This window comes from Centruroides vittatus, unplaced genomic scaffold, assembly GCF_030686945.1.
Source record: "Centruroides vittatus isolate TY-2023 unplaced genomic scaffold, ASM3068694v2 scaffold_373, whole genome shotgun sequence".
NCBI classification, from domain to species: domain Eukaryota; kingdom Metazoa; phylum Arthropoda; class Arachnida; order Scorpiones; family Buthidae; genus Centruroides; species Centruroides vittatus.
The window spans coordinates 2,023,275-2,086,791 of record NW_027122704.1 but is presented as its reverse complement, the minus strand read 5'-3'; the positions used below and the strand labels follow the sequence as shown (position 1 = coordinate 2,086,791).

Below are 63,517 nucleotides of genomic sequence, written 5' to 3'. Positions count from 1 at the left end.
TGACTCCAGAATTTTGTCGTTGTCAATTGTCTCCAAAAATTGTGACATTTTCCTCGATTGTGTCTATACGATTTGTGACTTTGATCTTTTGTGTCCATTGAATGTCTGCTGATCACAGAAGTACAAAAAGCAAAAGAAGAATTATTATATAAAAAAAATAGAACGGAATATTTCTGAAAAATACTTTGAGTATCGAAATTTTCATGATAAAAATTGCGTTAAATAAAATATATTATGAAATGGTAAGTAGAAGTATTTTTAGGTATATACAAATTTAATAAACGTTGTTAAGCGTTGTTCATCGTGTTCGAACTGGCAAAAGATATTGTTTTATTATTATTTTTTTTAAACTAAAAACTACCGAGAGGGGGCGCTCTCTGTCTCTTCGCGCCTTTTACAAAATGGTTATAGCATTCGTCAGGTGAGTGTGCTTGGTGTTGTTGGTTCTGTGTTAATTCAAGGCTAAACCCTGAATCTATGTATCATTTTGTTGTACCTTGAGTGAATCCACAAATAAATTCACCATTTATTTGCTGGAGATGCTTATTGCGTTAATTTATGGTCCACTTCGTAAGTAAGTGCACAACATCTTTTGGTCCGTCAAGGCGAATATAGCCGCCATCTTGTCTTTTACGACTGTTCGAATTGCAACGTTGCTTACGAGGTAAGAAAGGCTATCGCATTCCAAATTTTCCTTTTCCTTTTCTTTCACTTGTTTGATATTTCGCTTCGAAAAGAGGATCGTTTAGTGTTGCTAAATTTTGTCGCTAGATGGCGTCTTTACACCCTTATTCAGAGCGTAGCTTACGAGATGAGAAAGGCTATCGCATTTCGATAATGCGCCGGGGACAAAACGGTTTCTCGCGGTGGCCGGCAGGGGCGCTGCTACACCCCTAATGCCTGAGCGTTGCAACGGGTAGCTTTTTAGTTCCTCGTATATATTAATGCTCCCATATGTTTATTCTGATTTATACGAGAGAAAATGTGCAACGGGATTACGTACTAAATGCATTTGCAATCCACTCGTTTATGGAGAATACAAATGAAAGGAAATATTACTCCCTTAAGAAAGTTACTTTATGAAACAATATCGTACCTGTCATCTGATGCTCCCGTTTTTTTATACTTAATCTTTGTAAAGTCTTGTCTACAAGGACTATATTAATTATGTAGTATATAGTCCTTAGTTGCTAGGAGCGTGTTCTGAATCACGTGACGTAACGCAATCGGTGTAAATATACCATGGTTGGAAAGTGAATAGGGGCGTGGTACTTTGTTGTCTGTTTTATTATTGCTGAATTAAAAAAAATATAAGTGAAACAAAAGGCATAGAGTTAATTTATTATAAACAAATGGATTTTTATTTTATATTTATATTTTTTTTTTATAAATTTATAAAAATTTTCAAGTGTCTTACATTTGATTTTAAATAGAAAAAAATCTTATTGCATGATGTAATAATTGATTTCAGTTACATGTCATATCACATAAAAGCTTTGTAGAAAAATAAGAGTAACTATGAATTTCTTCAGTAGTGAAATAATCTAAAAAAATTTCTCATTAATTAAAAATCAATAATTTAAGAAATCATATCTCAGGATTTAGAGTGCATGAAAAAAAAGAATAATTACTAATAAACAATAATTTTATAAATATTTCTGGAAGAGATTTTCACAAATAATTTTATCAGTAGACTTTTAGTAAATTCTCATAACATACCATGTAAGTGCATAAAAGATAAACATGTAGACTATATCATATATATATTCATTAGATGCAGTCTGAGTTAATAAATGTGTAAACTTTTTACTCACATTATAAAGTTTTAAAGCCAATAAAACAATTGGGTAGTTTCTACACTCGCATAACCTTTCTGCTCAGTGGCTTATTATGTAATGTCTTTACTGGCTGGAGTTTCTCGCTCATAGCTTTCCCAAAATTATCAAATAGAGGATTTACATATTTCTCTAAAATAACTCTAACAAAGTCTGATGAGTCACAATTCTTGCAGCAAAGTAAATTTTGAAAATGTGGAATTAATATTCTCACAATATCTTTTCTTATACCTTTCTGTTTTAAACATACATTCTTCAGTGCTTCAAAAACAAAATCAGAAATAATGTCTAAAACTCTCACTAGTTCAAAGCTAGGGTATTTTAAACCACCACGGTCTTGATGAAAAATTAGCCTCAAAACTGGAGAACAGCTTTTCGGTCTTGAAAGTTTTTGCAGACAGTCAAAGCAGCTTGTCGATTCCTCTGCCACTTTCACAATGTATCCTGCAATCATAGCCACTGCTGCATTTTTCATTGTGGGTTGAACACCTGAAGGAAAAAATAAAAATAAAATTCTATAAAATTGAAGACTTCTGTAGGAAACTGAAGTGTACAATACTTTTCACTTAGTTCTAAAGATGTGTCATTTACACAAGCAGATTTCATGTAATTAAAAGATAAAAAATAAACAGTAGCTTCCAAATGTTTATAGTTAAAACAAGGTAAAATAAGAAAAGGAATGGTACTAACCTTGTGGGTTATAAAACCTGGACAGAATTTTCATTACTTTGTCAGGCAATGCAATGTTGTTTTCTGAGCAAGAGCTATAAGCAATTTCTTTTGCTGGCAATGAAATTAGAGCTGTTGTGGTTGACAGTGGTGGTTCTCTTGCTTCCACATTAGCACTAATGGAAGCTTTAATCAAACCTGTTTTAAGTGTTGCTTCTATACCAAATATACTGGATCGTACATCCATCATGTCATTGTAGCCACCTAACTGGCGTACATGGCTGAATAGTGCCTCTATGTCATCACTTGAAAAGTTCCTGGAAAGGACATAATGGAAACCTTCCTGAAGAAGGTGGCGCACACAGAGGACAGTGGACACGGTTGTGAACCGCAGAGCGTGATATGTTTCATCACTAAATCTTTTTTGTTTCTCCAGTGAGGATTGAATTTGTTCAATATAGTGAAGAAAATCGTTTTGGAGCCACTGCAGTCTTTCATCATCTAAGGAATAGAAAGGACACTTGTTTTGATTTCTAGAATAGATGTACTGAGTTTGATTACAAATATCATGAAGTTCAAACCACTTCCTCATGATCTTCATGAAGTTAATCGTTTCCTGTAATCCTGCTTTATGAACCACGTTCTCAGGAGAAATATCAACCATCGTTTCCAGGGCGGCAATCAATTCAATTGAAAAAATTTGAACTGCTCGTAAAACGTTCATTTTTTCAAAGCTGGTTGGAAATAAATGTTTCCTAGTTAAGAATCGAACAGGTTTAATTAGTCCTGGTAATGTCTTCTGGTAGTCATACAAACGTTTGAGATGGTTTGCTGATATTTCATTGTCATTTACACTGAAGGTCTTGGTCAGAAATTGTGACCTCACATTCTTTATTACATGACACTGATCAAATGCCAGGAAGAGTTTACGGGTTTTGTCATTCGGATGGCTGATACATGGCCCGCATTCATCACCACTCAAAAGTTGGAACATCAAAGTGTTAACTGAATAGTTGTCAGTGACCACGCGCTGGACTATAAATCCTTCCTCTTCTACTGCTGTGATAACCTTAAGAGTTAAATTTTTAAGGTCAAATGCAGTTATGTTTGAAGTAAAGTAAAAGGCTACAGGTATCCGATAACGTGTTGTTAGGCCACGGAAAAGGAAGCACAGCAATTTATTTGCTAATTTGTCTTCAAGTCCTATCAGATTCATGTCTATATTTGGTTGGCCTAAAAATACATCCAATTTTCTATCATAAATTAATTTAGGTTTTATAGCCATCTCGTCAATGATAAGGGACCCCAACTTTTCAGAATCGGTCTTTAATCCTTTGAATTCTGCTGCAAGTCGACATTTAATCAGTGAAGTAACACCAATTTCTCCACTGGCATAACCAATGTATCTTTTCAAGGTTGCTGGATGAGGGATATGCAAAATACCAATTTGTCTCAAATACTTGTAGGCCTTGGAGGATTTCCTTTGCAGTAATGCACAAATCTTTACAGTGGTCTCTTCATAGTGCCCCTTTTTCTTACCATAACTGTTAACTTGTTCAATTAAAAAATTAGCTTTTAATGAATGCTTGAATGTAGCTTCAGATACAATTTCCTGAAATTTCTTTTCCAGAGGAGTTTTCCTTAATCTTTCTTTTAATAAACATTTTTGTGCTTCTACAGTTGATTTGAGCTTTGAAATTTGTTTTGTAAGCCTTGAACATTTCCTTTTTAAATTTCTCAGTGTAGTACTTGTTCTTTTACTTAGGAATGAGCAAACAGGAATGTGAACTTGAACACCAATGCTGGCTGTTCTGTTTTCATTTGCATCTTCATCCTTTTCATCACCATCCTCTTCCTGATCAATATTATTTTCCACACTAGTTAAATAACCAGTTGTAGACTGTGTACATCTCTTTTTAGGCAATTTTCTGGGTTCAGGCTTCTTTCTTTTTAATCTTTCTGGATACTCCTCAAAAACTGATGGCACAGAGCCAGGTAGAAGCCTTTTTCGTGTTGTGCTAACACTGTAATTTGTGGGGAGAAAATGTCGACTACAAACTCTAGATCTTTCGGAAGGAATCCAATAACTACCTTTTTTCTCACCCTCCCTTTTTATACTTAAGAGCCACTGTGTTTTCAACTGTGCTTCAGAGGGGAACTCATGGAAAGTAATACCTTTCATACGTCCACTGCTTTTACACAATGGCACGCAGCAATAAACCATGTTGTAAAAAGGATCGAAGTTTCTTTTACAATAAAAGAAATAATGCGGTATAAAAAATAACTATATGCTACGTTATTTCAAATTTTGATTTGACATATATACAGGTATGTCAGTCGAGAAAATAAATTACATTGTAAATTTAAAACATATCTATAAATTTGACAAATAATTAAAATTACAAATTTAGGTAATATACAAGTTTGACAAATCTACAGTTTCAACGAAAATTGACCAAGTTACAGAATGAGTGATCTAGTAAACAAGATCTGTAAAAATAGCAATATTTACAATTAAGATTATATAGTGATTGATATACAAAATAAGCAGATATACAGATGAGACATTTAAATTATTACAATATTAACACAATGATTTGTTTATATTTACAGGTAATCACTAAGAATACAGTAAATAATGGTTAATTTAATCGTGACAGATACACACTTTAGCCAGAGAATACTGCCTTAGCTAGTATACGTCTGTCTCGGAATAGGGGTGTTAAGACGCCACCTAGCGACAAAATTTAGCAACACTAAACGACCCTTTTTTCGAAGCGAAAAGTTGAGAATGCGATAGCCTTTCTCATCTCGTAAGCTACGTTCAGAGAGACGAACGCATATCCAGTTGTTTTATTGGCGTTAAAACTTTATGTAAACTTTTTAATCACATTATATTTATTAACGCAGACTGAATCTAATGAAATATATATATATTGTAAAGTACTATTTTTAGTATCTTAGGAAACCGACACTAACTGCGGCTGGTAAAACTTTCGTTAACCTAACGGGTACTTTACGCGGATTTGAGATTAGTTTGCCAGGCTTGGGCTTTTACGCGTGCACTGAAAGAATTAGTAAGAATAACGACAAATATCAAGTCAAAGTAAAAGTTTCAAATATATTTAATTAGTAAATAGAAATTTACTATGTACAATTGTCTATAATCCAAAACAAAATTTATTAACGAAAATCAACAAGTCAACTCGACAATAAACTCAGCTACTTAGCTTAACTTAATATTAATATCCTTGGAAAATTCGACAAATTAAATACTTAGGAACTATGAACAGAATCTCTTACGAACTAAACGCCTATCCGTCACCTCACTATACTAGGAACCTATTTCCTCAATCTTTTCGCTATCGTCAAATTGTCAATTGTATTCCTCTTTAACACCTTGGATCGCCTACTTCTCAATCTGGACTTTAACCAGGAATCACCTCGCTCTGGGATTCACCTCGTCATTCTTCGGTTAGCGTACTGGTTTTATGCTGTGAGGTGACGTCACAATTCAGCTGGGTTACTCCCCTTATTTACATACTTAGTTTTCTAACATTAAGTTTCTTTCTGGCAGCTTTAATTTTCCGACCAAAGCTTATAAATCGTTTGCAAAGTATTTAGCACAATTTTCTGGGATGTTATTACGGTTTAGTAAGTATTTCTTTACTGGTGAGTGTGGGGAGTCCCCCCCTCCATTTTTTTTTCTCTGCGGACTGTTTACTTCCGCTGGGCAGCGCAAGTGCGCAAGATTTTTTTCCTACGGCGCTCGTTCCTTCGTGAGTTAGTTTATCTTCTTTTTTTGTTACTAATAAGAGAGTGGTGGGAACCTTCGTCCTAAATAAACATAAGCCCCAAACAAAATATAATAAAACGAAAAAATAATAATAAAATAAAAATAACGCTCGGACTCAGTTCCTTACAATATGTATGTATGATATAGTCTATATGTTTATCTTTTATGCACTTACATGGGATGTTATGAGAATTTAGTAAAAGTCTATTAAAAAAAATAATTTGTGTGAAAATCTCTTTCCATAAATATTTATAAAATTATTGTTTATTAGTAGTTATTCTTTTTTCATGCATTCTAAATCCTGAGATATGATTTCTTAATTATTGATTTTTAATTGAGATAAATATTTTTAGATAATTTCACTACTGAAGAAATTTATAGTTACTCTTTATTTTTCTACAAATCATAATCTTTTATGTGATATGACATGTAACTGAAACCAAGTATTACATCATGTAATAAGATTTTTTTTCTATTTAAAATCAAATGTAAGACACTTGAAAATTTTTATAAATTTATAAAAAAAAATATAAAACAAAAATATGACAAATACAGTTAAAGAAATTTATAAATTTTGTTTTTAGAAAGATTAGATGATAGGATCATAGGCAATGCGTCTTTCAAATCAATACACAAAAACATGTTTAAAATACTCCTCTTTTCTATCTTTATGTCAGCAATATTAAAAAAAAAAAAAAAAAAAAAAATACAAAATATGATTTTATCAATCAATCATTTATAAGAAAGCATTTGTGATTTAAAACTAATTAGTGCTATGCCTTCTGCTTTTTCAATTTAATCATGTCACAATATTATGATAATATATCATATGATTCTTAGAATAATATTTTAAAAATTAAATAAATATTATACAGAACAAATAAACCAGGCAAAAGGAGGATATATCACGCTTATCCATATCCTTTTAAGTTATTCTGAGTATGAGAAATCGCTTCTTTAACAAAATGATTTAAATAAGCTGATTTATGTGGAAAGGAATGAAGGAATAATCTTTAAAATTTATATCCTGAACTTAGTAAAGAAGAAAGAATGTCAAGGATAAGTCAATATACGTGATATCATCCATTTGTTTGTAATAAATTAACTCTGTGTCTTCTGTTTCACTTATATTTTTGTAATTCAGCAATAATAAAACAAAAAGAAGACAAAGTACCACGCCCCTATTCACTTTCCAACCGTGGTATATTTACACCGATTGCGTTCCGTCATGTGATTCAGAACACGCTCCTATCAACCAAGGACTATATACTACATAATTAATATAGTCCTTGTAGACAAGACATTTCATTTAGAGATTAAGTATAAAAACGGGAGCACCAGATGACAGGTACAACATCGTTTCATAGAGTAACTTTCTCAAGGGAGTAATATTTCATTTCATTTGTGTTATCCATAAACGAGTGTGTTGCAAATGCATTTAGTACGTAATCACATTGCACATTTTCACTTGCATAAATCAGAATAAACATATGTGAGAGTTATTCGTAAGCAACAACATATACGAGGGACTAAGAAGCTTTTTCTACCCGTTGCAACGCTCAGGCTTTAGGAGTGTAACAGTGCCCCTGCCGGCCACCACGAGAAACTTTGTCCCCTGCGCATTCTCGAAATGTGATAACCTCTCTTATCTCATAAGCACTGATTGCAACTACGAGTTAAGGTAAGTCTTCCAACATTTGTTATTTCTCTTAATCTTCAAATACAGTAGTACAATTCTAGGGTTGCCTGAGGGGGAAAGGAACCTTCATATTGTGACCCCCTGTGTGATCAAATGTCTAATAAACCATATCCCTATGGGTGACACATTACGAGGGTTAATGTTATCCTAGGTATCGAGATGGCAGCTTGTCTCCGATCATAGCAATCAGAAGAAAGAAAACAGTGGGGATGCACGTTCTAACCTATTCTAATAATTATGGTAATTTATTAGAATAGGTTAGGTTAGGTTAGAACGTGCATCCTACTGTTTCATTGCTGGAATTAGAGACGAGCCACCATCTTGGCTACCTAAAATAACATTAACTGACAATGCATTTAATGGTGTTTTAATCGGCGTGATTAAAGGTTGGTGGTCGGTATATGCTACAAACGATCTTCCAAATAGCAGGTGATCAAATTTTTTACATCCATAATATAAGGCGAGCAGTTCCTTTTCGATTTGGGAATAGTTTTGTTGTTTATCATTCAAAGATGATGATGAAAAAGCTAAGGGTTTTCCTTCTTGTGAAATTGCTGCTCCTAGAGCATGTTGACTGGCATCTGTATGTAGGGTTATAATTTTGTTTGTATCAAATTGTGCTAATGTTTGAGGCTGTGTTAAAATTTTCTTTATATAATTAAAATCTCTTCTTGCCTCTTCTGTCCATGTCCATTCAATATTTTTCCTGAGAAGCTGCCTAAGATTGTGTGGTAAGATTTGATAAATTAGGTATAAACTTGCCTAAATAATTCACTAATTCCAAGAATCTTCGTAGTGCTTTTTGATTTTCTGGTTCTTTTAATTGTTGAATGGCAATAAGTTTTGATTCTTCTGGTTTTATACCATCTAGTCCTATAATCTATCCCTACATAGATGACTTGCCTTTGTGCTAGTTCAGTGGTTCTTAACCTTTTAGTGATGAGGGACCATTTATCAAAATTTTTCTCTTGCCATGGACCACGAGCTGTTTGGCAGTAATATAAGTTCTTATAAAGACGACCTATAAATTAAACATGTATAAAATTATTCGAAACCAAGAGTATTATATTATTTGCGAAAATGTTACATTGATTATATTATTTTAGTGCAATTTTTGTAACTGCATAGTGTTTACCAACTGCTGGATTCTTTGTTCAGTGCTACTCAAAGCCAAACGCATGTCGGCACTGGCATCCAACCGATTTCGATGTTTATTTTTAATTAATTATCAAAAGCACTGAGAATCCTTGCTCGCATAAATATGTGGTTGAAAATAAAGTTACGTATCGTAAAGCAATTTTTCGAATTTTAGAGAAAGCAATAGCTTTATGGCTCCAAAAATCTTCAAGATTAATTCCTGTCTTGAAAGTATTCTTGCAGTTACTATTGTGTTACATTTCAATTAACTCTTTTTGTATTTTATCTGGCACCTCAGAAATGTTGACTATGAAAGGATTGTGGATCAGTTTCTGAATAACACCTTCCAGGAGGTCTTTTAAAGGAAACTGGCTCCTATTCAGGTGTTACAAACGTGGAGAAAACCCAGAGAACTCTACGTGGCCAGCCCGTCCGAACGCAGTGAAAACCCGCGACCAAACTGTCAGTGTTTAGCGACAGAACCGCTCAGCCACTGGTGGGCATCTCAGCACACTGTCAATAATTGGGTTCAATGTATCAAATGCAGAAAAATTCTCTTTCAACTTTGCTGATCAATAGGTCAATTTTAGCGATAAACATACTGATTTTATCTTCAAATGCAAATATATTGCTAGTGCCTTCCAATTTCATATTTCCTGACTGTTGCAGATGAAGGTTCAATTTATTTAGTTTGTGCAAAAAAATCCACTAAATAAGCAAAATGTATTTGAAATTTGAACTGACAAAACTCTCGTCATTTATTTAATAATTTTAGGATGACTTCATGGACCACTTCGGGTGCTTTCAGGGACCACCAGTGGTCCATGGACCACTGGTTAAGAACCACTGTGCTAGTTGGATCTTGTTTTTTTTCAAATTTAAGGCCGTGAGTTTCTGCTCTTTGTAAGACTTTTATCAGTTTTTGATTATGCTCTGTTAATGTGTTGCCACAGATTAGAACATCATCCATATATGTGTAAATGCCTTCAATATCTGAAAGTATTGTGTCGATGGCTCTTTGAATATGCTCTGATGCTGTTGTGATTCCAAACGGCAATCTTGTAAATTTATATTTTTCGAAAGGCGTATTCATTATTAACAGTTTTTGTGATTGTTCTTCCACTGGCATCTGAAAGAAGGCCGATTTAGCATCCATCTCTGTATAGTATCTGGCTTTTGGAATGCTTGATAATAATTCTGTTGGTGATGGTATCTGATAATTATCTCTAATAATGTATTTATTTAATTTGTGTGGATCCATACACAGGCGTAATTTCCCTTGTTTCTTTTTAACAATGACCATTGGGTGGAGCCAACTAGAAGTTTCTTCTGTCTTTTTTAAGATTCCTTTTCTAACCAGATCCTCTAATTTTTTTTTAACTTCTGTTTTCTATCAAATACACTGGAATAAGATTTTAAAATATCTTCTGGGTTAAGTTCAGGTATAAAGAATTTATCCTTTTAATAAGGTTTAGTTTTTTGCATGCATTTCCATGGGAGGTAGTCCACGCGTCCTGATGACAAGTTTTCTCGTAGTTTCATGGCTTCCAGACTTAAGTCGGAGATGACATTCACCGATGATAGGTATTCTTTCGCATGTGAAGGTATAGGCTTTGACCTTAGTCTGTTTTATCTTTGGAGAATTGGTCCACTGCTTCAAATATGTCCAAGAGATAACATTAGTGTCCGCTCCAGTATCTAATTTGATTTTAGTGGGATTCCCATTTATTTGAATGACTTCTTCCCAGTGTTCGTGCGTAACTTCAATCAGCACAACAATTCTATCCAATAGATAATCTTCCTCATCTGAGGTGACGGTGGAATTAGGATTATCAATTTCATTTATTTTGTTTGTCTTACATGCTGACGAAAAATGGTTATTCTTTTTGCATTTAAAACAAAATTTTCTAAAAGCTGCACAGTTTCCATACTCTTGTATAGTTAGGCATTTGTGGCATTTTTTATTTTTGGCACTATTTTTATTTGTCATATACATATTCAATTTTTTCGGTTTATCTTTTTGTTTTGGAAACTGACTTTTCACCTTGCTCACTGTTATTTCTGTTGTCCTGATTTTAGATAATTGGTGCTTAGATAATTCAGATGCTCTTGCCATGTCTATTGCTTTGGCCAACGTTAATGTCGGATCTTGCAGCATTTATGCTATCATCTTGTGTGCCTAAGACAATTCTATTTCTTATGAGAGATTCTGTTAGGGTGCCAAAATCACATCCTTGAGACTTTGTACTACATAGCTCTGTTACAAATTTGTTTAAAGTTTGTCCTGGCTTCTGTACAAGCGAGAAAAATACATATCTACTATAGATAGTATTCTTATAAGGCTGGAAATGGTCTGTGAATTTAGCTAAGATTTCATCCATTGTCGGATTTGTGGCATTTTCCTCTAAATGGAAATTATTGTATATTTCTAATCCTTTTTCTCCGATAATATGGAGCAGGATAGCTCTCTGCTGCGGAATACTTTTTGCAGATAAATCTATAGCCGTTGCGTAAATATTGAATCACTGCTTCCATAAACTCTAATTTTCTGGATTTGACGTATCCATTGAAAAAGGTTTTGGAGGAATTAAATTATTCATCTCGCTTTTTAAATAAATTATAGATATAGTTCTTCCAGTTTAAAATAATCATTATATTAATATACTAAGGAGACGTTTTGTCTGCTGCAGCATCAACCTTTGAGCGAAGTGTCTAATTATGTCTTTAAGCTATCTTGTGTTCGTTAAGCCTCGTTTCCTTCACTGGCTTAATTATCTGCTGCCACCATGTTTTAAATGGTTGTTTATGTTTGTAAACTATTTATGAAGTACTTAAAACCTTGCGAGACACAGAAGCATAGGCACACTTACTTTAAGTATTTTATTTCGGATTTTCTTGGCCTGAACGATCTCCACTCTTACACATGAGTTATGGACGTCTCTTCTTGCATGCCCTTTGGCAGTGCCAGCTCTGTAACACGTGACACCTACATAATATACTAAAAATTTGATTTTTCGCTTGTACATGGGGTCTACAATTTGTGGGAGGTTTTTGTCCCTCTTTACCAATTAATCTTCAAAACGAAAGCGATGTAAATGAGTGAGAGCGACCATGTTGGCACCTTTAACTGACCTGTCACTTAGGTGTAATCGATTTGATCCGAGTAAAATAAGCAAGTGCGGGGCAATTAAGCGATCGGAACGACTTAAACCAAATGTCACTCCCATAAAATTTTCTATCAAAATAAGTCTACGTAAACGATTTAAAATATCTCAAATTCATAGAAAAACAAAATGTAAAATCACACTGAGTCGCTCGTGTCAGCGTTTGTTCACATGCAAAGTTAATATATTACATTATTTGTAAGTTTTCAATCATTAATATTAATTATATGATATACCTAAGGTGACCAGATTATAACATTGGTAAAGCGGGACAAAATTGAGGGAGAGGGGTATGGGTTGTCTCGTTAAAAAAATTGTTCTAAAGCAGGCATGTCAAACTCATATGATACTGCGGGCCACATGATCTATTTTATATAAGTCGGGGACCGCATGTTTTCAATGTTCAAAAAATTAATAAAATACGGTTTTTAGAATGATTATATTATGTATTTATTAGACTCAATGTATTGTATATTATACGTACATATACATTTTATATTATTTTTTAAACTTAAACTATAAATATTTTATATTTTTTATAAAAAACAAAAATAAAAGTTATAATAAAAAATAAACAAAATCACAGTTTAATATTACTTTTTAGAAGATATTTGACAACGTTTTTCACAAAGCAAGTCATCAAAATTTGGTTGAATATATTGAGCCGATGCAATCTTTAAAATTGATGATAAATGTTGATCGGTTAACCTCGACCTTTCTGAATTTATGTTATTTTTCATTAAAGAAAATAGTTGCTCGCATAAATAAGTGCTTTCGAACATAGCCGGTATACGGGTAACAAACGATAACATTTTAGGAAACCAATCTACAGATAAATATGTATAAAAATCTGGAATTCCAACATCCATGTATTTTTGCTTCAGCAAATTATGACATTGGATTTCAATTAATTCCATTTGTAAGTTTTCATCAACAATTTCAATATCGATAGATAGGGGCGAAGTAAAAAGACGAAATTGTAATTCACAGCTTTTAAAATCGGAAAATCTTCGATCGAATTTTGTTTCTAACAATTTAATTTGGTGAGCATATTCTGTAAATTTTAATTTAGGTGATTTAAGCAATAGATATTGACAGCTTTCAAAGTGAGAAGTTTTCTTTTTCTATTTGTTTTCGCCAAAGTGATAATTTTTGTTTGAAAGCGTTAATATTATCAAATAGCGTTGTAACAACATGATTTTTGCCTCAAAGCTTAAGATTAAGTTGAAAAAACTAACCATTCCGGTTATCTGGCTTTACGTAAGTGTATTTTTTGATTGAATCACTGGTGTGTAAGGAAGATTGAAGATTAAGTTGATTAAGATGACTCGTAACATCAACTGAGAAAGCCAGGTCCTTTATCCATTGTTAATATTTTAATTCAGCACATTCATAATTCTTTGTTTCCAAGAAAATTATGATTTCGTCCAGCAATGTGAAGAATCGTTTTAACACTTTATGACTCGAAAGCCAACGAACTTTCGTATAATATGGTAGATCGGTGTATTCACATTCAATATCTTTCAGAAATGCAGCAAATTGACAATTATTAAGTCCACGTGCTCGAATATAATTTACAATTTTGGTGACTATTTTTAAAACATGTCCGATATTTAAAACTTTGGAGCACAGTACTTGCTGGTGAATAATACAATGAAAATGTTCAAAATTATTATTACCATGCTGTTTGCACGTTTCTTTTAATCTTGCAACAACTCCTTTAGTAATACCGGTCATGGTAGGTGCACCATCAGTTGTGAGACAAACCAACTTTTCCAAAGGTAACTTATACTTCTTTAAAACTTCCATAAGTGCGTCAAAAATATCAGCTCCAGTGGTTGTATTATGCATAGGAATGATTTCCAAAACTTCTTCACTTATTTTTAAATTAACATCGCATCCGCGAATAAAAACGGCCAGCTGAGCGATATTTTGAATATCTGTACTTTCATCAATTGCAATAGAGTAGGCTTGAAATGTTGATATTGTTGAATTGTGCTGATTTCTCAAATTATCGGCTATTTCATCAACTCTGCTAGCTACAGTATTTCGACTTAAACTTACACTTTTAAATTTTTTTATTTGTGCTGGACATAATACTTCCGCCGCTTTAATTAAGCATTCACTAATAAATTCCCCTTCGGTAAATGGTTTCGATCTGCTCGCGATTAAATGTGATAATATATAACTAACTTTTACAGCAGCTGTATTGTCTTCAACAGATTTAGTGAATACACTTTGTTGATTTTGAAGGAGTGATTTCAATTCCGACAATTTGTCTTCACGAAGTTTTGCAACGTATTGGTCGTAGTTTCTTTTATGATTTCTGTCATAGTGCCTTTTAAGATTATATTCCTTAGGAACTGAAATAGAGTTTTTACATATCAAGCATAATATTTTATTCTTGTTTTGGACACAAAAATATTGCAATTCCCATTTTTCTTGAAAATTACGATGTTCCTCTTCAATTGACCTTTTCTTACTCATTGTTCTTGAAGTTAGTCAAATTTGAAATACCTTTTTTCAAATTAAACAAAATGTTTATGACAACTATTTGACGTTACATGAACTTACAAGGTTTAGGAGATTTACAAATCACAAAAATTACGACGTTTACAAAGTAGATTCACACAAACAGTCAAAGTTCCAAAAGTCACTATTCCTGAACAGATCCGTCAAAAAGACACCTTGCATCGTATACTTCGTATACGGTTACTCGGAACACTCCTCCTGTCACTCGTCACGGAAATAGTAGACGAAACACCTTACGTTAGAGCAGTGATTCCCAACCGGTGGTTCGCGAACCCCTGGGAGTTCGCAGTGTTTGCAGAGGGGGTTCGCGAAAATAATATTGTAATGGCGGGTTTTTATAAAACACCATTAAAATCAAAAGCAAAAAAAAAAACAAAACAAAAACACAAAAATTAAAGAACACACCCACCGTAAAACAGATTGTTTGCTGCCTGTTTGTTAAGAAATCTATAATAAATTTCAATATTTTCATTTCTTTTTTCTTATTTGTTTTTCAAAATTACTTCATCAATATCAAATTATATCAACAATTTTATACATTATAATTTATTCCTCTTATTCAAGTAATCAAATACTATTCTCTTTTTATTACAAACATTTATTTATATTTAAAACATTTTATCAATGTGATTAGTATCATGTTCTGCTTTATATTTAAAATCATTGCAGCAGTTTTCCTTTCTATGTAATATTTTTTTTTACAATACAATTGGAAATAAATATCAAATTAAGGCAGTTTACTACAGATTTTAGAATTAGATACTTGTTCACAACCGGAAACTGGGAGAGTAGTGTTGTATTAACTGATGTTCATACATAGACTTAGCACTTGTAAAGCTTGAGTGATAGTGATACTGTGAATGTCAAGTTCTCGTGTAAATGATTTAATAATTATTAATTTAATTATTATTATAGCTTATTTTTATTATGGATCAATGGTTAAAAACGGGTTGTTTAGAAACGAGACACGATAATCGAGATGATAGTACTGAAAGCTGTAGTGAGGTACTCTTTCACCAGACGAAAAACAAAGGAAATGATGATAGAAAAGGGAAAAAGCGAAAATATGACAGCGACTATCTACAATTGGGTTTTCATTTTACTGGGGATGAGTCGGAACCTAAACCGCTTTGTGTTATATGTAACGAAGTTCTTGTCAACAGCAGTTTAAAACCATCACTTCTTTGTAGACATATTGAAACAAAACATCCGACACACAAAGGTAAACCTCTTGAATATTTCAAAAGAAAATTAGCAGATATCAAAAAGTGTAGCCTTTCTTCTTTCTTGACTTCAAACGAAGATAGTAAAATGGCTCTTGAAGCATCATTTCGAGTAAGTTATAGAATTGCAAGATCTGGACAAGCGCATACAATAGCAGAAAATTTAATTGGACCATGTGCGAAAGATATCACCAAATGTATGCTTGGAGAAAAGGCAGCAAAGAAAATTGAGCTAGTTCCCTTATCAAACAATACGGTGTTGCGTAGAATTAATGACTTGGCTAATTATGTGGAGAACTAACTTCTAAAAAGAATAAAATTGAATTATTTTGCAATTCAACTTGACGAATCGACGGATGTAACAAATGTTGCAGTCTTGCTTGTCTACGTTAGATATCTTTTTACGAATATTGTTCAAGAAGATGTACTATTTGCAAAACCTTTGAAAACCTACACAACTGGAGAAGCAATTTTCGATATGATCAATGGGTATTTTGAAAAAAATGGAATAAGCTGGTCTTATTGTGTGGGTGTGTGTACAGATGGTGCAAAATCAATGACAGGAAAATTTTCTGGTTTTGTGGCACGGGTGAAGAAGATCAACGAGAAAATTCAATGGACTCATTGTTGTATTCATAGACAAGCTTTAGTATTAATAGGTGGTTGTCTCTTTAATCCGAAAACATTCGGTAGACTAACTTACAGCTAAACAGGCTTAAAACTTTTTTAAAACGAATATGAAAACAGATACCAGTGAGAAATGTATAGTTAATAAGGAGGATACGAAGAACTAAAAAGCACTGATGAGGGACCAGGACTCATAAAACTGGTTTGAAATGCATTTGATGAAGAACCAATAAAAAAGTTTTAAGCCTGTTTAGCTGTAAGTTAGTCTACCGAATGTTTTCGGATTAAAGAGACAACCACCTATTAAACATATATACAGCTACTAAACAAATTTAATTAAGCTTTAGTATGTAACTGTAAGCGTATTCCTGCAGAGTTATCTACTACTTTAAGTGATGCTGTGAAAATTGTGAACTTTATAAAATCGCGTGCTACAAATTGCCATCTATTCCGTACGCTTTGTGAGGATTTTGGAAGTTTCCACGTTTCTTTACTACTTCACACAGAAGTTAGATGGCTTTCCCGTGGTAAAGTTTTGACGCGTTTGTTTGAATTGAAGTCTGAAGTTCAAGCATTTTTTATTGATCATCCGTTTCATTTGTCTTCTTGTATATCCGATGTTCTTTGGCTGCAAAAGCTTGCGTATTTAGCTGACATTTTTTGTAAACTGAATGAATTAAATATGTCTTTACAAAGCGAGGGTGTCACCATTTTCAGTGTACATGATAGAATTGAGGCTGTGTTGAAAAAGATCAATTTTTGGATTCAATGCCTGCAGATGAATGAGTATGGATGTTTCGATTCTGTCAGCACTTTTTTATCAGAAAATTCAATTAAACTTGACGAAAACATTAAAAGGAGTATATGTGAACATCTGAACTATCTTCGATTAACTTTCGATGACTATTTTTCCAACAGATGCAATATATCCATCTCAAACAACTGGAAACGTAATCCATTTCAAGGAAATGTAAGTTCAGAAACCTCTCTAAATATACTGGAAAAAGAAAAACTCATAGAGTTATCTTGTGACAGTTCTCTAGAAGCAATTTTTAAAGATCAATTTTTAATTGACTTCTGGCTCAGTATACAAAATGAATATCCTGTTCTGTCAAAAAAAGCCATTGAAGTTCTATTACCATTTTGCACAACATATCTATGCAAGAAAGGATTTTCAACATATACTTATCTGAAAGATAAATACAGAAACAGGTTAATTGCAGAACCTGATCTAAGACTGAAATTGTCAGATATTGAGCCTAACTTTGAATTGCTTTGTTCTATCAAACAGCCACAAATATCCCATTAAGAGTTTTTCTAAATGTAAAACATAAGAACGAGTTTGTTAAATTTATCTTGTTTTCAACTTTTATAGCCATCATTTTAGTCTTATTAATGTTTTATTTAAATGTTTTACGATTAATATAATCAATTATTCTGCAATATGTAAAATATATATTCTATCAAATTTTATTGCTTTTTTTTACCTGTCATTAACGACTACATAGGGGGTTTGTCAAATTTTTTCGGACCTTTCTTTTGGTTCGCGAGGAAAAAAAGGTTGGGAAACACTGCGTTAGAGCACACAAACATCTGCCTTGAAGTTCCAGCAAAAACTTAACTTCTGTGCCAAAACCTTTCCTTTTATACGAATTGTAGCAATCGCTGATGGACCAATCGGCGCATAGCAGTCTTCCACGACGTCCGCTTTTGTATGATGTTCGCCGGCCAATCATTCTTCGTAGATTCAAAGCCGCGGTCGTTATCCAATCGTCTTTCGTAGCGTCGACCAATTTGAATTGGTTGGACGAAATACGGAACGAACAAACACAAAAAGGGCGGGAATCGTACAGTTCAAAAAAGTTCAAACTTTCCAACTTCAAGCGTCAAAACTTGATATTTAAAAATTTTTAAAGTCTCGGCGGGCCGCAATCCATGTGTTGGCAGTCCGCATGCGGCCTGCGGGTCGCGTGTTTGACATGCCTGTTCTAAAGTAACAAAATTTTTTCATTAAAAAAAATGCAAAAGTTGTATTGTATTTTTTAAAATTTCAACATATGTAAAATTTACAAATATAATAAATATATATAATATATATATTATTATAAATTTTTAAAAACTCTCTATTCTTTTACATATTTTTCATTTGAGTGAAATTTTTTAAATAAATTGTTGTTGTTTAAAATGTCATAAAATTTTTCACAAGAATTTGTTAAATTATAAATAATAATATTAATAACTTTATTGTATTAAGGGAACCTTGTTACAGGGGGGTTATATAAGACAATAAATAAATAATTAGCATATAATTACATTAATAAACAATTCAATCTTATATAAATATATTAATATACAAATTTCAGAAAACGACGTCGAAAATAATTAATTAAACAATAATATCACTAATACAACAATTGGTTAATTCTTTAGTAATATGAATGAAAAAATTATTTATTTTATACATATATATATATATATATATATAGATGATAAAGTATTAAATTTAGATCTAAAATTTGATTCTTGGTTTCCATTAAACAGTTTGTTAATTTGATATTTTTGATGATGCTTCTGTAAAGCTGGACAATCGTTGAGGATATGAAATAGTGAGAAATTATTAAAATTACACCAGTAACAGTCCTTTGTAAAGCCAATATAGTTGTTATTGATGATAGAATATTAAGACGAATTTGTAGTAGTAGATGTTTAATGTTTATATTAATATTTGCAGTGATGAAATTCAACTTTGAAGGAATATTTAAGATAGTCTGATACCAAGGATGGTAGGTCGAATTTAAAATATTGTTTTGATCTGCATGAATGGAGTGCAATATGACTGATTCTATCAAAAGGGAGTATCCAAATTTCCAGTTTTCATCCAAGTTATCAAATAATAAAATCGAGATTCCAAATGTTTGAAGAATTTTATCAAAACTAGAAGCCCATGTATTTTTATTATTAGTTGAATCGTTTATTTGAGATTTCATAATGTTGTATAGAAATTTTATATTGTCATCGTCAGTACTTAATAAGCGATAGAAAAATTTGATCAGTTGTTTTAGGAAAAATGGAAATAATTGAAGTCTGTTTTGGATCTAATGGCGTATCCTGGTACTGTACGTTCCAACTTAAATAGTTTATGTAGGAAAATGATATGAAATTTTTCTAAATTGTGAAATAAATCAAGTGCCCATATCGGACTTGCATAAAAGATTACAGGTAGTATAATCGTGTGGAATATTTTCATATGCAGTTTTAGATCAGAAATTTTCAAGTTAGAGCATAAATAAATAGCATTATTAATAAGCTGGTTGATCTTTATGTTTAAATAGTCAAAATGTAAGTTAAAGCTGCCATTCCAGTTAAAAATGATTCCTAGATATTTTATATTATTGACTACTTCCAGGGGTGAACCATTTAAATAAAAGGATTTCTCAAGTTTAGATATTTTAATATTGTTTCTAAAAATGATTATTTTGGATTTAGTTGCGTTGATCGATAGATAAGTAAACAATTACCTAAATTCAATTTAAGAAATCTTACGTTGCAGTGTTATATGTGTGGGAGCCATTAATACCAAGTCGTCAGCCTAGAGAATGTAATGGAAAGTTCAGCCATGGATATTAATGCCTTCAGAATTAATTAAAAAAAGGTTATTGATTTAGTTGATATAAAAATTGAAGAGATATGGTGAGAGCGGTTCTCCTTGTAGAATTCCATGATTTAAATTTAATTCCGGATAAGTTTGATTATTATAACTGATATTGATTTGATACAATGAAAATAAATGCTTAATAGAGTCAGAAAATTTAGTTCCAGCACTGTATTGTTTTAATTTATTTACTAAAGTAGGAACGTATACTGAATCAAATGCTTTAGAAATATTGATAAAAGCAGTAAATAGATTTGAATTATTGATGGCAGTAAGAAAATTGTCGATTCTGTACCTCTAGCCTTAATAAAGGCAAATTGGAATTGTGCGTTTAGTTTCTGATTAGTTGTCCAAGTTTGAAATCATGAGGCTAAAATGAGGTAAAGCATTTTCTAATAGTTGATAATAGCGCAATTGGTCGGTAGTTTTTGGGATTATTTCTATTACCTTTTTTGTAAAACATGAGTATTTTGGCTGCGTTCGAGGATGTTGGGTATATTGAGGCATTGATTTAATTTCTCATATTTTTTTTTTAAAATAATAAACAAAGTCCGCCGAATGGGTGTCCAGGGCCTAACGGTTTTTGAGTTAAAGTAGATATGATATAATAATTATCATTATTTTTAATTAGTTTGTCAGGTATTGAAGTCATCCAGGTTTCTGTAATTCCAAAAATGTCAGTATTGTTTAAGAGATAAATAGTCATTGGCAATAATTTTCTTAGTTAGTCCTCGACAATTCCAGTTAATTATTTTTAGTTGGGTTTTATCATGGTTTTCAAATCTACTATTTAGTTGGTTCATTTCATCTGAAGTTGCTGATTGATCTAGATATTTTAAGGAGAAAATTCTAAAAAATCATCAGCATTAACCAATTGTTTTTGAATAAAACAATAAGTAATTTTTTGTTTATTTATAAGCAGATAGTCATCATGTAATTTAACCTGTATCCCACGTTTTTTTAAGTCAATATAATAGGGAAGTAGTAATTTTTGTCTAATACAGGAGTTTTTAACCAAATCTGTTGATATATTTAATTTTTTCTAGTCTCCAGTTGGATTACTTTGTTTTAATTTATTAAAAGAAGTGATAATATTGTTTCTCAGTTGATTGGGTTACAGGATAACACATTTAATGTTTATTTTATTATTAGGAATATTATATATAGATTTAATACCTTTATCCATAGTGCAACATATATTTAGAGAGTGATTCAATAAATTCAGGACTTCTTTGTGATTGCATCTGTAAACGATTTTGAATAATTGTAAATTATTAGTTTGTTATTATTAAGTATATTATTAAGAGAATCAATCTTATATTGCATTAACTCTTTGTCAATCCGGATTTTAATTATTTCTTGATCAGTCTTTTCGTTTCTTTCATTAATTAGATGTAGTTGTTTTTTAAATTCGGTAAATTCATTATGAATGCCATTAATTTCTTTTTGAATATATCCAAATTGATGATCTAATTTTTTTGTTACTTTCAGTAATTAAATCAACAACTTTTGATCATAAAGCTGTAGTTGCGGTGTCTGGAGATTTAATATTTAGATTTTCTAGCGAAATGTTTGAAAGAAATTTCTCATCTTGCAAAGATGAAGAATTGATGTTTCTCGGTTCCACATAGGTAGTAATCAAATTTTTTTTTCTTTTCGAAGATTTAGGATTGATGACTGGCTGATTGGAATGATGGATAGGCTGTCTTCCTCGTTACATAGGAGTTTTTTTGTAATGGACCAGGATTCGGTTCTATTCCGGCTATTATTAGCAGCAGCAGTATTGTCTTAAGATTATTCATGTTAGTATAAATAATTAACTATATACCTAAATTGAGATTATATTCGATTTGAGAAGAGTGAGCTGAAAAGTCACCAGTCACATTAATGCTTGAAGTGCCCCCAATTTGTTAAATTATATTATACACATAATATTGCTTTTATAGTCTCAACACTTAATTGTGATTTGTCGGATGTGCACACTTAATTGTGATTTGTCGGATGTGCACACTTTATTCATGGTAGAAAAAACGCATCAGTCGGGGCATTTGTTCCTAGTAAGGACAGTATGTATTCCACAATTTTTATGCGTTATTGTATGGAACATGGTTTGTTTCAAAATGATGAAATATTTCTAGCCATTTGTTCTCTGTTGAGATTTTTGCTGATGCCTAAGATTTAACCTTTTCCTTGTTGATATATTTTTTAATAATGATACTTTGTTAAAAAGATCATTTTCGGAAATATTGCTATCTGGAAAATGTTGACTAATGTGATCGAATGATTTTTGCACATCTTCCGAATTAAGTTCTTGTTTTAACATGACCCAATGAAAATGTTCAATATCATTGTAATGTACCGTCCACTTTTCTAAATAATCTAAGCAGTTACTATAGAAATTTTTGACGTGATTCATGAAATCTGCACAATTTATTGCACCTTGTTCTTCTAACTGACTTATATTATTACGGATGATTAATGGAAGGAAATTATTTTCTAACTGCTCTTGACACTGAAATTTAAAATTTTTAAGTTTGTTTGCTACTTTGATTACTGAAATTTTGTCATCTTCAATAAATTTTACAGCATTTTGAAAAACAGCTGCTTGATTGTGTACAAACTCGAGCCAAATTTTTGAAGATTCTTTTTCAAAAAACTTTTCTAAAATTCTAGGCCATTTATACTGTGATAGAAAGTAGGATTTCAAAGGATCATATACAGTCAGTCGACTCTTCGTAAGTCAACACCCCAAGGGGAAGTGGAACTGTGTTGAGTTATCTGACGTGACGAATAAAGTGATGTTGGAAAAAAACCACAAAACTACAATTAGGAAAATACAGTAGTGTGTTATACAGTAGTATAGGCTTACAATACATTGTGTCCTCCATTTACAATTACTATGTAGATGAAAAACTGAAAAATTCATTTAGTGTTGTTTGTTTTGAGCACTTAACTGCCTCGACTTTCTTTTTCAACGATCGTGAACGCCATGAAAACATCATCTTCACAATTGTCAATTGTTGGCAAGTAATGTCTAAGGATTCTTAATGCCTCTAGCGTGAGAAAATGCAAAATTGGATTTTTGTGTGACGTTGATGTAGATTGTATATTTTCTTTTTGTTTATCTGTTATTATTTTATACATAAAAATACATAAAATGTTAAGGCATTTTTATTAATATATTATATATTATATAGTAATATATTAGAATTAGATATAGAAATATGATATTATATATTTTATTATATTATATATTAATACTAGCTGACCCGGCCACGCGTTGTTGTGGCTCAAAATGTATCTATTATAAATGTATAACACTTCCCCCGTGGGGGAATTTCAAAAAATCCCTTCTTAGTGTACATTCTCTTGACGTACCCTATTAAAACGCAATCAAAAACGCATCTAAAATAGTATAATAAAAGCCGAGTTCTTCACGGTAAGCCTTAATCCCGTCCATCTCCCCCCACTGGGGGGAATTTCGACATGTATATTATATAAAAACACGTGCGTATTCGAATGCAACGTTGTGTCAAAATTTCAAAGGAATCGGTAGGAACAAACGAACGTTATATTTTATTTATATAGATAGATAGAAAATGATCTGCTTCAGTTCATGCTCACAGAAAAGCATAATGCTTCACAGAAAAGCAAACTTAGATCGTCGGAAGTTAGCGCCATCTGTTGGACATAAAAGCCTTAATCCATATATAAATATATTTTTGAAAGGGGGGAAATGGTGTAGGGATATGAAAAATAGATAGTAGCTGATTCTCAGACCTATTGAATATGCATATAAAATTTGGTAAAAATCGGTAAAGCCGTTTCGGAGGAGTAAGGTAACTAGCATTGTGACACGAGAATTTTATATATAAGATATTAAATATATTAATAAATAAATTGACTCCCACTCCTGAAAAAAAATGAGTTCACACCACACATGCGGAGTGAATTCATTTTTTCAGGAGGGGGGACGACTTATCAGAGTGTGGGACAGCAAAAGTATGTCAACTTATCTAGTAGTGACATGTTAAACGGTGTTGAGTAAACCGGAGTCTTTTTAACATTAATGCCTATGTAAGTTGGCCAGGACCACAGAAAACTGACTACTTAACCGATCATGTCGAGTTATCCAGGTGACGACTTATGTGACTGTATTTTCAAAATTCGTTCCATAGGTGGCAAAAGAGCTAACCAGCACATTTTACTATATTCAAGTATTTTCTGATGTTTGACTTCCGCAGTTTCACAAAATTCTTTAAGGCTTTCAACACGATATAGAAATATGAATATATTTTAATAATAATATTTTCCACATCTATGGGCAAGAAGTCGGTAGTTGTTTGAATAGCGTTATATATTATGTGCGCTGCACAACCAACACCAATAATGTTTTGATTAAGGTTTTCGTTTAATTTATAAAAAATATTATTCGTATCTCTTGCTTTTCCTCCAAAATTTGCATTTGTATTGTCTGTGCAATATGCAACCATTTTATGTTTTAAATTGTTTTTTTCCAAAATATTAATAATGGAATTGACAATAGAGTCCGAGCGCAAGTTACTCGCGCGCCGCCCTGGTGGAAAATATTTACATAACACATAGGAGTTCGCTAAAGAGTGCATATGCGTTATATCAGACATTTCGAAAACCGTACCTAGTTCAGTAAATCGCTTATTGTTTTTTTAATTTAGCTTTTAGTTTTAGTTTAGCTTACTCGAAATTAAACGCCCTTACACGTGTAAAGATTTTTTAAAAAATTGTTGATTTCGGGACAAATGAGATATTTGTAAAATATTTAGAGTTTAAAAGTTCTAAACTTTATTTAAAAGAAAATAGCATATATTATACACAAATGCAATTAGCTTTATATGTAACAAATATTCAATTTTCTTATTTATTTATCTATAATGATGTACTGTACAAAATGTAATACTTAAAGTGGAAAAAAATGAGACGTTCATTTATTCACCATTAGAGAAGATGCAAATGTTCTACTTTAATTATTATTTACCTGCAATTGTAAATAGTATTAAGTTTCAGTGTTTTCACAATAAAAAAATTTCACTCATTTATAATTGGTGGCTGCAGATTTACTAATACTGCACAAACAAACATTATTTTATCTGCATATGGAAGAAGTGAAATGGGTAATCTACAGTTCAATATTTCAAAAATTTTAATTCTACCAATGGTTCTCTCAACGTGAATTCTTACACGAGCAATTTTGTATGTTTCGTCCATTTCATTAGCACTAAACTGATTTTGATTTGGTTTTGAAAAAGGAGGCATAATTAAAATAAAATTTTTATTTTCGACACCCGATTTAATTTGAGGAAACCCTCTATCAGCTATAACAATATCTCCCTCCTCCAGTTTTTGTAGAATATCACAATCATTTGTTATAAACGAATCTGTACTTCTTCCTTCATACCCACTAGAAAGAAAAGTTATGTCCTGATGGGGCAATTCCAATTAAATATTTTACAGTACAAGCAGATTTATAGTAGAAATAAAACTGAATTTGATGTCGAACTGATGATGGCTTCTCAGTTTTAATTTCTGTACAATCGATGATTACTCTTGTTTCGGGATAATTTTCTTTAAATGATTGAGGTAATGTAGCCTTAACAGATAATTTTGTTGGCCAAATAATCCAATCTTCTGTTGCAACAAAAATAATTTCTAAAATTTGTAAAAACTATGTTTTAATGGTGGTTCTATGAATTCCAAACAATGCACCTAATGCTGAATAGCACAAACCCAACTTTAACTTCATTAGAAAAATTAGTAACTTATTTTCCCAAGACAATTCATAAATTCTAACAGGACTGTTTGGAAGCGTGTCTAAAAGTAAATTGAAAACATCGAATCCTACTGATATTAGATCTTTTAAAGATTGATCATCATGAAAATTTGCTACACCACTAAAATGACACGACCTATGATTTTCTCCACATTCTTTTGAAATCATTTTAATATGGGAAACTCGAGTTTCAGAAACATTGTTACTAGTCATGCAAATAAAAAATTTTTAAGTCTCCAAACCGTTCGTTTGTAACCTCTGTTTGAGTTCCAAAATCACGTTTTTGTTTTTGTTTAGGGTCTAAAAAATTGTTTTCAATTGCTACATCAAAGGTGTCTTCCTGCTTCTTCAAATAAAATATTTCTTCTGTTCATTAGGCGTTTATATCTCTTCATTGACTGTTCGTGTCGACAATTTTCTTCGTTTCTTCTTTTTTCGGGATAGATTGTTGGATTATAATTTGGACATCTTGGATCTTCACTTTTTCCCCATCTATAAAATGCATACTGCATATCCGTGCTGATTTAGCGGGTAGCCCTGTGATCCGTTTTTACTAAATTTACAAGGATATTTTTATAAAATTATTCGTGTCAATTTTTTAAAAATTAACAATAAATTTTGTATTTTTTTCCTTTTGTCTTTTAGCAAAATTTATCTAAATTTGGCATTTCTGTTTAAGGTGTAGACCTGCCAGAAAACAATAAAATGAAACTTTCGGCGTTACATGTTGCGTGTTTGCTAGTGTATTAGAACGTCCAAACACAACAATTTACATTTGATTTACCCATTTTTAATATTATAACTCAAATACAAATTAAAAAACAATAAGCGATTTACTGAACTAGGTAAGGTTTTCGAAATGTCTCAGATATAACGCATATACATTATTTAGCGAACTCCTATATGTTATGTAAATATTTGCCACCAGGGCGGCGCTCGAGTAACTTGCGCTCGGACTCTATTATTTCTGAAGTTTTGCCGGGTAATGATACATAATCTAAAATTCTAATTTTTATTCCTGTTTTCGAATCAAAAAATCTAATAACGGTTGGAAATATTTTTCTATCCTTATGATTAGATGTGTCATAATATATGAAAATAAAATTTGTTTATTCTAGATTTTTTAAAAATTCTGACAATGCATATGGGGAAAGCACATTACACACAATTGCCTCAGATTTTGTTCTAGCATGGGGAAAGCACATTACACACGCCTCAGATTTTGTTCTAGCACAGGCAAATTTTTTGTTGAACAATATTTTGATGACTTGTGATGAACAGTCCATTGACCTGAAGCTATGATTGTGATTAATAGCATGAAAAGACAAGTCTTTCTGCCAATGCTAATTGCGTTTCTTTGTCTTTGTTTTTTGAAAAAGTCCTGTATTTTTGAGGAAGATGCAGCAAGATTTAAATACCTTTTATGTTGCTGTGTCTCCAAATGCTTTGTAATATCATTCTTTCCGCTGTGCGAAATAGAAAATTCACCATTACATTTCTCACATTTTATGATGTGATCGCTTTTGGTCTTCTTAATAAACGGAAATTCACTTCTTAGATCATCGTTGAACTTGCATTCTCTTTTCTTGCTTATTATGTTAAAAAACTAAAAAATAATATAATTTAAAATTATATTATATTGTAATTTTTCATCCGTCCTATCTTGTTGGAGTCTCAGCAAAGAATGCCCATTGTTCACACACACACCCCTCAGGGTCACATTCCTCTCTTTCGTTCTAAAGGGATTAGTCACCACCACCCAAATAGGAAGGGTTAGGAAGGAAATTTCTACAAGGGACAAACAATAGACAAAACAAAGAAAGGAAAATATACAAAAATTAAAACAAAATATATATCTAATATGGCGTACAGCCACAATACGAAACGATCTTTACCGAATCTTAAACGTAAGATCCAAGTTTATGACACATAATTGACAAAAATTTAATCATTCCAAAAAGTCAGGACTTTTTTAAAATGCGGCAGGATGCAGGACAAATTGTTAAAAATCGGGAATGTCCCTCCAGAAGAGGGACGTCTAGTCACCTTAGGTATACCTAATTATATATAATAAAAAAAAATAAAATATAGACACGACATTTAGTTTCTGTTATAAAGATTACTAAAAGCAATAATTTGTAGGTTTCGAATATCAACCGTTTTTATGGCTATATTAATATTTCAATAATGTTGATAATTATTAATAAATAACTTTAACGAAAATAATACGCATTTTTATTTTCTGTCAGAAAGGCTAAGTAATTTTGTAAAGTACTATTTTTAGTATCTTAGGAAACCGACACTAACTGCGGTCGGTAAAACTTCCGTCAACCTAACGGGTACTTTACGCGGATTCGAGATTAGTTTGCCAGGCCTGGACTTTTACGCGTGCACTGAAAAAATTAGTAAGAATAACGACAAATATCAAGTCAAAGAAAAAGTTTCAAATATATTTAATTAGTAAATCGAATTTAACTATGTACAAATGTCTATAATCCAAAACAAAATTTATTAACGAAAATCAACAAGTCAACCCGACAATAAAACTCAGCTACTTAGCTTAACTTAATCTTAATTCCCCTTTGAAAATTCGACAAATCAAATACTTAAGAACTATGAACAAAATCTCTTACGAACTAAACGCCTATCCGTCACCTCACTATATTAGGAACCTGTTTGCTCAATCCTTTCGCTATCGTCAAATCGAATTCCTCTTTAAACTCCTTGGATCGCCTAACTTTCAATCTGGACTTCGCGTTGAATTTTTCACTCAATGGTACACCTCGATCAGGAATCACCTCGCTCTGGAAATCACCTTGTTCGTCTTCAGTTAGCGAGCTGGTTTTATACTGTGAGGTGACATCACAATTCAGCTAGGTTACTCCCCTTATTTACATACTTAATTTTCTAACATCAAATTTCTTTCTGGCAGCTTCAATTCTCCAACAAAATCTTATAAACCGTTTGCAAAGTATTTAGCACAATTTTCTGGGATGTTTTATGACAGTTTAGTAAGTATTTCTTTTTTAGTGAGTGTGGGGATTCCCCCTCTATTTTTTTTCTGCGGACTGTTCATTTCCACTGGGCAGCACAAGTGCACGTGATTTTTCCTATGGCGCTCGTTCTTTTGTGAGTTGGTTTATTATCTTCTTTTTTGGTTACTAAGAGAGCGGTGGGGAACCTTCGTCCTAACTAAATATAAGCCCCAAACAAAATATAATAAAATAAAAATAACGCTCGGACTCAGTTCCTTACAAGTTAACATTTAACAGGTAAGATTTACCCACAAAATCGGGTTACGCAAGGTTGCAGCGCACATCGCTCTGCTAACCTTTGTATTCACCAATGCGAGTTAAACAGAGTTGACGAACTCGAGTTTAGATGTAACTCAAAGTCAGATTACAAGTTACTCTTCTTTTGTATTCAGATAAAAGTTTAACTTTAGAGTTTCACTACTCTAGAGTTAATATTTTAAAACAATTCTGCATTCGAGATTAAACAAGTTTTATTTTGTAAGCAGCGTCTTGTTGGTTGAAAGCAAACGTGTAGAAAATGGCAGAAAGTCAAGAGGATAGCAGGTTCACCATAATTTCACAAATTTTGAGAAAGAAATACTGCTCAAATTAGTTGAGAAATGTAAACAAACAATAGAAAACAAAAAAACAAACACGGTTTTTTCAAAACAGAAGAGAGATATTTGGGAGATATTAACCGAAGGATATAATGGAATCTCGGGCATCACACTAAGAAAAAGTAAGCAGCTATGGGACTGTTATAAAAACTTAAAAAAAATGCTGTAAAAGAACAGTCCCAGAAAAAAACTGAATTATTTAAGATAGGAGGAGGAAACCCATCTAGTTTATGTCTTCAGTTAAATTTAACACTTTTTACGTTGTAAAAAGTGTTAAACTGTTTTTATTTTTTAATATAAAATTTTTGATGAAGTATTTATGTCCTATATAGTTTCTTTTTAAAATAATAACACAGTAATAACAATAAAACGTTTCAGAAAATAAAATTTTATTTAAAACTATATGAAATTTTTATTTTAACATTAAAGAAAAAATTCTGAATTATTGCATTCTTTTTAAGCAAAATCTTGAACATTTAAGGTATTTAAATATTTGTACAGGAACATCACATCTGAAGTTAAAAAATGAACATCATCATCATGAAATAATGCTATACTTCCATCTTGTAGTGCAATATCGTGAGAAACTATAATATGCACTGCATTCTGCAAATTATAGAGTAGTCCAACAGAAAGGCATGGAAAATGTCTCATAAACCATATTGCATTACAACAGGATTTCGTCTATGTTTCATTTGCTTGGTGAAATAAAACTGCCTAATTTTGTGCATTTTTCATCTCAAAAATTATGTTCATTTACAATATCTTCTGCCACTTAACATGTTTGTAAGGCTTGGACTGACTGTCCAAAAACAAGGATTTACAATTACTCCGTTCATCCCTACAACTTTTATTTATTACTTAACTTTTATGGAGAATTACTTGTTTCAAAAAGTAACTTGTTCTCATTATTATTTGTTTAAATAAAATAAAATTTTCTTCAAATTGCAGCATCTTTATGCATATTTATATTTAATATATCTATTATCACTAATTAACAATAATTTATTTTCTTCTTCAACATAAGAGTTTCTTGAGTAACAAAAGTATCTTTTATTTCAAAAAAGAAATTTATTTGGATAATTAAAATTTGATGTATAACAATATTGAAAGTTTTGATAGTTTTTACTTATATTGATTTGGCTAACTCTTAAGCAAAATTTTTGGCCTGAAAAGGGCCTTTTAATTTAATAATAATGTCTGAAATATTTGCATAATCTTAAAAGATTATGCAAACATTTCAGAAGTTAAATACTAAAGAAATCTACTATTAATGCGTTTCTCTTTGCAAATCCAGCTGCATTCTGACTTCTGACAACAAGCACCAGAACATCTTCATTCATACAAATATCATCAAATTCTGTTGGAACTGTCATATTGCTATGTGAAATTGCAATGTTATGAAACACTGTACTGGCAACTATGACAGCTATAGCATTTTGAGGGTTGCAATGTGAACCTACTGATAAACAGGGAAAACGTCGTTTCCATAAACTATATTGCCGTTCCACTGTGTTCCGTGCTTTTATGTGGCATCTGTTATATCTTTCAAAGAAAAAATAATTGATATTAATTTTGAAATATATATGACCATTTAAAACTATATTATCCATTAAATATATTTTAATAATATATATATATAACTAATAATTATCATTTTTCTTGATCACTTTGTGGATTTAATATTGGTGTTAATAGATATCTCTTGCATCCATATCCACTGTCACCAAGATGATATTTTGATGGAATGTCTCCTGCTAGAAACATAGCACACAGATGATTATTGGCAAATATAGTGCCATCATGAGAACTACCTGGCCATTTGGCTACTATATTTCTGATTTTAAGTTGGCTATCTGAAACTGTCTGAACATTATAGAAAAATATCTTTTTTTATTTAGAAATAATTCAGCAGTTTCTCCTCCCAGTGACTGAATTGGAATGTGGGTGCAGTCAATGGCTCCATACACACATGGAAAACCACTCAAATGAAGAAAGTCTTGACTTATCTGAAAATATAAATATATACGTGATCTATTATTTTTATATTTTATTACTGTTCATAAACCATGGTGGAGTCAAAATTGCGAGGCAGCATTTAAAAAACAAAAGAAAGCATGGGGGATTTTCAGAAGAGATACCCCACTGCTAACAATTTGATTGCTTTTAAGAAAGCAAAGGCAAATGCCAGGAAAATAAGGAGGCAAAGCCAAAGGGATTCTTGGAGGAAGTATGTATCTAGCATAACATCTTCCACCAGCTCAAAAGCAGTCTGGGATAAAATCCATAAAATTAATGGGAAATATGCTTCTCATTCTCTGTCCATGTTGGAAAATAATGGCACAATAATCAGCGATATACGGGGTATTGCTGATCTGTTGGGTGAGACGTTTTCGGCTTCATCCAGCAATATTGTGTATACAAGGGATTTTCAGGTTTATAAAGCTCAAAGTGAAAAACAGTACTTAAACTTTTACTCCTCATCTAATGAGGAATATAATGTGCCATTCACCAGAATAGAATTACATAGAGCGATGTCTCGCTCGGGGAATACTGCTGTAGGCCCGGATAAAATCCACTACAGCATGATTAAAAATTTGTCAGACAATTCCCTTTGTAATCTTTTTAATCTGTTCAACAGAATATGGACAGAACATACCTTTCCTGACTCTTGGAGGCTATCTATCATCATTCCCATACCCAAGCCAGGTAAAGACTGCAAGAATCCCTCTAATTACAGACCAATCTCTCTTACGAGTTGTCTCTGTAAACTTTTTGAGAGAATGGTAAATGGACGTTTGATGTTCCTCTTAGAGGAAAAGGATTACTTTTCACCACATCAGAGTGGATTTCGTAGGAACAGAAGTACCACGGAGAATTTAGTAAACCTTGAAGCATCCATACGCGAAGCGTTCGTTAGACGACAGCACTTAGTGTCTGTGTTTTTCGATATAGAGAAGGCCTATGATCGCTGCTGGCGATACGGAATACTTCGTGATCTGCACCAATTCGGATTGCGGGGTAATTTGCCAACTTTTATAAAAAACTTTTTACGGAATTGAAGATTTTAAGTCAGGATGGGCACAACTTTATCTAGGCCTTACACACAAGAAGAAGGTGTTCCTCAAGGTTCTATTTTGAGTGTGACTTTGTTTCTAATTAAAATTAACCGCATAGCTAAATGTCTTCCTCCCAGTGTGAAACACTCTCTGTATGTGGATGACTTTCAGATCTCCTGCCAGTCTAGTAATATGAGTTTTATTGAGAGACAACTGCAAACCTCCCTAAATCGCATAGACAATTGGTCCAAGACCAATGGTTTCAGCTTTAACGTAGAGAAGACGTCGTGCATTCACTTTTGCCGAAGGCGTGGTTTGCACCTGGAGCCTGAAATTTACCTAAATGGGGTTAAAATCCCAATGGTCAACGAAGCAAAATTTTTGGGTGTCGTGTTTGACCATAAATTGACGTTCTTACCACACTTGCGCAATTTGAAGAGTAGATGTTTAAAATCTCTGAACCTTTTAAAGGTATTATGCTGCTCATTCTGGGGAGCAGACAAATGTTCGATGCTCAGAATATATAGAGCTCTTGTTCGCTCTAAGCTTGATTATGGATGTATCGTGTATGGCTCTGCGCGAGAATCTACTCTTCGGATGCTGGATCCAATCCACCATCAAGCATTGCGTTTGTGCACTGGTGCGTTTCGAACTTCTCCAGTCCAAAGTTTATACGTAGATGCTTATGAGCCCCCACTATCTCTCAGGCGAGAGCAGTTGTCTCTGTTCTATTACATTAAACAGAAATTTCTGGCTAAACCTTCAGTTTATTGTAGAGTATCAGATACTCAGCTGAAAAGATTATTTACAGCTCGCCCAAGTTGTGTCCCTACATTTGACATTAGAATGGAGAATGTAAGCAGCACGATTGACCTGGACACAAGCAACATTTCACAGGCCGAGATCGATAATATATCATTTTGGTCAACTCCTGTGATTAATGTTGACATTAGCTTAAAGCAGTTTCCTAAGGAATTCACCCCGGACTACATCTATAGGCAGCACTTTGCAGAAATTGAACACCATGACAGGAATTTCATTCCTATTTATACAGATGGATCGAAATCGGTTGATTACGTTGGCTCAGTTTTTGTCTGCCAGGATGAGATCGTGGCAGAACAAATTGCATCGAATTCTTCCATCTTTACTGCAGAGGTGCAGGCTATTTACCTAGCCTTAAAATATGTAATTAGGAAAGGTCATCGTTGCTGTGTTATTTACACTGACTCAGTTAGTGCACTTCAGGCTTTGATCTCACATGAACCTAGTTCTCACTCTATAGTGATTAAAATTCGCAAACTTTTTTGCCATCTTATTGCAAGTAATATTTTTGTAAAATTTTGTTGGGTCCCAGGCCATGTAGGTATAAAAGGGAATGAAGCAGCTGATGCAGCTGCAAAGTCAGCAAGTCCTTCTCAGCATACAATGTTCATTGAAGGAGGTGACTTGAAGCTGGTTGTTAAAAAACGACTAGCAGAGAGATGGCAAAATGTGTGGAACGAACAAGTCCACAATAAACTTTACGAGATCAAACCTATAATAGAAAATTGGACACACAAGAAACAGTATGATAGGAGATCTGAAGTCGTTCTTACTCGTCTGAGAATTGGACATACTCGGCTTACTCATCAATACCTTTTGAAGGGTGATGACCAGCTAGTATGCCAGTATTGCATTTGTACTTTAAGTGTTAAACATATACTTTGCAACTGTGTTGCTTTTGACCACAGTCACAGACAGCATTTTGGAAATGCAACTTTGAGAGAGATTTTGGGCCAGAGGCCAAATCTTGATAAGATACTGAACTTTTTGAAAGTTATAAATATTAAGAGAGAGATTTAAGTTAACTAATTTATTTATTTATTTATTATATATTTATATTTGTGTTGTTCTGTTTGTTTGAGTTTTTGTGTTGTATTGACGCTATGTGATATATATATTTAGCTTTGTTTAATTTTACCATTTGTCATGGCGCAGCATAGCCTGTTTGGCTCTTGTGCCAAAAAAACTAGAACTAACTAACTAACTACTTTGAAAAGTAATGTCCCCTCGATGTGGGTTCCTGTCCGTGGTGAGGGGACCTCCCAGAGATGGTTTAGTATCTCTTCTTTACCATCCCTGGGATCTGAACGCCCACCCACGTGTTTGCCGTGCGTGGTGTCCCGTATGCCGGAAAGGGGGATCCTGGTAGTTGAGGGGCAACATAACGTCCCCAACACACTGCTTTGGCCCCTGCTTCGGATAAACGGGAGGCTCAAATCAGGCTCCGTTTGAGTCAATCGGCTGGTCGTTGAGTCATTGTTGACCTCGGCTTGGAGTCAACTGATCGATGCAGATTGGGCGGACATGTCAGACAAGATGTGCTCTACTTGACTGCATTGTGAGGGTATAGCTCCTGGGAAACCCTGGTGTGACGGTCTATGGGATCCTCTCATGTGACGGCATCCCCTTGTTGGGCCCCATGGTGGGTGGGGTCACTAGGAGCTGAATATATATTTTTAAATATGGATCATAAAATCACAAAACAAGTGACCAAAGACCAGACCTCCAGCCACCCTGCTTACTTAATAGTGCATGCGACTGGAGAAAAACCTCTATCTAAAGCATCTCCATTCTTGATTCAAAAATTGTTTGAATCAACTATTGGACAATTGAAAAAAATACAAAAATTAAGATCGGGAGATTTACTGGTGGAAACAGCTTCCCCACAACAATCGGCAAAACTTTTGCAAACAAAGACTCTGGGAGAAATGGAAGTCACTGTCACACCACACGGAAGCCTAAACTCATCACGTGGTGTGATATCTGAAATTGATCTGATGTCTGAAGATGAATCAGACATTCAGATCGGTCTTTCAGATCAAGGTGTCGTTGCTGTTCGGCGCATTTCCATTCGTAGAGATGGCAAGTTGATACCAACCAAACACTTGATACTTACTTTCAACAAGCCAACATTGCCATCCTTCATTACAGCAGGATACCTACGTTGCTCAGTTCGTCCATATATCCCAAACCCGCTGCGTTGTTTCAAATGCCAGCGGTTTGGACACTCACAAACATCCTGTCGCGGGAAAAGCGTATGTGCACAGTGTGGGACTGAAGGTCACGAGAGTACCGAATGTAAAACTACCCCATGCTGTGTAAACTGCAAGGATGCGCATCCTGCCTACTCCCGAAAATGCCCTGCATGGCAGAGAGAGAAAGAGATCCAGCGAGTGAAAACAGTTAACAACCTACCATACCCAGAGGCTCGCCGCATGGTCACTTCTAGTGCACCACTGAAGCAGAAGACCTATGCTGCTGTCTTGAAATCCACAAACACTTGTGCGGTTCAAACAGATATCTCTGTCTCTCCAAGTGAATCCTTTACCCGCCATGCGAAATGTTTAATACTGCCATCTACCCAAACACCAGAAAAGGAGAGCAAGAAGACCAAGACACCCCTACCTAAAACAGGGGTAATAACAAGAAATGTGGGTTCAAAAAAGGCCAATAAAAACCCACTTAACAAGCAAAAAGTAAAAGTTGCCCTCTCTAAATCAGCTAAAAAGTCGGAGACTCAGTCTATGAGTGAGTTCTCTGACTTTTCTGATGAAGAGACTAATTCGGAGGTTACAAAACCAAAGTCACCTCCAAAAGAGAGACCCCCTGTTAAATTAAAGAGGGATACCCTCGCAAAGAATGCTACCTCAAACACATAATGGATTATAAAATAATCCAATGGAACTGTCGTGGTTTCCGCAACAACTTCTCTGACGTTAAACACCTGACATACTCTACCTCATCTCTCTGCGTGGCACTCCAGGAAACACATCTAAAACCTGGAGAAAGAATTTCTTTAAAAGGATTCGATCTTTACCGTAAAGATGACGACAGCCACACCCGCGCCAGTGGAGGTGTGGCTGTACTGGTTTCAAATTGCATCCCTTCCTTACCGGTACAAATAACAACAGAGCTGCAAGCTGTGGCAGTCAGAATTTCAATTGGAGTAACTGTCACAGTTTGTTCCATATACTTGCCACCAGATGTCAGAGTCAATGAGGATGAATTGGATGACTTGGTTGAACAACTGCTAACTCCGTTTATTCTACTTGGTGATCTCAATGGCCACAATCCAATGTGGGGCAGTCACGACATCAATTGTCTAGGCAGAGCCATTGAAAGATTCATAGGTAATCACCAACTGTATTTATTTAATACTGGAGAAGTGACATACTTCCACGCCCCAACAAGAACATTTACTGCCATTGATTTGACATTAGCTAGTCCAAATCTGTTTTCAGCGTTTACATGGGAGGTTGGATCTAATCCACTTTCCAGTGACCACTTTCCAATATTTTTAAAATATAGAGGCAGAGGAAGCTGTGAAACAGCCCGTCCACCACGCTGGAAATTTGAAACGGCAGATTGGCCTGCATTTTTCTCTTTGGCTAACATCACTGAGGAAATGGTCAATACTGCTGATATCAATGATGCAGTAGAAGTTGTCACTTCCAGTATTATTCAGGCAGCCGAAAAAACAATGGGGAAAACGTCAACCAGATATCCAAAACATCCGAAACCATGGTGGGATCAGAATTGCGAGGCAGCATTTAAAAAACAAAAGAAAGCATGGGGGATTTTCAGAAGATACCCCACTGCTGAGAATTTGATAGCTTTTAAAAAAGCAAAGGCAAATGCCAGAAAAATAAGGAGGCAAAGCCAAAGGGATTCCTGGAGGAAGTATGTTTCTAGCATAACATCTTCCACCAGCTCAAAAGCAGTCTGGGATAAAATCCATAAAATTAATGGGAAATATGCTTCTCACTCTCTGTCCATGCTGGAAAATAATGGCACAATAATCAGTGACATAAAAGGTATTGCTGATTTGTTGGGTGAAACATTTTCGTCCTCATCCAGCAATATTATGTATACAAAGGATTTTCAGGCTTACAAAGTGCAAACTGAAAAACAATATCTAAACTTCCACTCTCTATCTAATGAGGAATATAATGTGCCATACAGCAGAATAGAACTATGTACAGCAATCTCTCGCTCGGGGAATACTGCTGTAGGGCCGGATAAAATCCATTACAGCATGATTAAAAATCTGTCAGACAATTCCCTTAGTAACCTTCTGAATCTGTTCAACAGAATATGGACAGAACATACTTTTCCTGACTCTTGGAGGCTATCTATCATAATTCCCATTCCCAAGCCAGGTAAAGACTGCAAGAATCCCTCTAATTATAGACCAATTTCTCTGACTAGTTGTCTCTGCAAACTTTTCGAGAGAATGGTAAACAGACGCCTGATGTTCCTCCTAGAGGAAAAGAACTACTTTTCACCACATCAGAGTGGATTTCGTAGGAACAGAAGTACCACAGACAATCTAGTAAACCTTGAAACATCTATACGCGAAGCGTTTGTAAGACGACAGCACTTAGTGTCTGTGTTTTTCGATATAGAGAAGGCTTATGATCGCTGCTGGCGATATGGAATACTCCGTGATCTGCATGAATTTGGACTGCGGGGTAATCTGCCAATTTTTATAAAAAACTTCTTGCAGAATCGAAGATTCCAAGTTAGGATGGGCAACACTTTGTCTAGGCCTTTCACACAAGAAGAGGGTGTTCCTCAAGGTTCTATTCTGAGTGTGACTCTGTTCCTAATCAAAATTAATAGCATAGCTAAGTGTCTTCCTTCCAGTGTGAAACACTCTTTGTATGTGGATGACTTTCAGATCTCCTGTCAGTCTACTAACATGAGTTTTATTGAAAGACAACTGCAAACCTCCCTAAATCGCATAGACAATTGGTCCAAGATCAATGGTTTTACTTTTAATGCAGAGAAGACCTCGTGCATCCACTTTTGCCGAAGGCGTGGTTTGCACCTGGACCCTGAAATTCACCTAAATGGGGTTAAAATCCCAATGGTCAATGAAGCAAAATTTTTGGGTGTTGTGTTTGACCATAAATTGACGTTCTTACCACACTTGCGCAATTTGAAGAGTAGATGTTTAAAATCTCTGAACCTTTTAAAGGTATTATGCTGCTCATCCTGGGGAGCAGACAAATGTTCGATGCTCAGGATATATAGAGCCCTCGTTCGCTCTAAGCTGGATTATGGATGTGTTGTTTATGGCTCTGCGCGAGAATCTACTCTTCGGATGCTGGATCCAATCCACCATCAAGCATTGCGTTTGTGCACTGGTGCATTTCGAACTTCTCCTGTTCAAAGTTTGTACGTGGATGCTTATGAGCCTCCACTATCTCTCAGGAGAGAGCAGTTGTCTTTGTTCTATTACATTAAACAGAAATCTCTGGCTAAACCTTCAGTTTATTGTAGAGTATCAGATACTCAGCTGAAAAGATTATTTACAGCTCGCCCAAGTTGTGTCCCTACATTTGACATTAGAATGGAGAATGTAAGCAGCACGATTGACCTGGACACAAGCAACATTTCACAGGCGAGGTCGATAATATATCACCTTGGTCAACTCCTGTGATTAATGTTGACTTTAGCTTAAAGCAGTTTCCTAAGGAATCCACCCCGGACTACATCTATAGGCAGCACTTTGCAGAAATTCAACACCACGACAGGAATTTAATTCCTATTTATACTGATGGATCGAAATCGGTTGATTACGTTGGCTCAGCCTTTGTCTGCCAGGATGAGATCGTGGCAGAACAAATTGCATCGAATTCTTCCATCTTTACTGCAGAGTTGCAGGCTATTTATCTAGCCTTAAAATATATAATTAGTAAAGGTCATCGTCGCTGTGTTATTTACACTGACTCAGTTAGTGCACTTCAGGCTTTGATCTCACATGAACCTAGTTCTCACTCTATAGTGATTAAAATTCACAAACTGTTTTGCCATCTTATTGCAAGTAATATTTTTGTAAAATTTCGTTGGGTCCCAGGCCATGTAGGTATAAAAGGGAATGAAGCAGCTGATGCAGCTGCAAAGTCAGCAAGTCCTTCTCAGCATACAATGTTCATTGAAGGAGGTGACTTGAAGCTGGTTGTTAAAAAACGACTAGCAGAGAGATGGCAAAATGTGTGGAACGAACAAGTCCACAATAAACTTTACGAGATCAAACCTATAATAGAAAATTGGACACACAAGAAACAGTATGATAGGAGATCTGAAGTCATTCTTACTCGCCTGAGAATTGGACATACTCGGCTTACTCATCAATACCTTTTGAAGGGTGATGACCAGCCAGTATGCCAGTATTGCATTTGTACTTTAAGTGTTAAACATATACTTTGCAACTGTGTTGCTTTTGACCAGAGTCGCAGACAGCATTTTGGAAATGCAACTTTGAGAGAGATTTTGGGCCAGAGGCCAAATCTTGATAAGATACTGAACTTTTTGAAAGTTATAAAAATTAATAGAGATATTTAAGTGAACTAATTTATTTATTTATTTATTTATTATATATTTATATTTGTGTTGTTCTGTTTTTTTGTGTTTTTGTGTTGTATTGACGCCTTGTGATATATATATTTAGCTTTGTTTAATTTTACCATTTGTCATGGCGCAGCATAGCCTGTATGGCTCTTGTGCCAAAAAAATAGAACCAACCAACCAACCAACCGTGATCTGCACCAATTCGGATTGCGGGGTAATTTGCCAATTTTTATAAAAAACTTCCTACAGAATCGAAGATTCCAAGTCAGGATGGGCAACACTTTGTCTAGGCCTTTCACACAAGAAGAGGGTGTCCCTCAAGGATCTATTTTGAGTGTAACTCTGTTCCTAATAAAAATTAACAGTATAACTAATTGTCTTTCTCCCAGTGTAAAACACTCTCTGTATGTGGATGACTTTCAGATTTTTTGTCTGTCTAGTAACATTGGTTTTATTGAGAGACAACTGCAAACCTCCTTAAATTGAATAGACAATTGGTCCAAGACCAATGGTTTCAGTTTTAACGTAGAGTGCATCCACTTTTGCCGAAGGCGTGGTTTGCACCTGGATCCTGAAATTCACCTAAATGGGGTTAAAATCCCAATGGTCAACGAAGCAAAATTTTTGGGTGTCGTGTTTGACCATAAATTGACGTTCTTACCACACTTGCGCAATTTGAAGAGTAGATGTTTAAAAGCTTTAAACCTGTTAAAGGTATTGTGCTGCTCATCCTGGGGAGCAGACAAATGTTCTATGCTCAGGATTTATAGGGCCCTTGTTCGCTCTAAGCTGGACTATGGATGCGTTGTGTATGGCTCTACACGTGAATCTACTCTTCGGATGCTGGATCCAATCCACCATCAAGCATTGCGTTTGTGCACTGGTGCATTTCGAACTTCTCCTGTACAAAGTTTGTATGTGGATGCTCATGAGCCTCCACTATCTCTTAGGAGAGAACAGTTGTCTCTTTTTTATTACATTAAACAGAGATCTCAAAATAAACTTTTAGCTGATTGTTCAGATAGTCAGCTGAGGAGATTATTTGCAGCTCGCTCAAGTAGTGTCCCTACATTTGACATAAGAATGGAGAATGTAAGCAGCACGATTGACCTGGACACAAGCAACATTTCGCAGGTCGAGGTCGATAATATATCACCTTGGTCAATTCCTGTGATAAACGTTGATTTAAGCTTAAAGCAGTTTTTAAAAGAAACCACCCCAGACTACGTTTATAGACAGCACTTCGCAGAAATTCAACATCGTGACAGGAATTTAATTCTATATACACCGATGGATCTAAATCGGATGACTATGTTGGCTTAGCCTTTGTTTGCCAGGATGAAATCGTGGCAGAACAAATAGCACCGAATTCTTCCATTTTTACTGCGGAGTTGCAGGCTATTTATTTAGCCCTAAAGTATATAAATAGGAAAGGTCATCGTTGCTGCGTGATTTACACTGACTCAGTTAGTGCACTTCAGGCTTTGATCTCGTATGAACCTAGTTTTCACTCCATAGTGATTAAAATTCGTAAGCTGATTTGCCATCTTTTTGCGAGGAATTTCTCTATAAAATTTTGTTGGGTCCCAGGCCATGTAGGTATAAGAGGGAATGAAGAAGCTGACGCAGCTGCAAAGTCAGCAAGTCCTTCTCAGCATACAATGCATATTGAAGGAGGTGACTTGAAGCTAGTTGTTAAAAAACGACTAGAGGAGAGATGGCAAAATGTGTGGAACGCACAAGTCCACAATAAACTACACGAGATCAAACCTGTGATAGAAAATTGGACACAGAAGAAACCTTATGACAGGAGATCTGAGGTCATTCTTACTCGTTTGAGAATTGGACATACTCGACTGACTCATCAATACCTTTTGAAGGGTGATGACCAGCCTGTATGTCAGTATTGCAACTGTAATGTAAGTGTTAAGCACATACTGAGCAATTGCATCGCCTCTGAACGGATTCGTAGGCAGCATTTTGGAAATGCAAGTTTTAAAGAGATTTTGGGCCAGAGGCCAAATGTTGATAAATTATTGAACTTTTTAAAAGTTACAAATATTTATAAAGAAATTTAATTATTTATTTTTTTATATCCATATACATGGTGTTCTTATACACAGTTTAACTGTTGTATATTTTTGTTATCTGTTTTTTGTTTTGTTCATTTTTATTGTTATTTATGTACATATATATATTATAAGAGTTGGCGCAGCTTGGCCTATGTGGCCCTTGTGCCAATAAACTTTAACCAACCAACTTCGATGAAATCTAATTAAGAATTATCTCAAAATTTTTTAAATATTTAATTAAAAAAGTTTAATTTCGAAATAATTTTTTAAACGAAATTTTTATTTTATATAAGTTTTGATTATATAAAAATATAAAACTATTTTAAAACAGATTTTTAAAGTTACTTCTGTGATTTCAGACTGTGAATTCATTTTATAGATGACTGTAAATATATTTTGTTCAAAGTTTACAGTAATAAATTTAATCTCTCTTTCTTATAAAACTAAATTCGAGAGAAGTCATTCTAATCACTTATCAATCTCGTTCGATTTGTGTTTATTGCAATGGATGACAAGAATACATCAATTTATAAGAGTCTTGGAATAACATTAACCATAAGACTAATAAATTGTGTCTTGTTTTAATGTTTGTTATACCTATATTTACTTGTTTACTCCAATGTATTATCTATTACAGCACATCTTGGCATTATAAATTGAAAAGTGAATTTCTTAAGATTAAATTACTTGCATAATCAGAACAAGTCGGATAATTATATATTTGAAATTTTTTATCGTGTAAATAAAAGAAGAAACTCTTTGTCATAACATGTTATAAATTATATTACAGTAAGAAATTTAAATACCTGAGTTTTTGCATTTCGATGGGTTTTCATATGAGCTTTTAGATTTGTGTTGCGTTTAAATGCCTTCCTACAAATTTCACATTTAAAAGATCGTTTTGTTTTGTTTGATAACATATGTCTTTTTAATGTTGATGGAAATTGAAAGATTTTCTGGCATTTATGACATTTATGGCATTTTTCATGTCTTGATGATCGCTAATTATGGAATTATTTAAACATTTATTAAATATTCAATTAAAACTTTTAATTTTAAAATAATAACGTTTTAAACGAAATTTTCATTTTATATAAATTTTGATTATATTCTTTATTTGCAAAAATAGACTTTTAAAAGTCTTTGCGGCATATGCCACATTGATGATCATTGATTTTTTCAGTCAGGTCTTCCGATGAAATCTAATTAAGAATTATCTCAAAATTTTTTAAATATTTAATTAAAAAAGTTTAATTTTGAAATAATTTTTTAAACGAAATTTTTATTTTATATAAGTTTTGATTATATAAAAATATAAAACTATTTTAAAACAGATTTTTAAAGTTACTTCTGTGATTTCAGACTGTGAATTCATTTTATAGATGACTGTAAATATATTTTGTTCAAAGTTTACAGTAATAAATTTAATCTCTCTTTCTTATAAAACTAAATTCGAGAGAAGTCATTCTAATCACTTATCAATCTCGTTCGATTTGTGTTTATTGCAATGGATGACAAGAATACATCAATTTATAAGAGTCTTGGAATAACATTAACCATAAGACTAATAAATTGTGTCTTGTTTTAATGTTTGTTATACCTATATTTACTTGTTTACTCCAATGTATTATCTATTACAGCACATCTTGGCATTATAAATTGAAAAGTGAATTTCTTAAGATTAAATTACTTGCATAATCAGAACAAGTCGGATAATTATATATTTGAAATTTTTTATCGTGTAAATAAAAGAAGAAACTCTTTGTCATAACATGTTATAAATTATATTACAGTAAGAAATTTAAATACCTGAGTTTTTGCATTTCGATGGGTTTTCATATGAGCTTTTAGATTTGTGTTGCATTTAAATGCCTTCCTACAAATTTCACATTTAAAAGATCGTTTTGTTTTGTTTGATAACATATGTCTTTTTAATGTTGATGGAAATTGAAAGATTTTCTGGCATTTATGACATTTATGGCATTTTTCATGTCTTGATGATCGCTAATTATGGAATTATTTAAACATTTATTAAATATTCAATTAAAACTTTTAATTTTAAAATAATAACGTTTTAAACGAAATTTTCATTTTATATAAATTTTGATTATATTCTTTATTTGCAAAAATAGACTTTTAAAGTTAATTTAAAATTATTGTATTTGATTTCTGGTGGCGAATTAATTTTACAGTTGCGAGTAAATGTATTTTGTAATGTACAAAAAGCATAAAATTATATTTCACAAAATTATTAAAGCATAAAATTATTAAATTATATAAATTAATTATTTATATAATTATATAATAAAATTATATTGCGATATACGTAAGGCATAAACAAAGCATAAAATTATAAAATTATATTTCATTTATATAGATAGGTAGAAAATGATCTGCTTTAGTCCATTCTCACAGAAAAGCATAATGCCTCACAGAAAAGCAAACTTAGGTTGTCGGAGTTAGCACCATCTGTTGGACATAAAAGCTTTAATCCACATATAAAGATATTTTTGGAAGGGAGAAATGGTGGTTTTCACACATGCCACAAATTTTCGCGGTAGTGTGTTAAACAACTTTCCAAAGTTTCAAGACAATCGGATAAATGGTGTAGTAATGCATGATTGACAACAGACAAACATACATTCGTTTATATATATATATAGATTGGAGAAAAAAATCTGTTATCAATTTTTCTACAACCCCTCAAAAATTTTTTATGATCTCCACTTTGAGAATCACTGGTTTATGGCATTAATAGCAGAGTTCTTAGAGGAAACCATGCCTATAGTTGGTGTGCAGGTGTCCAGGGATTTGTAGAAACTTTCCCAGTCTGCTCTTCTGGCATTGTAGCACTTGATGTTGTTGACAATGGGTCTGCCTGCACCAGAGTGAAGGGAGAACTCGATCCCATTGTGGTCTGAGAAACTCTCTATCACAAACATGCCAGTCTTTGACCCAAGTGGAGCTTCTAGTTATTGCAAGTGTGATATCTATCCAAGAAATTCTGATTGGCCCCTAAAAAGTGGGGGGAGTTGGGGTCATTAGACACAGCAGGCTGTTGGAGATCAGGAGATTTTCCCCTTGATGTGGGTTCCTGTCCGTGCTGAGGGGAACCTCCCAGAGATGGTGTAGTAACTCTACCATCCCTGGGATGTGAACGCCCACCCACGTGTTTGCCATGCGTGGTGTCTCGTATGTTGGAAAGGGGGATCCTGGTAGTTGAGGGGCAACATAACATCCCCAACACACTGCTTTGGCCCCTGCTTCGGATAAACGGGAGGCTCAAATCAGGCTTCGTTTGAGTCAATCGGCTGGTCGTTGAGTCATTGTTGACCTCGGCTTGGAGTCAACCGATCGATGCAGACCGGGCAGACATGTCAGACAAGATGTGCTCTTCTTGACTGCATTGTGAGGGTATAGCTCCTGGAAAACCCTGATGTGACAGTCTATGGGAGTCTCCCATGTGACGGCATCTCCTTGTTGGGTTCCATGGTGGGTGGGGTCACTAGGAGCTGAATATAAATACTTAAATATGGATCATAAAAACACAAAAGAAGCGACCAAAGATTAGACTTCAAGCCAACCTACTTATTTAATAGTGCATGCGACTGGAGAGAAATCCCTGTCTAAAGCTTCTCCTTTTCTTATACAAAAATTGTTCCAATCGACTATTGGAGATTTGAAAAAAATTCAGAAATTAAGATCAGGTGATTTACTAGTCGAAACATCTTCCCCACAACAATCAGCAAAATTTCTGCAAACAAAGACTCTGGGAGAAATAGAAGTCACGGTCACACCACACGGAAGCCTAAACTCATCACGTGGTGTGATATCTGAAATTGATCTGATGTTTGAAGATGAATCAGACATTCAGATCGGTCTTTTAGATCAAGGTGTCGCTGCTGTCCGGCGAGATGGCAAGTTGATACCAACCAAACACCTGATTCTTACTTTCAACAAGCCAACATTGCCATCCTTTATTACAGCAGGATACCTACGTTGCTCAGTTCGTCCATATATCCCAAACCCGCTGCGTTGTTTCAAATGCCAGCGGTTTGGACACTCACAAACGTCCTGCCGAGGAAAAAGTGCATGTGCACAGTGTGGGATCGAAGGTCACAACAGTACGAAATGTAAAAGTATCCCATGCTGTGTGAACTGCAAAGATCCCCATCCTGCTTACTCCCAAAAATGCCCTGCATGGCAGATAGAAAAAGAAATACAGCATGTAAAAACAGTCAACAACTTACCCTACCCAGAGGCACGTCGCATGGTCACTTCAAGTGCACCACTGAAACAAAAAACATTTGCTGCTGCTCTGAAATCCACAAAGACATGTGGAGTTCAGACAGACATTTCTGTTTCCCCAAAGGAATCTCTCACTCGCCATGCAAAATGTTTACTGATCCAATCAAAACAAACACCAGAAAAGGAGAATATAAAACCAAAAACACCCCTACCTAAAACAGGGGTAACAACAAGAAACCTGGGTTCTAAAAAGGCTAGTAAGAATCCATTAAACAAACAGACAGTGAAAGCAGCTCTCTCTAAATCTAAGTGTCTTCCTTTCAGTGTGAAACACTCTCTGTATGTGGATGACTTTCAGATCTCCTGCCAGTCTAGTAATATGAGTTTTATTGAGAGACAACTGCAAACCTCTTTAAATTGCATAGACAATTGGTCCAAGACCAATGGTTTTAGTTTTAATGTAGAGAAGACCTCGTGCATCCACTTTTGCCGAAGGCGTGGATTGCACCTGGATCCCGAAATTTACCTAAATGGAGTGAAAATCCCAATGGTCAACGAGGCTAAGTTTCTTGGTGTTGTGTTTGACCATAAATTGACGTTTCTGCCACACTTGCATAATTTGAAGAGTAGATGTTTAAAAGCTCTGAACATTTTAAAGGTTCTGGGGAGCAGACAAACGTTTTATGCTCAAAATTTATAGGGCCCTTGTCCGCTCTAAGCTGGACTATGGATGCGTTGTGTATGGCTCTGCGCGAGAATCTACTCTTCGGATGCTGGATCCAATCCACCATCAAGCATTGCGTTTGTGCACTGGCGCATTTCGAACTTCTCCTGTTCAAAGTTTGTATGTGGAGGCTCATGAGCATCCACTATCTCTTAAGAGAGAACAGTTGTCTCTTTTTTATTACATTAAACAGAAATCTCAGAATAAGCTTTCTGCTGATTGTTTAGATACACAGCTGAAAAGACTATTTGCAGCTCGTTCAAGTAGTTGTCCCTACATTCAACATAAGAATGGAGAATGTAAGCAGCACGATTGACCTAGACACAAGCAACATTTCACAGGTTAAGGTTAATAGTATTTCACCTTGGTTAATCCCAGTGATAAATGTTGATTTAAGCTTAAAGCAGTTCCCAAAAGAAACCACCCCAGACTACGTCTATAGACAGCACTTCGCAGAAATTCAACATTGTGACAGGAATTTAATTCCTATATACACCGATGGATCTAAATCGGATGACTATGTTGGCTTAGCCTTTGTTTGCCAAGACGAAATTGTGGCAGAACAAATAGCTTTGATCTCTTCCATTTTTACTGCGGAGTTGCAGGCTATTTATTTAGCCCTAAAGTATATAAATAGGAAAGGTCATCGTCGCTGCGTGATTTACACTGACTCAGTTAGTTCACTTCAGGCTTTGATCTCGTATGAACCTAGTTCTCACTCCATAGTGATGAAAATTCGTAAGCTGATTTGCCATCTTTTTGCGAGGAATTTCTCTATAAAATTTTGTTGGGTCCCAGGCCATGTAGGTATAAGAGGAAATGAAGAAGCCGACGCAGCTGCAAAGTCAGCAAGTTTTTCTCAGCATACAATGTTTATTGAAGGATGCGACTTGAAGCTGGTCGTTAAAAAACGACTAGAGGAGAGATGGCAAAATGTGTGGAACGCAAAAGTCCACAATAAACTACACGAGATCAAACCTATGATAGAAAATTGGACACAGAAGAAACTATATGGCAGGAGATCTGAGGTTATTCTTACCTGTTTGAGAATTGGACATACTCGACTGACTCATCAATATCTTTTGAAGGGTGATGACCAGCCTGTATGTCGGTATTGTAAGTACCCTCTTAGTGTGAAACACATACTGTGCAATTGCTCTGTTTTTGAGAGGTTGCGTAAACAGTATTTTCGAAATGCAAGTCTGTCAAATATTTTGGGCCAGAGGTCAAATGTTGATAAATTATTGGTCAGAGTTTATGTGAATTATTTTACATAAAATTACATTTAGTTAATTAATCATTAATTACTGCACTGATCAGCATCATATGTTCTATTGATTACATTAGATAATATTTTATAAAATTTTTAAAACGTAATACTTCAAAGAAAAAACATCTTTTAGTTAATATCGAAAACAACACGACTCATTTTCATAATTTCAAATTGTCATAACATACTGTAATATAATTTATAACAAGACATTTAAATACCTGATTTTGATGGATTTTCATGTGTCTCTTTAGACCAGAATTGCTTTTGCATGTTTTTTTGCACACTTCACATTTTACATTCTTCTTCTTCTTTTGATGAGACAACATGTGTCTCCTTAATGTTGAAGGATATAAAAATTTTTCCTTACATTTACTGCATTTGTATATGTATTTTTTTGTTGATGGCTGCTATTTATGGAATTATTTAAACATTTATTAAATATTCAATTAAAACTTTTAATTTTAAAATAACAACATTTTAAACGAAATTTTCATTTTATATAAATTTTGATTATATTCTTTATTTGCAAAAATAGACTTTTAAAAGTCTTTGCGGCATATGCCACATTGATGATCATTGATTTTTTCAGTCAGGTCTTCCGATGAAATCTAATTAAGAATTATCTCAAAATTTTTTAAATATTTAATTAAAAAAGTTTAATTTTGAAATAATTTTTTAAACGAAATTTTTATTTTATATAAGTTTTGATTATATAAAAATATAAAACTATTTTAAAACAGATTTTTAAAGTTACTTCTGTGATTTCAGACTGTGAATTCATTTTATAGATGACTGTAAATATATTTTGTTCAAAGTTTACAGTAATAAATTTAATCTCTCTTTCTTATAAAACTAAATTCGAGAGAAGTCATTCTAATCACTTATCAATCTCGTTCGATTTGTGTTTATTGCAATGGATGACAAGAATACATCAATTTATAAGAGTCTTGGAATAACATTAACCATAAGACTAATAAATTGTGTCTTGTTTTAATGTTTGTTATACCTATATTTACTTGTTTACTCCAATGTATTATCTATTACAGCACATCTTGGCATTATAAATTGAAAAGTGAATTTCTTAAGATTAAATTACTTGCATAATCAGAACAAGTCGGATAATTATATATTTGAAATTTTTTATCGTGTAAATAAAAGAAGAAACTCTTTGTCATAACATGTTATAAATTATATTACAGTAAGAAATTTAAATACCTGAGTTTTTGCATTTCGATGGGTTTTCATATGAGCTTTTAGATTTGTGTTGCATTTAAATGCCTTCCTACAAATTTCACATTTAAAAGATCGTTTTGTTTTGTTTGATAACATATGTCTTTTTAATGTTGATGGAAATTGAAAGATTTTCTGGCATTTATGACATTTATGGCATTTTTCATGTCTTGATGATCGCTAATTATGGAATTATTTAAACATTTATTAAATATTCAATTAAAACTTTTAATTTTAAAATAATAACGTTTTAAACGAAATTTTCATTTTATATAAATTTTGATTATATTCTTTATTTGCAAAAATAGACTTTTAAAAGTCTTTGCGGCATATGCCACATTGATGATCATTGATTTTTTCAGTCAGGTCTTCCGATGAAATCTAATTAAGAATTATCTCAAAATTTTTTAAATATTTAATTAAAAAAGTTTAATTTTGAAATAATTTTTTAAACGAAATTTTTATTTTATATAAGTTTTGATTATATAAAAATATAAAACTATTTTAAAACAGATTTTTAAAGTTACTTCTGTGATTTCAGACTGTGAATTCATTTTATAGATGACTGTAAATATATTTTGTTCAAAGTTTACAGTAATAAATTTAATCTCTCTTTCTTATAAAACTAAATTCGAGAGAAGTCATTCTAATCACTTATCAATCTCGTTCGATTTGTGTTTATTGCAATGGATGACAAGAATACATCAATTTATAAGAGTCTTGGAATAACATTAACCATAAGACTAATAAATTGTGTCTTGTTTTAATGTTTGTTATACCTATATTTACTTGTTTACTCCAATGTATTATCTATTACAGCACATCTTGGCATTATAAATTGAAAAGTGAATTTCTTAAGATTAAATTACTTGCATAATCAGAACAAGTCGGATAATTATATATTTGAAATTTTTTATCGTGTAAATAAAAGAAGAAACTCTTTGTCATAACATGTTATAAATTATATTACAGTAAGAAATTTAAATACCTGAGTTTTTGCATTTCGATGGGTTTTCATATGAGCTTTTAGATTTGTGTTGCATTTAAATGCCTTCCTACAAATTTCACATTTAAAAGATCGTTTTGTTTTGTTTGATAACATATGTCTTTTTAATGTTGATGGAAATTGAAAGATTTTCTGGCATTTATGACATTTATGGCATTTTTCATGTCTTGATGATCGCTAATTATGGAATTATTTAAACATTTATTAAATATTCAATTAAAACTTTTAATTTTAAAATAATAACGTTTTAAACGAAATTTTCATTTTATATAAATTTTGATTATATTCTTTATTTGCAAAAATAGACTTTTAAAGTTAATTTAAAATTATTGTATTTGATTTCTGGTGGCGAATTAATTTTACAGTTGCGAGTAAATGTATTTTGTAATGTACAAAAAGCATAAAATTATATTTCACAAAATTATTAAAGCATAAAATTATTAAATTATATAAATTAATTATTTATATAATTATATAATAAAATTATATTGCGATATACGTAAGGCATAAACAAAGCATAAAATTATAAAATTATATTTCATTTATATAGATAGGTAGAAAATGATCTGCTTTAGTCCATTCTCACAGAAAAGCATAATGCCTCACAGAAAAGCAAACTTAGGTTGTCGGAGTTAGCACCATCTGTTGGACATAAAAGCTTTAATCCACATATAAAGATATTTTTGGAAGGGAGAAATGGTGGTTTTCACACATGCCACAAATTTTCGCGGTAGTGTGTTAAACAACTTTCCAAAGTTTCAAGACAATCGGATAAATGGTGTAGTAATGCATGATTGACAACAGACAAACATACATTCGTTTATATATATATATAGATTGGAGAAAAAAATCTGTTATCAATTTTTCTACAACCCCTCAAAAATTTTTTATGATCTCCACTTTGAGAATCACTGGTTTATGGCATTAATAGCAGAGTTCTTAGAGGAAACCATGCCTATAGTTGGTGTGCAGGTGTCCAGGGATTTGTAGAAACTTTCCCAGTCTGCTCTTCTGGCATTGTAGCACTTGATGTTGTTGACAATGGGTCTGCCTGCACCAGAGTGAAGGGAGAACTCGATCCCATTGTGGTCTGAGAAACTCTCTATCACAAACATGCCAGTCTTTGACCCAAGTGGAGCTTCTAGTTATTGCAAGTGTGATATCTATCCAAGAAATTCTGATTGGCCCCTAAAAAGTGGGGGGAGTTGGGGTCATTAGACACAGCAGGCTGTTGGAGATCAGGAGATTTTCCCCTTGATGTGGGTTCCTGTCCGTGCTGAGGGGAACCTCCCAGAGATGGTGTAGTAACTCTACCATCCCTGGGATGTGAACGCCCACCCACGTGTTTGCCATGCGTGGTGTCTCGTATGTTGGAAAGGGGGATCCTGGTAGTTGAGGGGCAACATAACATCCCCAACACACTGCTTTGGCCCCTGCTTCGGATAAACGGGAGGCTCAAATCAGGCTTCGTTTGAGTCAATCGGCTGGTCGTTGAGTCATTGTTGACCTCGGCTTGGAGTCAACCGATCGATGCAGACCGGGCAGACATGTCAGACAAGATGTGCTCTTCTTGACTGCATTGTGAGGGTATAGCTCCTGGAAAACCCTGATGTGACAGTCTATGGGAGTCTCCCATGTGACGGCATCTCCTTGTTGGGTTCCATGGTGGGTGGGGTCACTAGGAGCTGAATATAAATACTTAAATATGGATCATAAAAACACAAAAGAAGCGACCAAAGATTAGACTTCAAGCCAACCTACTTATTTAATAGTGCATGCGACTGGAGAGAAATCCCTGTCTAAAGCTTCTCCTTTTCTTATACAAAAATTGTTCCAATCGACTATTGGAGATTTGAAAAAAATTCAGAAATTAAGATCAGGTGATTTACTAGTCGAAACATCTTCCCCACAACAATCAGCAAAATTTCTGCAAACAAAGACTCTGGGAGAAATAGAAGTCACGGTCACACCACACGGAAGCCTAAACTCATCACGTGGTGTGATATCTGAAATTGATCTGATGTTTGAAGATGAATCAGACATTCAGATCGGTCTTTTAGATCAAGGTGTCGCTGCTGTCCGGCGAGATGGCAAGTTGATACCAACCAAACACCTGATTCTTACTTTCAACAAGCCAACATTGCCATCCTTTATTACAGCAGGATACCTACGTTGCTCAGTTCGTCCATATATCCCAAACCCGCTGCGTTGTTTCAAATGCCAGCGGTTTGGACACTCACAAACGTCCTGCCGAGGAAAAAGTGCATGTGCACAGTGTGGGATCGAAGGTCACAACAGTACGAAATGTAAAAGTATCCCATGCTGTGTGAACTGCAAAGATCCCCATCCTGCTTACTCCCAAAAATGCCCTGCATGGCAGATAGAAAAAGAAATACAGCATGTAAAAACAGTCAACAACTTACCCTACCCAGAGGCACGTCGCATGGTCACTTCAAGTGCACCACTGAAACAAAAAACATTTGCTGCTGCTCTGAAATCCACAAAGACATGTGGAGTTCAGACAGACATTTCTGTTTCCCCAAAGGAATCTCTCACTCGCCATGCAAAATGTTTACTGATCCAATCAAAACAAACACCAGAAAAGGAGAATATAAAACCAAAAACACCCCTACCTAAAACAGGGGTAACAACAAGAAACCTGGGTTCTAAAAAGGCTAGTAAGAATCCATTAAACAAACAGACAGTGAAAGCAGCTCTCTCTAAATCTAAGTGTCTTCCTTTCAGTGTGAAACACTCTCTGTATGTGGATGACTTTCAGATCTCCTGCCAGTCTAGTAATATGAGTTTTATTGAGAGACAACTGCAAACCTCTTTAAATTGCATAGACAATTGGTCCAAGACCAATGGTTTTAGTTTTAATGTAGAGAAGACCTCGTGCATCCACTTTTGCCGAAGGCGTGGATTGCACCTGGATCCCGAAATTTACCTAAATGGAGTGAAAATCCCAATGGTCAACGAGGCTAAGTTTCTTGGTGTTGTGTTTGACCATAAATTGACGTTTCTGCCACACTTGCATAATTTGAAGAGTAGATGTTTAAAAGCTCTGAACATTTTAAAGGTTCTGGGGAGCAGACAAACGTTTTATGCTCAAAATTTATAGGGCCCTTGTCCGCTCTAAGCTGGACTATGGATGCGTTGTGTATGGCTCTGCGCGAGAATCTACTCTTCGGATGCTGGATCCAATCCACCATCAAGCATTGCGTTTGTGCACTGGCGCATTTCGAACTTCTCCTGTTCAAAGTTTGTATGTGGAGGCTCATGAGCATCCACTATCTCTTAAGAGAGAACAGTTGTCTCTTTTTTATTACATTAAACAGAAATCTCAGAATAAGCTTTCTGCTGATTGTTTAGATACACAGCTGAAAAGACTATTTGCAGCTCGTTCAAGTAGTTGTCCCTACATTCAACATAAGAATGGAGAATGTAAGCAGCACGATTGACCTAGACACAAGCAACATTTCACAGGTTAAGGTTAATAGTATTTCACCTTGGTTAATCCCAGTGATAAATGTTGATTTAAGCTTAAAGCAGTTCCCAAAAGAAACCACCCCAGACTACGTCTATAGACAGCACTTCGCAGAAATTCAACATTGTGACAGGAATTTAATTCCTATATACACCGATGGATCTAAATCGGATGACTATGTTGGCTTAGCCTTTGTTTGCCAAGACGAAATTGTGGCAGAACAAATAGCTTTGATCTCTTCCATTTTTACTGCGGAGTTGCAGGCTATTTATTTAGCCCTAAAGTATATAAATAGGAAAGGTCATCGTCGCTGCGTGATTTACACTGACTCAGTTAGTTCACTTCAGGCTTTGATCTCGTATGAACCTAGTTCTCACTCCATAGTGATGAAAATTCGTAAGCTGATTTGCCATCTTTTTGCGAGGAATTTCTCTATAAAATTTTGTTGGGTCCCAGGCCATGTAGGTATAAGAGGAAATGAAGAAGCCGACGCAGCTGCAAAGTCAGCAAGTTTTTCTCAGCATACAATGTTTATTGAAGGATGCGACTTGAAGCTGGTCGTTAAAAAACGACTAGAGGAGAGATGGCAAAATGTGTGGAACGCAAAAGTCCACAATAAACTACACGAGATCAAACCTATGATAGAAAATTGGACACAGAAGAAACTATATGGCAGGAGATCTGAGGTTATTCTTACCTGTTTGAGAATTGGACATACTCGACTGACTCATCAATATCTTTTGAAGGGTGATGACCAGCCTGTATGTCGGTATTGTAAGTACCCTCTTAGTGTGAAACACATACTGTGCAATTGCTCTGTTTTTGAGAGGTTGCGTAAACAGTATTTTCGAAATGCAAGTCTGTCAAATATTTTGGGCCAGAGGTCAAATGTTGATAAATTATTGGTCAGAGTTTATGTGAATTATTTTACATAAAATTACATTTAGTTAATTAATCATTAATTACTGCACTGATCAGCATCATATGTTCTATTGATTACATTAGATAATATTTTATAAAATTTTTAAAACGTAATACTTCAAAGAAAAAACATCTTTTAGTTAATATCGAAAACAACACGACTCATTTTCATAATTTCAAATTGTCATAACATACTGTAATATAATTTATAACAAGACATTTAAATACCTGATTTTGATGGATTTTCATGTGTCTCTTTAGACCAGAATTGCTTTTGCATGTTTTTTTGCACACTTCACATTTTACATTCTTCTTCTTCTTTTGATGAGACAACATGTGTCTCCTTAATGTTGAAGGATATAAAAATTTTTCCTTACATTTACTGCATTTGTATATGTATTTTTTTGTTGATGGCTGCTATTTATGGAATTATTTAAACATTTATTAAATATTCAATTAAAACTTTTAATTTTAAAATAACAACATTTTAAACGAAATTTTCATTTTATATAAATTTTGATTATATTCTTTATTTGCAAAAATAGACTTTTAAAAGTCTTTGCGGCATATGCCACATTGATGATCATTGATTTTTTCAGTCAGGTCTTCCGATGAAATCTAATTAAGAATTATCTCAAAATTTTTTAAATATTTAATTAAAAAAGTTTAATTTTGAAATAATTTTTTAAACGAAATTTTTATTTTATATAAGTTTTGATTATATAAAAATATAAAACTATTTTAAAACAGATTTTTAAAGTTACTTCTGTGATTTCAGACTGTGAATTCATTTTATAGATGACTGTAAATATATTTTGTTCAAAGTTTACAGTAATAAATTTAATCTCTCTTTCTTATAAAACTAAATTCGAGAGAAGTCATTCTAATCACTTATCAATCTCGTTCGATTTGTGTTTATTGCAATGGATGACAAGAATACATCAATTTATAAGAGTCTTGGAATAACATTAACCATAAGACTAATAAATTGTGTCTTGTTTTAATGTTTGTTATACCTATATTTACTTGTTTACTCCAATGTATTATCTATTACAGCACATCTTGGCATTATAAATTGAAAAGTGAATTTCTTAAGATTAAATTACTTGCATAATCAGAACAAGTCGGATAATTATATATTTGAAATTTTTTATCGTGTAAATAAAAGAAGAAACTCTTTGTCATAACATGTTATAAATTATATTACAGTAAGAAATTTAAATACCTGAGTTTTTGCATTTCGATGGGTTTTCATATGAGCTTTTAGATTTGTGTTGCATTTAAATGCCTTCCTACAAATTTCACATTTAAAAGATCGTTTTGTTTTGTTTGATAACATATGTCTTTTTAATGTTGATGGAAATTGAAAGATTTTCTGGCATTTATGACATTTATGGCATTTTTCATGTCTTGATGATCGCTAATTATGGAATTATTTAAACATTTATTAAATATTCAATTAAAACTTTTAATTTTAAAATAATAACGTTTTAAACGAAATTTTCATTTTATATAAATTTTGATTATATTCTTTATTTGCAAAAATAGACTTTTAAAGTTAATTTAAAATTATTGTATTTGATTTCTGGTGGCGAATTAATTTTACAGTTGCGAGTAAATGTATTTTGTAATGTACAAAAAGCATAAAATTATATTTCACAAAATTATTAAAGCATAAAATTATTAAATTATATAAATTAATTATTTATATAATTATATAATAAAATTATATTGCGATATACGTAAGGCATAAACAAAGCATAAAATTATAAAATTATATTTCATTTATATAGATAGGTAGAAAATGATCTGCTTTAGTCCATTCTCACAGAAAAGCATAATGCCTCACAGAAAAGCAAACTTAGGTTGTCGGAGTTAGCACCATCTGTTGGACATAAAAGCTTTAATCCACATATAAAGATATTTTTGGAAGGGAGAAATGGTGGTTTTCACACATGCCACAAATTTTCGCGGTAGTGTGTTAAACAACTTTCCAAAGTTTCAAGACAATCGGATAAATGGTGTAGTAATGCATGATTGACAACAGACAAACATACATTCGTTTATATATATATATAGATTGGAGAAAAAAATCTGTTATCAATTTTTCTACAACCCCTCAAAAATTTTTTATGATCTCCACTTTGAGAATCACTGGTTTATGGCATTAATAGCAGAGTTCTTAGAGGAAACCATGCCTATAGTTGGTGTGCAGGTGTCCAGGGATTTGTAGAAACTTTCCCAGTCTGCTCTTCTGGCATTGTAGCACTTGATGTTGTTGACAATGGGTCTGCCTGCACCAGAGTGAAGGGAGAACTCGATCCCATTGTGGTCTGAGAAACTCTCTATCACAAACATGCCAGTCTTTGACCCAAGTGGAGCTTCTAGTTATTGCAAGTGTGATATCTATCCAAGAAATTCTGATTGGCCCCTAAAAAGTGGGGGGAGTTGGGGTCATTAGACACAGCAGGCTGTTGGAGATCAGGAGATTTTCCCCTTGATGTGGGTTCCTGTCCGTGCTGAGGGGAACCTCCCAGAGATGGTGTAGTAACTCTACCATCCCTGGGATGTGAACGCCCACCCACGTGTTTGCCATGCGTGGTGTCTCGTATGTTGGAAAGGGGGATCCTGGTAGTTGAGGGGCAACATAACATCCCCAACACACTGCTTTGGCCCCTGCTTCGGATAAACGGGAGGCTCAAATCAGGCTTCGTTTGAGTCAATCGGCTGGTCGTTGAGTCATTGTTGACCTCGGCTTGGAGTCAACCGATCGATGCAGACCGGGCAGACATGTCAGACAAGATGTGCTCTTCTTGACTGCATTGTGAGGGTATAGCTCCTGGAAAACCCTGATGTGACAGTCTATGGGAGTCTCCCATGTGACGGCATCTCCTTGTTGGGTTCCATGGTGGGTGGGGTCACTAGGAGCTGAATATAAATACTTAAATATGGATCATAAAAACACAAAAGAAGCGACCAAAGATTAGACTTCAAGCCAACCTACTTATTTAATAGTGCATGCGACTGGAGAGAAATCCCTGTCTAAAGCTTCTCCTTTTCTTATACAAAAATTGTTCCAATCGACTATTGGAGATTTGAAAAAAATTCAGAAATTAAGATCAGGTGATTTACTAGTCGAAACATCTTCCCCACAACAATCAGCAAAATTTCTGCAAACAAAGACTCTGGGAGAAATAGAAGTCACGGTCACACCACACGGAAGCCTAAACTCATCACGTGGTGTGATATCTGAAATTGATCTGATGTTTGAAGATGAATCAGACATTCAGATCGGTCTTTTAGATCAAGGTGTCGCTGCTGTCCGGCGAGATGGCAAGTTGATACCAACCAAACACCTGATTCTTACTTTCAACAAGCCAACATTGCCATCCTTTATTACAGCAGGATACCTACGTTGCTCAGTTCGTCCATATATCCCAAACCCGCTGCGTTGTTTCAAATGCCAGCGGTTTGGACACTCACAAACGTCCTGCCGAGGAAAAAGTGCATGTGCACAGTGTGGGATCGAAGGTCACAACAGTACGAAATGTAAAAGTATCCCATGCTGTGTGAACTGCAAAGATCCCCATCCTGCTTACTCCCAAAAATGCCCTGCATGGCAGATAGAAAAAGAAATACAGCATGTAAAAACAGTCAACAACTTACCCTACCCAGAGGCACGTCGCATGGTCACTTCAAGTGCACCACTGAAACAAAAAACATTTGCTGCTGCTCTGAAATCCACAAAGACATGTGGAGTTCAGACAGACATTTCTGTTTCCCCAAAGGAATCTCTCACTCGCCATGCAAAATGTTTACTGATCCAATCAAAACAAACACCAGAAAAGGAGAATATAAAACCAAAAACACCCCTACCTAAAACAGGGGTAACAACAAGAAACCTGGGTTCTAAAAAGGCTAGTAAGAATCCATTAAACAAACAGACAGTGAAAGCAGCTCTCTCTAAATCTAAGTGTCTTCCTTTCAGTGTGAAACACTCTCTGTATGTGGATGACTTTCAGATCTCCTGCCAGTCTAGTAATATGAGTTTTATTGAGAGACAACTGCAAACCTCTTTAAATTGCATAGACAATTGGTCCAAGACCAATGGTTTTAGTTTTAATGTAGAGAAGACCTCGTGCATCCACTTTTGCCGAAGGCGTGGATTGCACCTGGATCCCGAAATTTACCTAAATGGAGTGAAAATCCCAATGGTCAACGAGGCTAAGTTTCTTGGTGTTGTGTTTGACCATAAATTGACGTTTCTGCCACACTTGCATAATTTGAAGAGTAGATGTTTAAAAGCTCTGAACATTTTAAAGGTTCTGGGGAGCAGACAAACGTTTTATGCTCAAAATTTATAGGGCCCTTGTCCGCTCTAAGCTGGACTATGGATGCGTTGTGTATGGCTCTGCGCGAGAATCTACTCTTCGGATGCTGGATCCAATCCACCATCAAGCATTGCGTTTGTGCACTGGCGCATTTCGAACTTCTCCTGTTCAAAGTTTGTATGTGGAGGCTCATGAGCATCCACTATCTCTTAAGAGAGAACAGTTGTCTCTTTTTTATTACATTAAACAGAAATCTCAGAATAAGCTTTCTGCTGATTGTTTAGATACACAGCTGAAAAGACTATTTGCAGCTCGTTCAAGTAGTTGTCCCTACATTCAACATAAGAATGGAGAATGTAAGCAGCACGATTGACCTAGACACAAGCAACATTTCACAGGTTAAGGTTAATAGTATTTCACCTTGGTTAATCCCAGTGATAAATGTTGATTTAAGCTTAAAGCAGTTCCCAAAAGAAACCACCCCAGACTACGTCTATAGACAGCACTTCGCAGAAATTCAACATTGTGACAGGAATTTAATTCCTATATACACCGATGGATCTAAATCGGATGACTATGTTGGCTTAGCCTTTGTTTGCCAAGACGAAATTGTGGCAGAACAAATAGCTTTGATCTCTTCCATTTTTACTGCGGAGTTGCAGGCTATTTATTTAGCCCTAAAGTATATAAATAGGAAAGGTCATCGTCGCTGCGTGATTTACACTGACTCAGTTAGTTCACTTCAGGCTTTGATCTCGTATGAACCTAGTTCTCACTCCATAGTGATGAAAATTCGTAAGCTGATTTGCCATCTTTTTGCGAGGAATTTCTCTATAAAATTTTGTTGGGTCCCAGGCCATGTAGGTATAAGAGGAAATGAAGAAGCCGACGCAGCTGCAAAGTCAGCAAGTTTTTCTCAGCATACAATGTTTATTGAAGGATGCGACTTGAAGCTGGTCGTTAAAAAACGACTAGAGGAGAGATGGCAAAATGTGTGGAACGCAAAAGTCCACAATAAACTACACGAGATCAAACCTATGATAGAAAATTGGACACAGAAGAAACTATATGGCAGGAGATCTGAGGTTATTCTTACCTGTTTGAGAATTGGACATACTCGACTGACTCATCAATATCTTTTGAAGGGTGATGACCAGCCTGTATGTCGGTATTGTAAGTACCCTCTTAGTGTGAAACACATACTGTGCAATTGCTCTGTTTTTGAGAGGTTGCGTAAACAGTATTTTCGAAATGCAAGTCTGTCAAATATTTTGGGCCAGAGGTCAAATGTTGATAAATTATTGGTCAGAGTTTATGTGAATTATTTTACATAAAATTACATTTAGTTAATTAATCATTAATTACTGCACTGATCAGCATCATATGTTCTATTGATTACATTAGATAATATTTTATAAAATTTTTAAAACGTAATACTTCAAAGAAAAAACATCTTTTAGTTAATATCGAAAACAACACGACTCATTTTCATAATTTCAAATTGTCATAACATACTGTAATATAATTTATAACAAGACATTTAAATACCTGATTTTGATGGATTTTCATGTGTCTCTTTAGACCAGAATTGCTTTTGCATGTTTTTTTGCACACTTCACATTTTACATTCTTCTTCTTCTTTTGATGAGACAACATGTGTCTCCTTAATGTTGAAGGATATAAAAATTTTTCCTTACATTTACTGCATTTGTATATGTATTTTTTTGTTGATGGCTGCTATTTATGGAATTATTTAAACATTTATTAAATATTCAATTAAAACTTTTAATTTTAAAATAACAACATTTTAAACGAAATTTTCATTTTATATAAATTTTGATTATATTCTTTATTTGCAAAAATAGACTTTTAAAAGTCTTTGCGGCATATGCCACATTGATGATCATTGATTTTTTCAGTCAGGTCTTCCGATGAAATCTAATTAAGAATTATCTCAAAATTTTTTAAATATTTAATTAAAAAAGTTTAATTTTGAAATAATTTTTTAAACGAAATTTTTATTTTATATAAGTTTTGATTATATAAAAATATAAAACTATTTTAAAACAGATTTTTAAAGTTACTTCTGTGATTTCAGACTGTGAATTCATTTTATAGATGACTGTAAATATATTTTGTTCAAAGTTTACAGTAATAAATTTAATCTCTCTTTCTTATAAAACTAAATTCGAGAGAAGTCATTCTAATCACTTATCAATCTCGTTCGATTTGTGTTTATTGCAATGGATGACAAGAATACATCAATTTATAAGAGTCTTGGAATAACATTAACCATAAGACTAATAAATTGTGTCTTGTTTTAATGTTTGTTATACCTATATTTACTTGTTTACTCCAATGTATTATCTATTACAGCACATCTTGGCATTATAAATTGAAAAGTGAATTTCTTAAGATTAAATTACTTGCATAATCAGAACAAGTCGGATAATTATATATTTGAAATTTTTTATCGTGTAAATAAAAGAAGAAACTCTTTGTCATAACATGTTATAAATTATATTACAGTAAGAAATTTAAATACCTGAGTTTTTGCATTTCGATGGGTTTTCATATGAGCTTTTAGATTTGTGTTGCATTTAAATGCCTTCCTACAAATTTCACATTTAAAAGATCGTTTTGTTTTGTTTGATAACATATGTCTTTTTAATGTTGATGGAAATTGAAAGATTTTCTGGCATTTATGACATTTATGGCATTTTTCATGTCTTGATGATCGCTAATTATGGAATTATTTAAACATTTATTAAATATTCAATTAAAACTTTTAATTTTAAAATAATAACGTTTTAAACGAAATTTTCATTTTATATAAATTTTGATTATATTCTTTATTTGCAAAAATAGACTTTTAAAGTTAATTTAAAATTATTGTATTTGATTTCTGGTGGCGAATTAATTTTACAGTTGCGAGTAAATGTATTTTGTAATGTACAAAAAGCATAAAATTATATTTCACAAAATTATTAAAGCATAAAATTATTAAATTATATAAATTAATTATTTATATAATTATATAATAAAATTATATTGCGATATACGTAAGGCATAAACAAAGCATAAAATTATAAAATTATATTTCATTTATATAGATAGGTAGAAAATGATCTGCTTTAGTCCATTCTCACAGAAAAGCATAATGCCTCACAGAAAAGCAAACTTAGGTTGTCGGAGTTAGCACCATCTGTTGGACATAAAAGCTTTAATCCACATATAAAGATATTTTTGGAAGGGAGAAATGGTGGTTTTCACACATGCCACAAATTTTCGCGGTAGTGTGTTAAACAACTTTCCAAAGTTTCAAGACAATCGGATAAATGGTGTAGTAATGCATGATTGACAACAGACAAACATACATTCGTTTATATATATATATAGATTGGAGAAAAAAATCTGTTATCAATTTTTCTACAACCCCTCAAAAATTTTTTATGATCTCCACTTTGAGAATCACTGGTTTATGGCATTAATAGCAGAGTTCTTAGAGGAAACCATGCCTATAGTTGGTGTGCAGGTGTCCAGGGATTTGTAGAAACTTTCCCAGTCTGCTCTTCTGGCATTGTAGCACTTGATGTTGTTGACAATGGGTCTGCCTGCACCAGAGTGAAGGGAGAACTCGATCCCATTGTGGTCTGAGAAACTCTCTATCACAAACATGCCAGTCTTTGACCCAAGTGGAGCTTCTAGTTATTGCAAGTGTGATATCTATCCAAGAAATTCTGATTGGCCCCTAAAAAGTGGGGGGAGTTGGGGTCATTAGACACAGCAGGCTGTTGGAGATCAGGAGATTTTCCCCTTGATGTGGGTTCCTGTCCGTGCTGAGGGGAACCTCCCAGAGATGGTGTAGTAACTCTACCATCCCTGGGATGTGAACGCCCACCCACGTGTTTGCCATGCGTGGTGTCTCGTATGTTGGAAAGGGGGATCCTGGTAGTTGAGGGGCAACATAACATCCCCAACACACTGCTTTGGCCCC

The 63,517-nt window shown here is 33.9% G+C and overlaps 3 protein-coding genes across 3 annotated transcripts; 2 read left to right on the top strand and 1 right to left on the bottom strand.

Annotated features, from left to right (window-relative positions):
• Positions 1-13,668: 13,668 nt before the first annotated feature.
• On the bottom strand, positions 13,669-14,787 carry LOC136988653 (general transcription factor II-I repeat domain-containing protein 2-like). The gene has a single exon (XM_067286562.1). It carries the CDS (start codon positions 14,785-14,787, stop codon positions 13,669-13,671), a length of 1,119 nt encoding a protein of 372 aa, XP_067142663.1.
• Positions 14,788-15,759: 972 nt separating this feature from the next.
• Positions 15,760-16,356, top strand: LOC136988652 (zinc finger BED domain-containing protein 5-like). Its single transcript, XM_067286560.1, has one exon. It carries the CDS (start codon positions 15,760-15,762, stop codon positions 16,354-16,356), a length of 597 nt encoding a protein of 198 aa, XP_067142661.1.
• Positions 16,357-35,334: 18,978 nt separating this feature from the next.
• LOC136988651 (uncharacterized) lies at positions 35,335-36,602 on the top strand. The gene has a single exon (XM_067286559.1). It carries the CDS (start codon positions 35,335-35,337, stop codon positions 36,529-36,531), a length of 1,197 nt encoding a protein of 398 aa, XP_067142660.1. The 3' UTR covers positions 36,532-36,602.
• Positions 36,603-63,517: the final 26,915 nt, after the last annotated feature.

What these genes read in the sequence shown, in the direction of transcription:
- LOC136988653 (XM_067286562.1), bottom strand. Translation starts at nt 14,787, where the DNA reads ATGAGTAAGAAAAGGTCAATTGAAGAGGAACATCGTAATTTTCAAGAA.
- LOC136988652 (XM_067286560.1), top strand. Translation starts at nt 15,760, where the DNA reads ATGGATCAATGGTTAAAAACGGGTTGTTTAGAAACGAGACACGATAAT.
- LOC136988651 (XM_067286559.1), top strand. Translation starts at nt 35,335, where the DNA reads ATGGATCATAAAATCACAAAACAAGTGACCAAAGACCAGACCTCCAGC.